Source organism: Ptychodera flava, chromosome 19 (assembly GCF_041260155.1).
Source record: "Ptychodera flava strain L36383 chromosome 19, AS_Pfla_20210202, whole genome shotgun sequence".
NCBI classification, from domain to species: Eukaryota; Metazoa; Hemichordata; class Enteropneusta; family Ptychoderidae; genus Ptychodera; species Ptychodera flava.
Genome location: NC_091946.1, coordinates 16,491,713 through 16,559,565, shown reverse-complemented (window position 1 = coordinate 16,559,565; position 67,853 = coordinate 16,491,713). Strand labels below are relative to the sequence as shown.

General features: G+C 37.9%; 3 protein-coding genes across 3 annotated transcripts; all 3 read right to left on the bottom strand.

Moving 5' to 3' along the window:
• Nucleotides 1-7,337: 7,337 nt before the first annotated feature.
• LOC139118698 (uncharacterized) lies at nt 7,338-29,735 on the bottom strand. The gene is made up of 7 exons (XM_070682117.1): nt 29,564-29,735; nt 19,203-19,386; nt 12,491-12,702; nt 11,969-12,257; nt 10,952-11,111; nt 8,810-9,266; nt 7,338-7,840 (listed from the first exon to the last, which is right to left on the bottom strand). The coding sequence occupies exons 2-7, from the start codon at nt 19,379-19,381 to the stop codon at nt 7,620-7,622; spliced, it is 1,518 nt and encodes a 505-aa protein (XP_070538218.1). The 5' UTR covers nt 19,382-19,386; nt 29,564-29,735; the 3' UTR covers nt 7,338-7,619.
• Nucleotides 29,736-44,110: 14,375 nt separating this feature from the next.
• LOC139118696 (uncharacterized) lies at nt 44,111-50,113 on the bottom strand. Its single transcript, XM_070682113.1, has 5 exons — nt 49,785-50,113; nt 49,134-49,209; nt 47,595-48,062; nt 46,749-47,099; nt 44,111-45,835 (listed from the first exon to the last, which is right to left on the bottom strand). Exons 2-5 carry the CDS (start codon nt 49,207-49,209, stop codon nt 45,456-45,458), a joined length of 1,275 nt encoding a protein of 424 aa, XP_070538214.1. The 5' UTR covers nt 49,785-50,113; the 3' UTR covers nt 44,111-45,455.
• Nucleotides 50,114-59,739: 9,626 nt separating this feature from the next.
• LOC139118695 (uncharacterized) lies at nt 59,740-67,225 on the bottom strand. Its single transcript, XM_070682112.1, has 6 exons — nt 66,920-67,225; nt 65,944-66,089; nt 65,726-65,801; nt 63,950-64,420; nt 62,253-62,603; nt 59,740-60,850 (listed from the first exon to the last, which is right to left on the bottom strand). The coding sequence occupies exons 2-6, from the start codon at nt 65,977-65,979 to the stop codon at nt 60,513-60,515; spliced, it is 1,272 nt and encodes a 423-aa protein (XP_070538213.1). The 5' UTR covers nt 65,980-66,089; nt 66,920-67,225; the 3' UTR covers nt 59,740-60,512.
• Nucleotides 67,226-67,853: the final 628 nt, after the last annotated feature.

Here is a 67,853-nt window from a genome sequence, read left to right as displayed (position 1 = left end):
CATTTTGAAGTTGCTTGTAACAATTCGTCATATATTGAGAAATATCCATTCTGAAGTAGCTTGTACAAATTCGTCATATACAGAGAAATATCCATTCTGAAGTAGCTTGTAACAATTCGTCATATATTGAGAATTATCACGCCATTCTGAAGTAGCTTGTAACAATTCGTCATATATTGAGAAATATCCATTCTGAAGTAGCTTGTAACAATTCGTCATATATTGAGAAATATCTATTCTGAAGTAGCTTGTAACAATTCGTCATATATTGAGAAATATCTATTCTGAAGTAGCTTGTAACAATTCGTCATATATTGAGAAATATCCATTCTGAAGTAGCTTGTAACAATTCGTCATATATTGAGAATTATCCACGCCATTCTGAAGTAGTTTGTAACGATTCGTCATATTGAGAAATATCCATTCTGAAGTAGCTTGTAACAGTTCGTCATATATTGAGAAATATCCATTCTGAAGTAGCTTGTAACAATTCGTCATATATTGAGAATTATCCATTCTGAAGTAGCTTGTAACAATTCGTCATATATTGAGAAATATCTATTCTGAAGTAGCTTGTAACAAGTCGTCATATATTGAGAAATATCCATTCTGAAGTAGCTTGTAACAATTCGTCATATATTGAGAAATATCCATTCTGAAGTAGCTTGTAACAATTTGTCATATATTGAGAAATATCCATTCTGAAGTAGCTTGTAACAATTCGTCATATATTGAGAAATATCCATTCTGAAGTAGCTTGTACACAATTCGTCATATACTGAGAAATATCCATTCTGAAGTAGCTTGTAACAATCGTCATATATTGAGAAATATCCATTCTGAAGTAGCTTGTAACAATTCGTCATATATTGAGATTATCACGCCATTCTGAAGTAGCTTGTAACGATTCGTCATATATTGAGATATATCCATTCTGAAGTAGCTTGTAACAGTTCGTCATATATTGAGAAATATCCATTCTGAAGTAGCTTGTAACAATTCGTCATATATTGAGAATTATCCATTCTGAAGAAGCTTGTAACAATTCGTCATATATTGAGAAATGTCCATTCTGAAGTAGCTTGTAACAATTCGTCATATATTGAGAAATATCCATTCTGAAGTAGCTTGTAACAATTCGTCATATATTGAGAAATATCCATTCTGAAGTAGCTTGTAACAATTCGTCATATATTGAGAAATATCCATTCTGAAGTAGCTTGTACAAATTCGTCATATACTGAGAAATATCCATTCTGAAGTAGCTTGTAACAATTCGTCATATATTGAGAATTATCCATTCTGAAGTAGCTTGTAACAATTCGTCATATATTGAGAAATATCCATTCTGAAGAAGCTTGTAACAATTCGTCATATATTGAGAAATATCTATTCTGAAGTAGCTTGTAACAATTCGTCATATATTGAGAAATATCCATTCTGAAGTAGCTTGTAACAATTCGTCATATATTGAGAAATATCCATTCTGAAGTAGCTTGTAACAATTCGTCATATATTGAGAAATATCCATTCTGAAGTTAGCTTGTAACAATTCGTTATATATTGAGAAATATCCATTCTGAAGTAGCTTGTAACAATTCGTCATATATTGAGAATTATACGCCATTCTGAAGTAGCTTGTAACGATTCGTCATATATTGAGAAATATCCATTCTGAAGTAGCTTGTAACAATTCGTCATATATTGAGAAATATCTATTCTGAAGTAGCTTGTAACAATTCGTCATATATTGAGAAATATCTATTCTGAAGTAGCTTGTAACAATTCGTCATATATTGAGAAATATCCATTCTGAAGTAGCTTGTAACAATTCGTCATATATTGAGAATTATCCCCATTCTGAAGTAGTTTGTAACGATTCGTCATATATTGAGAAATATCCATTCTGAAGTAGCTTGTAACAGTTCGTCATATATTGAGAAATATCCATTCTGTAGTAGCTTGTAACAATTCGTCATATATTGAGAAATATCCATTCTGAAGTAGCTTGTAACAATTCGTCATATATTGAGAAATATCCATTCTGAAGTAGCTTGTAACAATTCGTCATATATTGAGAAATATCCATTCTGAAGTAGCTTGTAACAATTCGTCATATATTGAGAAATATCCATTTTGAAGTAGCTTGTAACAATTCGTCATATATTGAGAAATATCCATTATGAAGTAGCTTGTAAAAATTCGTCATATATTGAGAAATATCCATTCTGAAGTAGCTTGTAACAATTCGTCATATATTGAGAAATATCCATTCTGAAGTAGCTTGTAACAATTCGTCATATATAGAGAAATATCCATTCTGAAGTAGCTTGTAACAATTCGTCATATATTGAGAAATATCCATTCTGAAGTAGCTTGTAACAATTCGTCATATATTGAGAAATATCCATTCTGAAGTAGCTTGTAACAATTCGTCATATATTGAGAAATATCCATTCTGAAGTAGCTTGTAACAATTCGTCATATATTGAGAAATATCCATTCTGAAGTAGCTTGAAACAATTCGTCATATATTGAGAAATATCCATTCTGAAGTAGCTTGTAACAATTCGTCATATATTGAGAAATATCCATTCTGAAGTAGCTTGTAACAATTCGTCATATATTGAGAAATATCCATTCTGAAGTAGCTTGTAACAATTCGTATATATTGAGAAATATCCATTCTGAAGTAGCTTGTAACAATTCGTCATATATTGAGAAATATCCATTCTGAAGTAGCTTGTAACAAATTCGTCATATATAGAGAAATATCCATTCTGAAGTAGCTTGTAACAATTCGTCATATATTGAGAAATATCACCATTCTGAAGTAGCTTGTAACAATTCGTCATATATTGAGAAATATCCATTCTGAAGTAGCTTGTAACAATTCGTCATATATTGAGAAATATCCATTCTGAAGTAGCTTGTAACAATTCGTCATATATTGAGAAATATCCATTCTGAAGTAGCTTGTAACAATTCGTCATATATTGAGAAATATCCATTCTGAAGTAGCTTGTAACAAGTCGTCATATATTGAGAAATATCCATTCTGAAGTAGCTTGTAACAATTCGTCATATATTGAGAAATATCCATTCTGAAGTAGCTTGTAACAATTCGTCATATATTGAGAAATATCCATTCTGAAGTAGCTTGTAACAATTCGTCATATATTGAGAAATATCCATTCTGAAGTAGCTTGTAACAATTCGTCATATATTGAGAAATATCCATTCTGAAGTAGCTTGTAACAATTCGTCATATATTGAGAAATATCCATTCTGAAGTAGCTTGTAAAATTCGTCATATATGAGAAATATCCATTCTGAAGTAGCTTGTAACAATTCGTCATATATTGAGAAATATCCATTCTGAAGTAGCTTGTAACAATTCGTCATATATTGAGAAATATCCATTCTGAAGTAGCTTGTAACAATTCGTCATATATTGAGAAATATCATTCTGAAGTAGCTTGTAACAATTCGTCATATATTGAGAAATATCCATTCTGAAGTAGCTTGTAACAATTCGTCATATATTGAGAAATATCCATTCTGAAGTAGCTTGTAACAATTCGTCATATATTGAGAATATAGCCATTCTGAAGTAGCTTGTAACAATTCGTCATATATTGAGAAATATCCATTCTGAAGTAGCTTGTAACAATTCGTCATATATTGAGAAATATCCATTCTGAAGTAGCTTGTAACAATTCGTCATATATTGAGAAATATCCATTCTGAAGTAGCTTGTAACAATTCGTCATATATTGAGAATATCTATTCTGAAGTAGCTTGTAACAATTCGTCATATATTGAGAAATATCCATCTGAAGTAGCTTGTAACAATTCGTCATATATTGAGAAATATCCATTCTGAAGTAGCTTGTAACAATTCGTCATATATTGAGAAATATCCATTCTGAAGTAGCTTGTAACAATTCGTCATATATTGAGAAATATCCATTCTGAAGTAGCTTGTAACAATTCGTATATATTGAGAAATATCCATTCTGAAGTAGCTTGTAACAATTCGTCATATATTGAGAATTATCCACGCCATTCTGAAGTAGCTTGTAACATTCGTCATATATTGAGAAATATCCATTCTGAAGTAGCTTGTAACAATTCGTCATATATTGAGAAATATCTATTCTGAAGTAGCTTGTAACAATTCGTCATATATTGAGAAATATCTATTCTGAAGTAGCTTGTAACAATTCGTCATATATTGAGAAATATCCATTCTGAAGTAGCTTGTAACAATTCTGTCATATATTGAGAAATATCCATTCTGAAGTAGCTTGTAACGATTCGTCATATATTGAGAAATATCCATTCTGAAGTAGCTTGTAACAATTCGTCATATATTGAGAAATATCCATTCTGAAGTAGCTTGTAACAATTCGTCATATATTGAGAAATATCCATTCTGAAGTAGCTTGTAACAATTCGTCATATATTGAGAAATATCCATTCTGAAGTAGCTTGTAACAATTCGTCATATATTGAGAAATATCCATTCTGAAGTAGCTTGTAACAATTCGTCATATATTGAGAAATATCCATTCTGAAGTAGCTTGTAACAATTCGTCATATATTGAGAAATATCCATTCTGAAGTAGCTTGTAACAATTCGTCATATATTGAGAAATATCCATTCTGAAGTAGCTTGTAACAATTCGTCATATATTGAGAAATATCCATTCTGAAGTAGCTTGTAACAATTCGTCATATATGAGAAATATCCATTCTGAAGTAGCTTGTAACAATTCGTCATATATTGAGAAATATCCATTCTGAAGTAGCTTGTAACAATTCGTCATATATGAGAAATATCCATTCTGAAGTAGCTTGTAACAATTCGTCATATATTGAGAAATTATCCATTCTGAAGTAGCTTGTAACAATTCGTCATATATTGAGAAATATCCATTCTGAAGTAGCTTGTAACAATTCGTCATATATTGAGAAATATCCCATTCTGAAGTAGTTTGTAACGATTCGTCATATATTGAGAAATATCCATTCTGAAGTAGCTTGTAACAATTCGTCATATATTGAGAAATATCCATTCTGAGTAGCTTGTAACAATTCGTCATATATTGAGAAATATCCATTCTGAAGTAGCTTGTAACAATTCGTCATATATTGAGAAATATCTATTCTGAAGTAGCTTGTAACAATTCGTCATATATTGAGAAATATCCATTCTGAAGTAGCTTGTAACAATTCGTCATATATTGAGAAATATCCATTCTGAAGTAGCTTGTAACAATTCGTCATATATGAGAAATATCCATTCTGAAGTAGCTTGTAACAATTCGTCATATATTGAGAAATATCCATTCTGAAGTAGCTTGTAACAATTCGTCATATATTGAGAAATACGCCATTCTGAAGTAGCTTGTAACGATTCGTCATATATTGAGAAATATCCATTCTGAAGTAGCTTGTAACAATTCGTCATATATTGAGAAATATCTATTCTGAAGTAGCTTGTAACAATTCGTCATATATTGAGAAATATCCATTCTGAAGTAGCTTGTAACAATTCGTCATATATTGAGAAATATCCATTCTGAAGTAGCTTGTAACAATTCGTCATATATTGAGAATATATCCATTCTGAAGTAGCTTGTAACATTCGTCATATATTGAGAAATATCCATTCTGAAGTAGCTTGTAACAATTCGTCATATATTGAGAAATATCCATTCTGAAGTAGCTTGTAACAATTCGTCATATATTGAGAAATATCCATTCTGAAGTAGCTTGTAACAATTCGTCATATATTGAGAAATATCCATTCTGAAGTAGCTTGTAACAATTCGTCATATATTGAGAAATATCCATTCTGAAGTAGCTTGTAACAATTCGTCATATATTGAGAAATATCCATTCTGAAGTAGCTTGTAACAATTCGTCATATATTGAGAAATATCCATTCTGAAGTAGCTTGTAACAATTCGTTATATATTGAGAAATATCCATTCTGAAGTAGCTTGTAACAATTCGTCATATATTGAGAAATATCCATTCTGAAGTAGCTTGTAACAATTCGTCATATATTGAGAAATATCCATTCTGAAGTAGCTTGTAACAATTCGTCATATATTGAGAAATATCCATTCTGAAGTAGCTTGTAACAATTCGTCATATATTGAGAAATATCCATTCTGAAGTAGCTTGTAACAATTCGTCATATATTGAGAAATATCCATTCTGAAGTTGCTTGTAACAATTCGTCATATATTGAGAAATATCCATTCTGAAGTAGCTTGTAACAATTCGTCATATATTGAGAAATATCCATTCTGAAGTAGCTTGTAACAATTCGTCATATATTGAGAAATATCCATTCTGAAGTAGCTTGTAACAATTCGTCATATATTGAGAATATCCATTCTGAAGTAGCTTGTAACAATTCGTCATATATTGAGAAATATCCATTTTGAAGTAGCTTGTAACAATTCGTCATATATTGAGAAATATCCATTATGAAGTAGCTTGTAACAATTCGTCATATATTGAGAAATATCCTTTCTGAAGTAGCTTGTAACAATTCGTCATATATTGAGAAATATCCATTTCTGAAGTAGCTTGTAACAATTCGTCATATATTGAGAAATATCCATTCTGAAGTAGCTTGTAACAATTCGTCGTACATTGAGAAATATCAATTCTGAAGTAGCTTGTAACAATTCAGTAGATTTTCGATAGGATTCGAACAATACAACGTACGGCACCGAGTCACCTGTCGAAGACAACACAGTCCAAACCGGTCGGCCAATTCTCCACCCTTATAAAGAGCGGTTCAATAACCGAGATAAGTTAATACCTAACAACCATCAACAATACTTTTTAATTTAAAAATTCAACATAAATTAAGTGTTTTTAATTAAAAGATTCAACACAATTTCTGATACTACAGTCTCGACTGTCTCGCCTGTCAGTCAGTAGGTCACTCAGTAAGTCTGTTTGACTGTCTGCAACCTTCTGTGGTTATCAAACACGTGAGGCCTCGTGCACATATCGCATCTGATGATGACGTTAGCATTATTTTTTATTTCCTTTTACGTCATCGCGCAGGCATGACAGAGGACCTATCGTGTGGAAAATATATATCCACTGAAATGTATGATACTTTAACGTCGTATGACAAGAAAAAATAGAAATGGTGTAAAGAAATTAAAGCATCGACTCACAGAGGTCATTCAGCCTAAAGGTATAGTTACATGACCAATCCCTTACGAATGGGCCCAAACTTTAAGTATCATTATACATTTACAATCCCATATACGAGTTATTCTTTCATTTTCAATTTTTTTGGAAGTACATTCGTTTGCTCTATTACACAAACATTTTTCAATTTTACCCATTTTATAACTGTTCATTAATTTAATTTCTCCTTCATGATATTCTTGTTTATTTTGTACCTTTCTTTAATTTAATTGAACGCTCGCGATGACAATCTACCCAAAGATGCATTGATTCAGCCCGATAAATTAAAATTCTAAAATATCAAGAACTATTACAGTCGATGGCACCTGGCAAGGAAAAACCATAGTGAGTTTAAAGATTCTGAAATAAAAAGACAGTGACTGCATTGTTTATCTGAGACACTCTGTCAGACTGATAAGTCTGTGAGGCGACGATTCATGGAGATAGTCCAGTAGAAAGCCAACTATCATATATGTATCTGCAAAGTCCGTGTCCAGACTGAGTATTCCACCTTCACTTTTCTTTAATGCTTCATGTATCATCCGAAGTGCTCTAGGAGTTCTGTACACTGTCTTGTGCTTGAAGTAGTTATCATCGGTAAACACGGAATCTGTTCAGACAAACATGAATATAAACAATTATTGGCAATTTCCCCGTGACCGTTTTTTCAAGCTTTAAAAAGTAAAGTAGTAAGTGGGAATCGTAAAACTTGCAAAAACATGTATCATCCATTTTAAGCATAAAATATATGAATGCTTCCTTCATCCTCTCTCTCTCTCTCTCTCTCTCTCTCTCTCTCTCTCTCTCTCTCTCTCTCTCTCTCTCTCTCTCTCTCTCTCTCTCTCAACTTCCAAAAGTGTGATTAAGCTTCAAATGTTTCTGCTGAAATGGGTCTTCACAGTGTTTGAAAGGAAGAAGAAACTAAATAGCCAAAACGTTTTGCCCTTTCTCCTTGTTCTTATCTGATGCGTGTGACATCTTCCACTGACAAGCTTAATTACCGCATCGAATATACTAATCACGATGTCGTTGCATTAAATTAATTTTAATGTCATAATAATGGTAATGCAAATTTCGGCAACATTTCATGACATCACTTGTTTACCTATTATCTGGCCAACCTATATTGTACCGTTATCAGGTTATGAAAGCATGCATTTTAGACAAAAATACAGATTTGTTTCTTCTCTTGGCTACATACTGAATTCAAAAAGGGATTAATGGAATTTTCAAAAGAATGATGAAAAACCATAATTTTAATTTCTCAGAAGTAGATCAATTGAAATCGATTCATTTTTACGTTCCATCTTTTTTGCGAATTTTGTAATCCTTCATATTAGTAATCAAGTTTTACGTGCCAGCATGCGGCGTGGAAAATTTATAATGCAAACTACGTCTACTAGAAAAAAAATGCCATGTAATGAAATAGTTTTGTATCCGACGAAGTTGAATTTATTTTTCTGACATACCAATTAGATACCAATTATGTTCAATTGGAAACATTGCTTCTTAACGCTCTCTGAAAAAGACAAAACACAGCACAGCCAGTGCATTTGCAACAGCTAACTCGCTTTCTTACCATCTCTTGGTGGAATTGAGAACACTGGTTCAATCATTCTAAACTGCGTCTTGGCGACTATTGGTTCAAGCTCCGGGTTATAGCCGGGTGGAAGCAAGAAACGTGGTTGTAATCCAACCTCCTGAAGTCTCATTTCGGCACTGACGATCTCCCTCCGCAATTCATCTTTGTTTTGCCGCTGCCAGAAATGACCAGGTTGCGGGGAATCACCACGAATTCCTATTTCATACTTCTCTGCCCAGTATTTCACAAAGTCCGGGTACTGCTGAGCGAAGTCTCCGTAAACAAACACAGTCATTTCAATCTTCTTCGGATAAGCTTCTATCGTCTGCATAACTTGTTGAAAAGTGAATGTGTTCATCCCAGCCTCTATCGCCAGGGAAATCTGTGTCTGTGTTCCATTTTTGTTACAAAAGCAAATTGGTTTTCCGGCCACTCCAGGTGTATTAGGTGGAATCTGTAAAGAAATTGGAAATAAACAAAGAATAACTTTAATGATACATTTTATTGCAAGCCTCCAAAGACAATGTAATGGCCTGGATAAAACACAAATACTAGTATATGAATTCGATCGATTTGTCCGTTAAGCAACAACTACGCCTCTAAATTGAAAGATTAAAACTGTTGCTCAAACTTCCATTATGGAAATCAGTTCCTCTCGGAATCAAGAATATAAGTCAGGAGTCAACGTGCAATGTTTGTTCTAGAGAAATAAATCACCCGATTTACTTTTAGCGGCTCTTGAAATTAAAAATGGCAGCCATCCTGGTATGAACTCTATGGGAACAATTAAACTTTAGATTCCATATCAGCAAGCCTGTGAACACTCCCTTTACTCGAAGAGCTTCAAAATGAGACATCAGAAAAAATTGACCAAAAAGTATTGTAAAATTTTGAGATCCGAGTGTATATCTCATAGGTGCATTATACCTTGAAACAAGAGAGTCAATTAATGTTTAAAAAGTTACAGCTGTATTGATTTAGCTAGTTTGGGTAATGTTAATATATTTTCACCTCGATAGACGTCACGGTTTTTTTTGACGTGAAACTTCTCTCAAACATATGCGATAATTTTGACGCACAAAGATAGTTACTTTTATAGCGTCATATTGCACCAGTACAAGAAGACCTTGTGTTGGGGTCGCCACAAAATCGCAACAATTTAAGTCGACCAATGAACAATCTTACTGGTGGTATAGATATTGCGATGATGAAATTGAATTCTGTCAGGTGATTAAGCGTAATAATATGTGGATTTGTTCATTTTGCCATATCACAAAGTTGGCGGCACCCGGGTAGCAATAACAGTCACCTAAAGATGACATACTGCTGTAGTGCCCGTTTTTTCCCTACATCGCCATGCCTTGGTTAATCCCCATACAGAACTTGCCAGGATACAATGTTCACGTATGATGGCTGCAACAATTGTTATGGATTTATTTCAGGTTGTTCGCTCCTCGTAAAATGAAAGAATTAATATTTTGCTCAAACCTTCCTCACGCAAACCTTCAACAATTCTCTTAAAAATCAATAATGAAAATCAGGGGTCATACAGTGCAAATTTTGGTTCAAGCGAAACAAATTACCGTAGAATATTTACCAATATTTGAAATTCAAAATGGATGTTATCTCTGTGTTGTCTCTATGGGCAAAATAAAATTTCCGATTTTCAAAAAATTAAGCCGGTGAAAACTTAAATTACGCCAAAAGCCTCCATTGGTAGTTGGCCAAAAGAACGTTGTAAAAGTTTTAGAGTCCGAATATCTGACCCCGAGGTGCACTTTACCTTAAGTTCAATAAGGGTGTACAGAAAGGCACTCTACGCATGCAAGATGTAGAAATCACCAATTCTATTATTGAGCAGCAAGGAAGTATACGGATAATTGATACATGATAACACGTATGTTCCTTATTTCTATGGTGAACGTCTATGTCTGTTAGAGAAACGTTCAAAACTCTTGAAAGATGAGGCTTACTGAGTACACAAACAAGAAACATGAGAACTCATTATGTACAGAAATTCTTTGGTTTAACATTCTTTGGAATGCACTGGGTCACGTACTGTGAAAAACTACCTACCTTTGTCCTGAAAAGCGACAGTGACAGGTAAGTAGGACGCGAATTATAAATATGTACACTTACGACAGGAATATGCTCTGGTAAACTGTCAAAGTCTCCGTAAGTCAGATACTCTGCTGACCAGTCCATTGGTTTTACTCCAGCCTCTTTTAGCCTTTGACGGATGCTCTGCTGCTGTTGCTTGGTGTAATACTTCGCAAATCCATGAAATTCCCCATAGTATCTAACCAAACAGAGACGGTATATGATTGCACAATTACACTTAATTCCTTCAAGTATAGAACTTCAGTAATTTATTCTAGCCTTCAATGTCATGGTCAAAAGAGGTGATATTCAGTATTAATATGACAGATCCCCATGGCGAGACAGTGAAAGCGGGATGTACTCGGAGTATTTGAACGAGGGCTTGGGGTGTAAGATATTGCTGTCCTAGTTGTTAACAAACAAAAGGAGTCCAGGGAAGGTACGGAGTACTCATTAACATAATGTTATGGCATAACGCTTTTGCTATTGCACTGAGGTGCATATACCCATTGTACCGGCGCGCTCCAACACAAGTCAACTGTGGCATATATGTAATAATAATTTTAAGCAGTAGTATATATGAGTACTATTTCTTCTTATACCTCTGATAGCTGTAAAAAAATTCAATGAGAATTGTACAATTTTTATGTACACAGACTCATTGGCAAAGACTGTCTGAATAGTGGCAAAAATGGAAAGGATACAAACCAAAAGTAAAAGCATATAAAAATCTCACTCCGTATTTCTGGGCCCCGAAGAACTATGACCTTCATGGTCAATTATCAAATTAACATGGAGGAAGAAATTTCGTAGTAGAAAAGTCAAAAGTAAATCTGATATAGCATCACGTCGTCAAATATACTTGTAATAATGCTTCTTTCTAGAATATATCTTCCAGGATATCGATATTAACCAAGCCTGGAAAGCAATTCGTACAAAAGGAATAAATCATTGCAATTAATCCTTCATCGATGGGTAACATGTACCTTTTCTGACGTACACATTATCTCACTTATTCGTTCTTACAAATTTTCACTGTGTACTCTTGTAACATACTTGTCAATCCATGCAAAAGTCCCGTCCCTCAGCATTTTCTCCAGGATCTCCCATTCAGCGCCCTCAACATCGAGTTTGAAAATGACGTAGTCTTCCTTCTGTGTGTTCTGCTGAATCCATTTTGACAGATCGACGGATGGAATGGCGACTTCTTTTGTGCGGGCAAATCGTTGTCTCATCTCAGAGTCTCCAGCTGCTCCGTCCATTGCGCCACCTCCCCAGTGCATATCTTGTCTGTTTTGAGTCTTTCCAGGGTACCATGAACTTTCAAGGAATATCTTTACATGGCCTGAGAGGGCAAAGATAAACAGGTACAATAAGAGATTACAAAATTACCAGTTGAAGCCATACCACGAATGTTCTAAACAAAGGAAGGGTCAATGATTATGATAGACAAATGCATTATTTAAGATTAATGGTTACATATTTTGTTATCTATCCAGCACGGCCAATCAAAACAAAAACACAGATTTTATCGTATGCATCAGCGGATCATTATTGATAGATAGGAAAAACCCTTACCAGTTTTATTGGACACGGCCACAGGACAATGCAAAATGTGATTTGGGTCGTCTTTGTAAGGCGCAAAGTAGGGTTTCAACCTTTCATCGATTTCAAATGAATGCATAACAAACTGATCGGCGTCTGGATACGTCTCTCTGAACATTCTAACTGTCGATGCAATATTCGCACCACAGTCTAGGAATATCTTCATAGGTGTGTGACTCGGATGCCTGTGAACAAATGTTTGATCCATATGTCAGGCTTCATGTGGTCCTGATCAAATTATAGCTTTTTGTGCAGCTCGATTCGAATTACTTTAGTTTGACGTACCAAATTTCACAGGTAGATTTCGACACAGACAAACAGAAAAGACAGACTAGCAACGCGGCATGCCTTTTGTTCCATGGTCGTCTCGGTAGACTATGGCTTTTTCATATATAAATGAGCTTCAAAGGTGTTAAACTTTTTGGAGGCTTTGTTTGTGATTGATAATTGCACGAGATTATGCGCAAAATACGACGAGATGGCATCGTGCTGCCAGTCGCGTAGCAACCATAGTCACTTTGTGAGCTCTCAGGGCAGAAACACTGCTTCACGCCAATCGAAACATAACACGCCAGCAGTTTCATGCACATGTCCTTCCTTGACGAATGTGTAAAAGACAGTATGACTGACCGTAAACCATTGAGTAAAACCAGACAGTATCGATAAAAGACTTTCAAATTTGGTTAAAACACACTCATTATATATTGATAAAAATATTTGAGGAATTTTTAAAATGGTAAAACTCACTTTCCTGAAGCTCAAACACTCCCGTTTTCGCTAGCACGCCAATTCCGCTCAGCACCACACGACAACAACAACACAAACATTGCCGAACATACTTTCGCTTAACAATTGGCGAAAATCCGAAAATTACTGAAGGATACATGGTCGGCACTCTTCGGAAAAGAGAGGCGAGAGCTACCTGAGGCGAGGCGAACATGGATGGGTTACGTAACCGCTTCACGTCTCTATTTGTCTGTGATTTAGACATCTACATTTTCATCGACTTTACTTTGGAAGCTAAATTTGACAAAGTTATTTTTTACGACTTTTATTTTTGGCAGCCATCTTAAACCAACTGCAACACTCTTTGGATTATATCTGGGCAAAATACAATTCTAGCTACCGCTAGTGGACTGGTATTTCCTCCTCGATAATTTGTGACCCTTCTCTATACCGTAATGACAATTATTACTGCAGTTTGTTTATTCTGTCGACTACAACATCTTTCATTAGATATATTTTTACTTGTACACCGTGGTAATACTCAACCCAATCAGTATTCATCGTTTTGCTGATCGAGATGTTATTTGCATAAATCAAATATGGCTGCCAGAAGTCAGACAAAATAACATAATTGACCAAATATCATATGTTAACAAGTTATTTCAGTGTTTTTTTTAAGTCTAGCATTATTTATTTGGCACAGGGAATCATTTTGGAGATACAGTATTTTACATAGGCACTTTGATAATTTGCATAATTCCAATATGGCTTCCAACATTCCTACAAAATAACATTTAACCTGTACTTCACTTAACAAACAAGCTATTTCAGTGATTTTACAGTTAAACTATATTTCTTTAGCGTGAACAAACGGTTTATGAGGTACTCTGATTTTCATGGGCATTATGTTAATTTGCATAAATTCAATATGGCTGTCAAATTAATGCCCCATTGTTTAATAGCTTACTATATAAATAAGGTTTCGGTAAAGCTTTTAGAACTGGGATTCTATCAAAAAGAAACTGTCAACCCCTAGGACATTTATTTTTATAATTGTGGAAAATATGCCATTATCATATATATAATAATGATTAATTTAAGAATAAAAGTTTATTTTGATCGGTGTGTGTGGTACCTGAATGTGTTAAGATATACTTAAAATATAGTGTATTTTGTAGAGAATGTTAAAGCGAGTTTGGCACACTTACAAATTTGACTTACAAATGGATTACATTCAAGCAAGTATATGTTGATACGCCTTTCCTAGGAAGTAAGGAAGTCATATGATTTTAATTATTTTTTTTTTATTTTTCTATATATGACAACTGTTGATAATTGTTAGTCATCTGAATAATATATTCTTTCCCGAATAAAACATTGAATTCATCTGTGTACGGCATTATTTGTAATTTGTATGAGTGTTTAATACTATAGAAATAATGGGCGACGCCCTGGCCATTAACGTTTATTTATGGGTAAGGGCGAGAGGAAAGCTAAAAATTAACGGGCGAGGCTTTCCTCTCGCCCGAGCCCATAAATAAACGTTAATGGTCAGGGTGGAGTCTGTTATTTCTATTATATTAACAACGAACCTAAGAAAAGAGTAAACATTTTCGACAATTTCCCACGCGAAAGACAACGGGACCACAGAACATGTACAATGCGCAACGCGCTGTCACGCGCGCTCTAAATGTTTTTGCAAATTTGAGATGTTTTTGAAAAACACAGTCAATAAACCAACAAAATATGACACAATCAAAACGTAGCACTGTTGCATACAATATTACATTCATCATATAAACATTGCAACACACAAACTCAGACACATTGAAAACTGCATGCATAGCAAAGGCTTAAAATTAATTCAAACATACGTTTTGCACTGAAAAAATATTCTGTGTCCACCTTTGAAGAACGAAGTGCATGACGTGCAATTGTAGTGATAGGCAGCAGTCCAGGATTTATGTTTTTTGATCGACGTCGATGCACTATGTCCGACTACATTCAGTATAGGTTGAACAACAGAAAAATTTATTGCATACTGAGCTTATCCACCATGTTGTAATACAAGTATTGTGTCGTGGCTGTATTGAGGTCTTTTGGGGAAAATATAACAAAGTTGTGTGCGACTGGTCTTTTGTCAATAGGATCATTAGGGCACGATGTCGACGCGATCCTATTCTGTCGATCGAGCTGCGGCGCGCTTTAGTACATTTGAGGCCGAGTTACATGCGTCAACTCGTTTAGCAGCGCGACGAGCAAGAAACGCGGTAGGCAACTCGCATTGGCTGTCTCGTTTGTATGATATCGTCCCGTCGCCCGAGGAGCTTAGGCAACGTCAAAACCGCCATGTCGGGTTTTTTGGCCTGTTGCCCGTCACTTGGACGAGTTGCCTCGTGTGCGTCACGTCGCCTAAGGAAACTGAAATTTTAACCTTTACTCATTACTCATTTTGTTTGCGCTCATTGATCGTAGCTTGTTAGTACATGCAATTTACAAAAATCGAACACGAACGATACATGCTATAAACTGCATAAAATCAATCAAGTTTCAAGTAAATAAATAAATAAAACAATCAATTTATAAAATGATTCCCAAACAATATTGAGCCCTCTATTAATTCTACTTCTTTCGAAAATTGGTAAATTACATGTGCCCTTAAATATTAGATCACCTGCTGAATGAGAATTTCTGCAAATGAGCGATCAAAATGATTTGTTTTCCTCATATACGGACTGATATTTCAAGGCATCAAAAGCATCTGTCTGGTCTGGACGACATAGACAGCACATCGGCCAGACGAACGACATACTGTAAAGTAAAATTTCCTGAAAAATATGCTTGAACACTGCAACGTGATAGTGATATTTCCCCCTTTTACATCGAAGAACATTTTAATACAAATGCTTTAGTTTCGATTAATTGACGAACGTCAATTAATCGAAATCATTTCCTCCGTAATTTACCGACTCTTTCTCTCTGTTTTGTCGATCGATCGAAGTATTTTCATTTTCAGTGTCCGGTCCCAATTTTTCTGATTGCATATCATATACTAGTATCTCTTGTGACGTGTTTCGGCCCAACGAACACACAAAGACATGCCAGATCCCTGTGCTGTACACCAAAACGGACAATTTGCTAGATGCTTTGCGAAACGACGAATAAATCTAATGCCATACATTGAGCTGACAGTTAATTGATCTATCTATCTATCTATCTATCTATCTATCTATCTATCTATCTATCTATCTATCTATCTATCTATCTATCTAATAATCTTGTACATTTGTTGTTACTTGCATCAGAAGCAGAATGCTGGTCATGTAAATGTGAATTTAATTTCCTTCGAGACACACAGGTCAAACATACAGAATTCTCCGACTTTTCTTCCTAGGTCAGGGAAGTGCATTGAATTACGATTACCGTTTCTATTCATGTTAGTGAAAAAGCGACATGCCCGAAAAAATACAAAAGATTCCACAAATAGTTGAGTGGTTCCACTCAAGAGCACGTCCTATGATCTTGTCTGAACATGGAGGCATAGAAGCGAGAATAAGTTGCAACTGAGCGCACATCAAAGGGACAATGGCAATCAGAGCTGTTTACGAACGAACGCTTAAAGTGTATGTCCCGCATAAATTCAAAGTTAATTTTGCTTAAAATGAGCCATGCTATATGATTTTGCCACCCCTACTTTATCAAATAAATGCATCACCCCAATGAAACGACGCGGTTAAATATTATTAAAATGCAATATGTTGTGCGACTTTGAAGTTAGCTGCCATTCGGGTCGTTTCGGAATTTGCGGGCATTGCCACCGGAAATGACGTAACTAATAGAATGTACGAGTGAGTGTGTTCACCTCGGCCATAGCGAATGCTTACCGCTGTGGCTTCAACATGGTGAGAAGTTACGCCTTTGGTGGCTGCAGCCATTGTCAGTTTATTGCATTTTAGGATGATGTATTAGCCGCATTTGACAAAATTACAAGAAAGGGTCGGAAAAGAGGCATTCAGACAAGCGTTTTCTGCGGTGCACATTTTCGAGTGCCGTGACTTAGAATAAACACGGTTCGGAAGCCAGATGTACGGTAAGATAGACTTTAATTCCTGGAGTTACTACATCGATTATGTAATCGCAATGCCGTACCAGTACGACCATTGTCACCAGAAAGCTTCGCGTGTATCATCATCAAGTGTGGACAAGAGCGAGAACAGCAGCAAGACTGCGACAGGTTGCCCAAAACATGTCAAGGATGCGGGGGCCGCGGAGAAGTATGGCCGTGTTTACATCCCCCAAGACTGATCGCCGATTCAGATGCTTTACGAAAGTGATTGTAAATAAATAAATGAATACAAGTACTAGATCTCATGCATGTGTGACTCTATAATTAGTAACGTTAGGAGATATCTAATTTTATATTCCTAAAAAGTTTACGTAGTGATTGACTGACTCTTTGCGAGACTGAACGATAGGTTGTGTATAATACAGCACGGCGCTGCCAGTAACAGTGACAGTGACACAACGTTTAGCAAAGAAGTTTATACTGTTGACGAAGCAGTCGCGTTGTCGTCATCTGTTCCCTTCTGCTCGACTAACTAAGTCTCCCCTAAAATATTTTAGCTTCTTTGAGAATTTCGCAGTCATGAAACAATGAACACTGTGCTTTATATCGCTGACACTTAATCAAGAAAAAAAACTGCGGAAGCGTAGCTGATCACTCCGTCACAGAAATGGCCGGCTGAGCCGCCCGGCCTCGGGTGCCAGTGTGCCCGATATTTACATCATGTCAATTTTAATTTATCTCTTCCCGAGAATTTGGCTAGACATGTCTTTACGGTCACATATTTTTAAAAGTGCCAATGTTCATGTGAGGTTTTATAACGCCGAACTGAAGATTTTGCGGCGAGAATACTACCTTTGGTGTTTATGCTAACATCACCCTCAGCCTGTTCCACTTCCAGCTGTTGATAGGAAAGATGTGTGTTATGAACGGTGGACAATTTTCAACTTGATCTCTACTACATTTATCTACAAGCGTCATGGCGTAATTCAAATTTTTATATACAGATTTTGAACGAGGCAATTTGTGTTGACAAGTAATAATAAGGTGGGATGGCAACTCCAGACTTATATTTATATTTTGTTAGCTTGCGGTTGTGTGGACGGTAGTGCACTGGTGTGTTTGACTGTGGTCACGGTGGGCTTGTCACTGACTTGACGGTCAACAAGAGTTTCGCCCTTGTTCTCGTTTAAGTGAAGGTTCCGACTGTTAAAATTTGCAGGCCTGTAAATTCTGAACAGCTTTGTCGTATCTTCTGTGACGATGACATTCTCAGTTGCACTGCTTTCACTCATGAAATTATCACTATCTCCATAGTCAATGCACGAAGTCACCACCACCCGTTCCATTAGTGACGTCACATCTACTTACGCCAAAACGGGGCGAGCTCGGCAATTTCCGGAAAATGTCGCCATGATGGAAATCGAAAAGTGCAACTTTTCCCGTGTTTTCGTCGAAATAACATATTACAACCGTCTAAAAACCGCTCAAATAAGCTTCAGTGTGTGTGTAAATGTTTGTTTTATTAATACCAAATTCATTGACAACCAGAACTAGAGTATACGCCCCAAGTCAAACGAAAAAGTCTCAAAATGTGGCAGGACTCACACTTTAAAGCCCATCGCTTTTTTCATGATCGTGCGAACGAGCTCTTGATGTTATTATCAATCGAATAGGCAGGGTCTATTTCAGGGATGAATTTCGGTGTCCTCCAATGTTTGCAAGAATCTAGATTCTCATATATAGCAAACTTAACTGCCAATAATTGAAATTTTACATCTTATCTTCGTTTGCATTTCATCTCGACTGGTGAAAGGTTTCGCCACAATTGCTTTAACATGTTGTTTGGTAGAATCGTAGACAGTAGCTACACCGTTTCTGGTTACTTATACATACCTTGCGTTCTCCTTTTCGTCTTCTCTTCTTCTATTGTTATCCACTAAAGATATGACGTTACTAGCTGGTACCTTAGACCAAGGAGTTGGTCGCGATGCTATGAAAAATCCCAGCATAAATGCTACTATTAGTGATCCCAATAGGAACAATAAACGAATCTTTCCGAATTGCAGTGCCATTACGTCTGAAATCAAATCAAATCGGTTTGAATTCGACATGTTATTAGCTAGAAATAATACTAATGAATGGCAAACTGGATGTTCCTCGTACTTGAACGTATACATATTAAGAGGTGGAAGGTCCACAATGGACGTCCTAAATGAACTATTTACTGTTGACAAGAAGTCAAAACAGTGGTTGCGAGAAGGGACAAACACATAATAAAGTATTAACAATAACATTATGGTATCGTGTATCATAACTGAGACACTTTTCGTTACATTTTTTTCATGGATTGTAAACTTAAAGCTGCCAAAGGTAGTGTAAACTTGTGCTTGCTCTCATAGATTTGCCTCCTATAGCTGAACATTTGTACACCTTCGCGCATTCGCTTACCAAGCATTAGGGTATCCCTAGGTATGAAGATCAATATTAACGACACCGACTGCAGCGATAATATACAACATTATGCATTGGAACAGCTTGAGAAAAGGGAGGCTGTACCGGATCTTGTTTGTCTCTAATATGAATTAAAATAATCAGGCCGTTTTTGCTTTAATTCAGATTTTCACAATAACGACGCTGCTATTCTAAGCCTGGGCATCATAAGAAACTGACTTGAATCTAAAGTTGAGAAAATTAAATGCTAGGTTAGTGTATAAATACTCAAAATTGTAATGTTGTAGTGATCGCGAAATTGATCGTTAAAGTACAAGGGCTCGCCTTGTCTCAGGTATCGTCACACTTAGATCTCATAATCGTCCGTTATAAGTTCTAATTACAATATCTACAATAACCAAATTGGTAGTGGTGTACCCTCGTCACCAAGTTTATGTTACTATTGGTACCGATCACCTTGAAGTATCGTAATGAAAGTCATCTATATCGATGTCTATCAACGATACATCGTAGTAGAACGACGCTAACCCTACATTGCAAACAACTTTGTTAATTGGAGTCTCTTTTGGTACTTATTCGGGTTCATCAGGCGGGGTTATTTCAAACATTATCGGTGAACGAGAAACGTATGATACACAACAAGTATAGTACAGCATTATTAACCGAACCCAAACAAAGCGTCTACTGTAAATGGTAACAAATAAGGACGCTTTCATTGATATCCGCTTCAAAAAATGTTTATTTAACATTTGTAAAATCATGTGTCATTTTAACTGAATGTATACTCTACTAAAACAACACTGTAATGACTGTGGCAGCTATGACTTTAACGTAGTCAGACGGTTTTCTTCTAGAAGTCAATAGCAACCATGGTTCATCACATATGGCGAGTTGAGTGCGTGTTTGCCTCTGATACGAGGCCAACAGTAGGCAAGTGCGCGGATAGTGCATATAAATGTTGGTTTGTAACAAGCCGGCGAGCACTGAAAAGTATGGGTATATAATCATGTGATGTAGAAGATAAAAATGATCAAACAATCACGCAAGTGAGTTAAGGCAGGGGTCCAGACCGAATTTTGAGCTGAAATTCATTTCTCAAAAAGTACTGGTCATATTTTGATGAAATTTGGTACACATACGTAGTTTTGATAGCTCTTTCAGTTTATGTAATTTAAATTTGCATAAAAGGTGTCACGTGATACTTATACCGACATTTACCCGCCAAAATCGATAGTATTATCTATCGGCATATTTCATCTTGTAGACAACGTTTAAACCTCATTTTTTCAGCAAATTATAACAGAGTAGGTTCAGGTCAATCGATTAACAACCTTCACTTAGAAAATTTCGGAGTTAATCGCCTGATATTTCTGCCAAATACGTACGATTTGTACGAAAAATCAATTCTTGTTTGAATTTCTGTAATTTTTTGAAGGAAACGTTACCAAATCATACATGTGAAAGGTATGGTTGCAAAGATAATTTAAGCCTGAGTTTGAGGATAGCAAAATTTCTGAAAAATAGGGCGATCTACAAGTTGAAATTTTCGAAAGAAATCTGGTCGTTGTGTACGCGATCGGACCATCTCGCAAGCGAGCCAAAAGGTCATGACCCCATCGCCTGTTACGACAACGATTATCTGCGCCTGCTCTATCGTAATGCTTTATGGGACATTTGACGCATCAGATCAGCTGTTTGTGGTGTGTTTACCAATCGCAATGTCTTCAAAAACTTCGATTTTTCTCGGGTTTTCGTTAAAATTTGTGGATTTTTCCTAATCATGACGTCGGATCGGACATGCGCAAGTAAGTTTCCGTCAGTGTTGGTATTTTTTCTGCGAAATAAATGTGAACAATGAATCTGAAACCCAATTGTGTGTGTCGACTCGTCTCTCCTCCTGGGACAAACAGTACAGCTTTATATACAAAGATGTTCATATTTTTGCAAATTTTGTCTTTTATATCAAATTACGGCCGCTATGCGCAAGGCATTATGGGCTAGAATAGGCGCCAAATTTAAGAAGCTAGCAAGGAGTGATTTTGCCGGCAGAAATTTGGTAGAAGTCTTGGAGATTTTCCGTCGATCAACGTCAATGCTCCTATGGCAGTAAGCCAGTATGAGTTTCTGTAGCTATTTTATGACGATTGCTGCCAGGGGCACGAAAGTCATCGACGAAGAGGCTGGAAAATTGCCTTTGGGAGAGTCTGAATATAGTGTGAGCAGTAACAAGCGCGCCAAATTGATGCCTTCAGCGCAGCTGTCAACAAAGTGCAGGTATGACAGATACTGTAATATGATGAAGACAAACCACAATATGTTGGTCGATTTTAAGCTATTCCAAGGCAAGGTACGTCTCTTTGAGAAAAAACTGAGTGCTCATTACAACTGGGAGAATTACAATCGGGCTGGCGAAAAAGAAATGTTCCTGAATCATTTCTCATACACCAGCTGGAAGAAGTTGGCATTGTATAGGCAAAAGCAACACTCGCCTGTTGATTGTTCTGCATGTCAAACAACAGATGTTGACAAGCATATACTTAATAAGTACAACAACAAGCATGCAGATCATCACCCTTTCTTGAGGCAGTAAATGAAATCAACAATATCAAGGAAGGCATGAATAAGGCAACTATTGGAAAAAGCTCAAATACTGATGGGATCAAAGTAAAATACACACAGAGAGATAAGTCTAAGCAAGCTGATGATCTTTATTCAAGATGCAATGCTTTCTTTCTGAAGACACACAACACAGAATTTGCAGATGAGCTTACAAATCTCCGAAAATTACACCTACATAAAATAACACCAACTCAGGCAAAACAACAAAGGAGATCAAATTTAAGGAATGCAAAAAGAAAGATTCAAGAAATATATGCCGAGGGCTTTCGTGATTTGTATGCGGTATTGGGTACTGGTACATCGTTTGCCTGCTATGAAAGGGCACGATTAGTTCAGGAATTCGAATCTCGTAATTCAGCAGAAGAGCGGGTAAACCGTAGACTTGAACTTGAACAGATGGGTAAAAGATCCTGTCACAATCACGTGGGACATCATACATCAAGAACCTGGAATAAAGAAGAATTCATAAATGAAATATCCCAGTACAAGGAAGGTCAAAGTGTAAATTGGAGTGAGCTAGGAAGAAAATATCAAATCCCCTCAGTTTCTGATCATGGTGTTATCGCAGCAAATGCTGGTCAGATAATTAAAGACTATGCAAGAAATCAAGGTATAGATGTTGACAAATTTAATGTGAACAAGAAAGTGCAGGGAAGAGATTATGATAGAAAGGTGAGACGTAAATGTAAACGAGGTCCAGGAGGCGAAATTACTTTACCCCAGCACCAGTCCGCCAAGAAACTGCAAAGCATTCTCAAACAAAAAATATTGAGTGGTGAAATCGACATTGGAGATCTTATTGCACCAAGGGTATTCTCTGTACAGAAGCTTGAAAACAATGAATTGAAGAAAGAAAGCTATTCTGTGTATGGAAGAAAAATATCTCTGTTGAAGATCAGACAGGAGGAACTGAGGCGACATGAAGAAGCAGGTGTGTTGAGAAGTAATAAAGCCAATTGCTTTGAAAACCTACAAGAAGAGGACCTTGCTGCTGTCCTGAAGAAAATCAATGAATATGATGGTGATATGTCGGTGGAAGCTATGAGAGAAAAGGTGAAAACATTTGCAACAACCAGACACTTCAAAGTGTGGCATGACCACAGCAGTGTAGCAAATCACTCACATGTAGTTTTCATGGTGAGTTGGATGTATGATCCCGCAGTGTTTCTCACCAGACAAGAATATGCAGAATTGTATGGCACCCAGTTGGACATTCAGAGTCTGGTTGAAAAGCCTCGTTTGTACATAATGGGCAGATCTAATTGTTCTGAAGCAGACCAGTTGTCCTATATTGATACAAGGGTTGCTGATTTGATAGCGGCAAAAAAACCTGTCACATCACTGGAAAATGTTCAGTATGAAGACACCCACAGGTTCTTCCATGGTGATGGACCATCTCAAGAATTTGAAGAGGGTCAACAGGTCGGTGGGCATTTCCAATGCTTGTGTGGTGCAGATGCAAGACGACATGACGACTTGAGCTACTGCTACAAGATAAAGCCACTGTCGTATGATGACAAACGCGCTTTAGTAACTAAAAATAGTGTGATGTGGAGACGAAACAGATCAAAACTACATCCATTGCAAATCTGTCTGTGAAGGAGCTCAGAGAAGAACTGGAAGAGAGAGACGAAGATACTGATGGGTTATTGAAACAGCTCTACAAGAAAAGTTAAATGAAATTCTACATGGAGTCAGAAGAGTGCCTTCATTATTACAAGAAGATCCTGAGGCCAAACTAAATGAAATCAATTGTGAGAAGTATGAAGTACTGCGTTGTGAGCCACTCCATGACCTCAAGGGCCACATTACAAATCTATTTGAGGAGCTACCTTCACATGTTGAAAATAAACAGGACATGAAAGAGTTTATCAAACATGCCTGCAACAACAAAGATGAAATCCGTGGATCTGACGCAAGGAAAGCTATCATACTTCTGTCCAAATATATTGAAGGGCAGATTGCCGGGGGTAAAATGAGCAAAGATCAAGGCCAACTCATTGATACACTGGTGGAAATATGTGAAATTGCTTACCAACGTGACGAATACAGAAATCCACGCCAGGTATTGAGATGCTACAATCTTGCATTTACTCATGGCTACCTGTGTAAAAAGGTGATTGGCAGTCCCAAAACTATGACAACCAGGCGGTTCTATGGCAGATATTTTCATAATCTTACTGTGCATCTACCCGAACAACTGAGAATTGTCTGCCTTCGATCAACAAATACTGAAAATCAGGAACGTGTTTTCAATCGCATCAAAAGAATCACAAAAAACACTTCATCCAAACGTCCGGGTGGTATTATTGGTAATGCAATAGTACGACTTCATGCAGAAGATGAAGTAAATGCCGAGGGTGATTCACTTGAAAAACAAGAAGGTGAAATCAAGAAGCTTGCCATACAACTTCCCCAAAATGCTAACACAGTTCTGGGAAAGGAACTGCTACAAAGAAGGCCAAGACTTGTTCAAAGTCACATAGAGAGGATAGCAGACTATGTGTTACCTGGCCAAGGTGTATGGTGGAAGGTGACTGAAAATGGAATGGAGTTCCATGATAGTTATGCTGAACCAGAATTCCATGAGGTAGGTAAAAATGATTGTATTTTGTAGGAAAATTGTGGTCCTGTATGATACAATATTGCAAATAATTGACTGATATTTCTTGTTTCATGTGTGGGAATAAAACACTCTGTGTTCAACATACTTACACAACCAGTATGTATTTAATGAGTAATTTGTTATTATTTACAGATCAGAATTTACCAGTCAATAATAATATTGCATGTTGCTTTTGTTTTGGAGGCTAATATTCAGTGTAGAGTGATAAATGAAAGTATTGTGTTAAGAAGAGACAAAATAATTAAATATTACAACATATTACATTATAGCTCTTATCCCTCTTAAGTTTCACACTTACTGTTTAAATATTTTCAGGAAGGACCAGCACTGCATCACTTCCGTTCCACAACACAGTACAAGGTGAGCCAGTATGTTGCTGATTGCTGGACCAAGTGTATTGAGAAGATGCAAGATACTTCTTCACAGTTCACATTACCATTGAAGCAAGTCCGGCTGTACAATGAGAATGGAGACAGCAGTGGTGTAATTAATATGATGGACAATTCTGCCAACAGCAATGGTAAGACAAATCAATTTACTGCAATATCAGCTTGAATGCAGTCCCTCTTAGGGATTGTGAAGTTATTAAACATGAAGACATGTCATAAGAATTGTATGTGTGTGTTCTGCTGTAATTATACTATTATCTCTTGCAGCTGAAAAATTATATCGTGGTTTATATTAACATGCAGATATTACACAGTAATTTGTTGGTTTTGTCATTTACAGGCAATTATGATGACAGTACCGAAGACGTACCAGACCCTGTACAACCTGAAATTAACACTGGTTTTCACAATGAGGAAAGTTGCAGTGGTCCAGATGAAGATGTATTTCTCGAAGTTGAACAAGAGGATTACATAGCACAAGATACACCTACCTGTAGTGGCAATGGTGATGGCATGCAATGCCAAGATGAGTTTGCTTCGTCAAGTGATATTTCAGGAGCTGTGAATGAAGTTGAAGATTCTGAAAATATCAACAACGTAAACATCAGAACAAGGACACAAACAGAAATGACTGCCAGAAACAATAATGACACTTGTGATGACAGAAGTGCAAATAACACTGTAACAGCAGTTGCAAATTCCACAAATAAATCAAAGGAATCAGACACAATGAAAAATGTTGAGTTCATTCTTGGTAAAACACTTGAAGTCAGAGAATTCGGTAAATACAGGCGACAGCTCAAAAATAATCCACAAAGCAGGGAAATAAAAAATTCATATGAGGATTCAAAAGCCAGAGTAGCATCAAAAATATTGAAAGCACACAATACAGCAAAGCATACAATCAAAGAGTGGGAGAAACAGTTCTGTGTGTCTCATTGTGGTGATCTTCCTTCCCTAGATGACTATAAAAATAATTCAAAGATACACAGAGTCTACAAACAGAAACTAATAGCAGCAAAATTTCTGCAACACTGGGGTGTCGACTTTGAATAACATAATGTAATTAGATCAAGGCATTGGAAGAGACTTACCATCAGTTCATCTGAATTAATCATGTGACAGTGCTCTTCACATTCTCACGCCTTTCCTTCCAGTCATTGACTTCCATAAGTATATTCTGTGGAAAGTTATTAACTTTATGCTCTTTTATTGTATTCAGGAAACTTGTGTCTCTATCATTAAATATTTGAATGTTATGTACATACTTGATATTACTGATAGAATTTAACAATGAAATATGATACCAATCAAATAGTAAAGTTTGCCTTATGCAAGGGTGATAAAATATGGTCAAACATCATAACGTTATCTTGTTTGAACTTACACAGCATTGTATATATACTTTCTGTGAAATTTTGGAATATGTTGACGATGTTGATCTACATGCAGATCACTTTAAATTTTGTGGATGAAAAAGTCCTTGATAAAGCTTATAGTGAACTGATCACTTTACGCTGAGACAATCACGTGATTTTGTAAGGTCACACAATCAATGAACTAAGTGACCCGTACCTTGATGTACCTTGTCATGTAAATAAAACGTTTATTCAGTCACAGCCAATGGAGTTTTTGTTCACCTCCCTCCTTCCTGCCGCCATTATTTCACAAGCCATTTTAGAAAATATGCTTCGAATTTCTCTCTGTTCAACATCGTAGTTCATAGTTATGAACACGGCAGAGTTTGGCCTCAAAGTTGAAAGGTAGCTAGCCCAAACCACTGGCCACGTACTGTTTACGCAGACTGACCTCACAATCAGTCTGTCTGGGCCGCGTCGTTCAGCTACACACGGCTCATCGAAGCATTTCGCGTTTGTTACTCACCTTGTCGGCCCATATGATATAACTTTTCAGACAAACAATCGTCGTTGCATTAATTCCGCTTTCTTTGCAAGCGATGTCCATGTGTTCCTGAAATTTTTGGTCCATGTTCTGCGAGGCGTTCGCCCTGTATACTATACCCTGTATAGCTCGACGCGTACGCGTTCACACGAAGGCCCACGCATGCGCAGTGTTATTTTGTTGATATTCATAAGCCCTAATGCATATTCATGAGAACGTTTCTCGCCCATGCCTTAACCTACTTGCGCAGATTACCGGCGAAATATATTACCAGCTCTTTTATTTCGGATCGACATGCAGCATTTTATCGACTGCGGTAGCAAAGGGTGGACAGATCCCCTATGGTTGCAAAGCATTGCCGTGGCACAAACATCTGTATTCAAAGGGTGAGGCCTCCGTATCTGTCTCGCTGATAGCGAGCGAAACGATCAATACGAAAGCGTACGTAGCTTACACTTACAGATGAAAAATTTGAACATTAACAAACGACACCATACACTATTAAATACCTTTGAGTGTTTATTGCTCCGGATGCATCCGGCGTGTGCAGTTTCAATACGCCCCATGCGCAATATTGCGTGTTAATATCACTCTCCATGCAGATGTTTAACATATTATATGTAACTCATCAAAGGCCTGATATTTTGATTAGGTAAGGACCAATTCATCTTTAAAGAGGAGGGGTTTGAAGATGATATGAGATGGGAATTTACAGTAACCCTCGTTTTATTGTCATTTCAATTCAAGGAGAGCACAAGCGTATTTTGAAGCTTTAATAATTCTACTTAACAAACTACTGAGATGGCGTTGCACGATATGCAACACAATGTGTTTGCTGAAAATAAATTTTCTGCAAAAGTTTATTCGATTTTGATTAATAAATTAACCGAAGGTTTAAATATTGGTTGGGTACACTTTAAAGCATGACAAACAGTTAATAAGTGTAAATATTTGCACGAAAACAAATGATTTCCTGGTTCGTTTTTCTCCCAGTTTCAACATAAAAAAAAATCAAATCTGGCCGAGTCAAATTTTGCAAAGGTCTCGCATGATGTTTCTCACACACGCAATGTTCCCTTACTTCTTTCAAGTACTGTTTGAATGGTTATTTGGAAAATTCGACCGTCTTTTGGGAGTCTGTCACCGACGACGTACAACATTATCCAAAATTGTGACAACGCTGTTGTCTGCCAATGCACTGCGACCTGCTTACTTTGTACTTCCGGTCCGTGTGCTGCTCATCGTGTCACTAGATAATATTTTGCACGTGGAGCGAAAGGCCGTTTGTTATCCAATTAGAACTCGTGTAATATATACCGATTTCGTGCATGCGCATTTACACACAATGTGGGACGATTTCTGACAGTGTGGGATCGATTATTCTCACACCGTCGATCCCACACTCCATTGATATTCCAAAAATGTGACCCATTGTTAAGGATTTGTTTGACAAATTTGGAAAATTTTCACCCTTATTTGTTGCATATGTGAAGGCTTTCCTGAAGCATTGGCCATTTGCTTTGTTATCGAACCATGCTTAGGGGTTTTTTTAAAATTAAGTTCAACCCCATGTTTCAACCCCGTGAAAAAGTGACCTATTCAGCGGCGCATATTGTCATTAATTTAAATCCCCAAATGCGAACCAAATCGTGCCCGAGGGAATAACTACATCAAGTTCTGAATAGGGGAAACCTGTGGGTGACAAATCGACTGAAGACGGGGGGGGGGGGGGGGGCAGCCGAGATCCTCACAAGCTGATAAACATAATGATATCGATGTTATACGTACGTGTGCTGCATGCGACATAGATGACGCAACTGAACTGGGTGATGATAGTAATGACATCCGGGGAGAGGCGCTTCTAGGAAGGCAAAACCAACATCAACAGTGACTGCCCCCTAAAAAGTCTGCCCCCTAATTTTGATTAATGGGGTTAAAAAGTACCCCTTTCAATGAACATGCAGGAAAAACACTGCGTATATTGCGTTCTTGCAGGCAGTACTCATGAAATTTCTCTTATAAATGCAAAGTCAAAGACAGATACTTGTTCATGCCCATGATTGCTCCGAGTTACTGTTTCACCTTTAGCCTCCGCCCCAACATAAAAAACTGCACGTCGAGCGCCTTTGCAAAATGCAGTAAGAATGATTCCTTATGGAAACTATGTGTTCCATGACAAACCCATATTTAGTCAGTAAAATGAACAACTTAGATCATTTACATTTAATTTCTGTATGTACGAAAACTGAGCAAATAATATGACTCACCTCTTCAATTCCTAATGTCTTATTGTTGAAATACTCCACAAGTGTTTGTACAAAACAACTCGCAAATAAACGCCAAATTAACGCTCGGTCGAGAGCGAACAAGGAGCACGAGCCCGTTTTTATCTGCAACGCTTCTAGTTACTGATTTCATGCGTGCGTAGTTACCTTTAAAAACTATCTACTGTTGATTGACCAATCAGAGTGCTCAATTCAGGGTGTTTTATTTACTCGTAAAGCCTTGGTCACCGAATTCCAGAAACGAATGACAGCGCCGTAGTAAAGTACTGTCCAATCAAAAGTGAACATGTCATATTCTGTAGACATCAAGTACGTTTTAATATTCAAATTTGGTAACACAGCGGAAAACACCTGCAACACAAAATCTGCTGTGCCCTAGGGCATTTATATAATGTGCCCTGGGGCATTTATAGGATGTTCCATTACATTGGAAGGCTATTTCACAAATAAAAGTTTTAATTCATATCCTAACCATGTTATATTGACAAAGGGGACGGTTGACGTAAACACATTGAAAACGAAAATATATCAGTGAGGGGCGATAGTTTTTAAGTCGAATAAAACCCTCGTACTCGGGCTCTTCTGGTATATAAAGTCCAACCCTACGATAAAATGTCTCGGCCTGCGGCCTCGACATTTTATCGTTGGGTTGGACTCTTATATAGCAGAAGAGCCCTCGTACTCGGGCTTTATCCTATACTTAAAATCGTGCATAATGACATGGCAGCAACATGTTACATGAATTGATCTATTCACCCAGATTTTTAATAATCCTAATACAGAACCGCAGCGGTTCTGTAATTATTACATGTTCCTCAATGTTGTCGATGCGTGTGGCTGTGGGGAGCTGTTGTCATGGTAACGGCAGCAACATTTGAGGGGTGCGCATAAGATTAAAAAATGTGATATTTCAGGAACTGAAAATGGTAGAGATAAAATTCAAAGACTTATTCTTACTTATTTGGATACGTGCTATTCAATGGTGACACGACCGACAAGGTCAAAGGTCAAGGTCACCTTGAAAATTGAAAGGAAAGTAGAAATTTCACTGTTTTTGACAAATATGACCAGTTATAGTTTCCGTTTATTTCAAAATTAATTGCCCTAGGAAGCTGGAAATCGGTCATTACACAGGGTATTATATTACCTTAAAGAAATTTAAGTTCGTTTACTTTTGTGGTATTGCATGATATTAAATTAAGTTACCATAGCATCTGATATGAAATTTGACACGAAACCCTTAAGATCAAAATATGTGATATCTCAGGAACTGAAAATTATAGAGAAAAAATTCAAACACTCTTTCATACATATTTTGACACGTGCTATTTAAATGGTCACATGACCGACAAGGTCTAAGGTCAAGGTCACCTTCAAAACGTAAGTTGAACGTAGAATTTTCGCATTTTGTACAAAACGACGCAGACATTGAACGCGGACACATATCTCGGAGAGAAACAATTGAATGCGACGCAGACATTAAACGCGGACACATATCTTGGAGAGAAGCAATTGAATGCGACGCTAACGTTGAATGCTGACACACATATTTCGAAGAGAAACAATTAAATGTGAACACATATGTCGGAGAGAAAAAATTGACTGTGACGCAGACATTGAATGCAAACACATATGTCGGAGAGAAACAATTGAATGCTGGTATATAAGTCGGAGAGAAATTACTACATAGGAAGAACACGTTGTTTTGGGCCACCGTAGTGAATCGTTCCTCTCGTTCACAGGCTACGCACTCCCATACCTCTACTTGCTGCCAAAACTGTTAGTATTTTACTGTACATATCGACCTGTAAACAGCTGATAAAGGTGGTTTCAGAAGTGTTTATCATTCTTAGGATTGCATTGTTTGTGTCAAAGCACAGTAGTGATTATTGGTTCTCGTCGTTAGTGGGGTTATAGCTTGCAACGAATTGTTTTGTTACACGTGCTTTAACAAAGGCAGCTATTGAATATCTCTCTCTCTCTCTCTCTCTCTCTCTTCTCTCTCTCTCTCTCTCTCTCTCTCTCTCTCTCTCTCTCTCTCTCTCTCTCATTCGAGAATGGCAGAAGAGAAACGCCTGGATGAAAACCTGTAAACATGAGTCGGGTCAATAAAACCAAACCAATTTGGTGTGCATTATTCACTACCCAAAAAATAATTGGGACAAGAAAGTAAGCCAGCTGTCTCAATTCAGTTTCAAAAAAATTCAGGATACTTGTAGACTTAGACAGCAACAGGACAAATCAACGGATAGATTAGACCAAATTTGTTCTTCAGTGCCTGAATTCCTTTCTAATGTACATGGGTGTCAGAGATGGTGCTACAATAACTTTACGAACATATCTTAAGACTTCTTAAGCGTAAAAGTTCAGCAAGTAATGCGGACGACGTATGTGTTAAAAAAGATGCAGAATATCAGAGCAGTCGTCAACAAGTGTTTTATTCCCATCCGATAAGTGTTTGTTTTGCGACAGGAATCGCATCACAAAACGAGGAACAAACACAAAACTCGTCAAATGTCAAACTAAAACAGCTGAAAATTCTATAAGGATGGCAGTAGAGAAAAAGCAAGACGAGAAAATGATACGTAAAGTTGAAGGTATAGATTTTGTAGCCAGGGAAGTACATTACCATGAGTCTTGTAGGAAAGCATACAGTCACACGTGATGATGATCGTAATGAATATACCAGTAATACTTGATCAACTGAGAAACAAATCGCACACAAGGAAGCATTTGAATATATCTGTTGTTTCGTTTTGAAAACGTCATAAAAGGTTTGAATGTTGAACGAATGTCAATGCTTAAAGAAAGATATATGTCGCATATTCTTGAAAATAATCCTCAATTTTACAATCCAAACTATAAAACGTATAAATTGAAAAACAAACTGATTAAACATTTTGGAAATCAGCTCAATTTTTGGCAGCCAAACTACAGAAGTGAGCTTGTGTTTTCCTCGGGATTGCAAAAAGGCCGAGCAGTTGAATCAGCTTTGGAAACAGCTGTGTCGGATACCAGGCGTTTGGAAGAATCAGCATTTTTTTGCATAGAGTAATTCAAAATGCTTACAGAGAGTCAGAACAAATGGCATGGCCACCATCATCAACATTTTTACTTGGTGACACCATTCACATCTTCAACATTTTCTGGCATATTTGATTACTGGCAAGAAACCTGAAGTTTCAACTATAGAACCTTGTTTTATGAAATCTAAGGCTGAATCTACACTAAAAATAAAAACCACCGAAATAAAAAATAATGATGTGATAAGAAAGGCTCAAAACTGTGATATGTCATGGATATTTGCAAAGGCTTTGCTGTAGAATTCAAGACAAAGATTGAGAGGCTCCTTCGTGGGCAGGCTGGGTGTCTGTCACAGGAAATAATGCTTGTAGCGAACACAAACTACTATTGATTGCATACCTCCCATTTTCGCTCCAATAACAGAGAATGCAAAGTTTACCGTTCAAGAAGTTCTAAAAACATCACAAGGTGCTTCTAGGGAAGTTGATCAACAGTACACCATAATGACATTTGATTTGGCAGTTGCGAAAAAGCATATGAACTAGTGTGGCAAAACCAAGATGCTTTCGGAGACCGTATTGTCAGGTTTAATAGGTACGGTAGTTTTCATCTCCTATGCTCCTATATGGTGCCCTTGGAAAGAGCTTGAGGGGTAGTGGCTTTGAAGAGATTCTTATTGAATCAGAAATATGTGCCAGTGGGTCAATTGAGAAGGTAATGACCGGAAAACATTACAGCAGAGCTTTACGTGTCCATAAGCTTGTCCTTGAAGCATTGGAACGTCTATTGCTTCGACAGGTGTTTGAGTTGCAAAATGAGAATGCATTTGCTGATGAAACAAGTGAGACCCTCCATCTCCTGGCCACAGATCCTTGCAACGAAAATCTATCAAAAGCTCTCCATGATGACGGCTGCAATAAACTACTGTCTCTATATTATGGATTCACAGAAAGGGTTCGTCAAGGGTTTTTAGGCAAAACAGCTCGGTTTTGGCTAAATAATATGGACAATGTGAGCCTTATTTTATTATTTCAGAGAGCGACTGAAGAAAATGACTTTAATCTGCATTTGGCATCGCTTCAAAGGATGTGCACGCTGTTTTTCAGCTATGACCACCAGAACTATGCTATATGCGCAGTGTACTTCCTGACACTTCAACTTCCAAAGGCACAGCGTGTTGACTTTGTGACAGACTCCTACTTTCCTATATTAATAAAATGGATAGAAAGAGAAAGAAGGGGCAACTCACGACCATGTTTAATCAAAGGGGTTCTAACTAAAGTTCCTAGAGACTGGAAGTCATTTATGTCAAATGATCAAAACAAGAAATTTCTTATTGACTTTTTACTTGATCAATGGAAAAGCGACAAATATGCACCAAAGCTTGTCGGTAGGAAAGTGATACTGGTATGTGAGAAGAGGTGTTTCACTTTGACAAGTATTGATGGTAAAGAAACACTATTAGCAGAAATGGGTGAGTTGAACTCCACACAGAAAGAGGCAGACACAAGGATAATTCTCCACTGTCTGTCCATTGGAGAAAACTCACCAGAGACCTCTACAATAATTGTAAGGTTCCCAGACACAGATGTGTTCATACTTCTCCTGAACTTCACACATCACTTGAAGCAAAGAGTTCTGTTTGACACTGGAGTTGGCAACAAGCAGCGTCTTATAGACGTGCAAAGTGTGATCAGAGATACTGGCCCGAATATGTGTCAGATTCTCCCTGCGTTGCATGCTTTCAGTGGTTGTGATACCACAAGTGCTTTTGTCAGGAAAGGAAAATTGACTGTTTTGAAAACCCTAAAACAACATCCGGGATTTATGGAAGTTTTTCAGAAAATAGGAAGGTCAGCAGAAATTGATGATCATGCTTTCAAAAGGCTTGAGCATTTTGAGTCTCTTACCACCATGCAGAGATTCATTGAGAATGCATATCAGAAGAGCAAATTACCAAGTGCTGATATGGTATCAGGCAGACAAGGCAGTCCAAAATATTCCCCCACCGTAGGCACATGGCTGGGAAATCATTGATGGAAAACTTCAGTTTAAGTGGATAGAGGGTGATCTCATGCCCCGAGAGCTTATTGAAGTAATAATGGACGAACCACAAGAAACTGTAGAAGAACAGGAAATTTATGAATTTCAAAGCTTAACTGATTATTTATACTAGCCAATGCATGATTAACAAAAGTGTTTAATTGATATGGATTTGGTATGGAGATGTTCCCTGAATTATTCCATGCAAACAGAAAAGTAAACCAACTTAAATTTTTTAAAACTAACATTATACCCCCTATGTGATGACCATTTACAGCTTCCTAGAATCCTAGGGCAATTAATTTTGAAATTAACAAAAACTAAAACTGGTCACATTTGCGAAAAACATTTACATTCCTATTTTCCTTTCCATTTTCAAGGTGACCTTGACCTTTGACCTTGTCGGTCATATGACTGTTGAATAGCACATGTCAAAATATGTAAGAAAGAATGTTTGAAGTTTTTCTCTATCATTTTCAGTTCCTGAGATATCACATATTTTGTTCTTAAGGGTTTTGTGTAAAATTTCATATCAGATGCTATGGTAACTGAATTTGATATCATGCAATACCACAAAAGTAAACCAACTTAAATTTCTTTAAGGTAATATAATACCCTATGTGATGACCAATTTCTTTCCAGCTTCCTAGGGCAATTAGTTTTGAAATAAACGGAAACTATAACTGGTCATATTCGTCAAAACAGTAAAATTTCTAAGTTCCTTTCAATTTTCAAGGTGACCTTGACCTTTGACCTTGTCGGTCATGTCGCCATTGAATAGCACGTGTCCGAATAAGTAAGAATAAGTGTTTGAATTTTATCTCTATCATTTTCAGTTCCTGAAATATCACATTTTTTAATCTTATGCACACCCCTCAAATGTTGCTGCCGTTACAATGACAACAGCTCCCAACAGCCACACGCATAATCGATATGACTGCAGACAACCTGATTCCGACAGCTGGATAGGTAAGCTTTCAGAAAATATCGGTCCGCAAAAATCCCTAGAGGCGGAGAGGGTTTCGGTTCCTGGCCCATGGAGACACAAAGAAAGACGTTTCAAGACAGAAATATTAAATATTTTAAATAAATCTAAACAAAAATTGTTATTATGAGAAACAAGGTCAACTGTAGTAAAAATTCGAATGATAGAAACTTCAAAATTGTGCGCGAAATTAGACTAATCAGAGTCCGAGTACAGCTGTCAGATCAACGCTGAATGAAACACGGTGGTGCAAGGACATCTGGCGAAGAAAGACGCTATTAAGAATTGTTTCCTGTGGCTGCGATGCTGAATGTGAAGTTGAAGACTCCTCCGGTGATTTGAATATAGGAGAAAAGCCCGGTTAACTGGTTTTGAACTTGGTGGCTAAGCCATTGCAAGGATTGCGAAGTACTGATCGCCGCGTTGTCTGGAAAGCCGATCTATCATCATTCGCGTTGCTGGCCGGGGTTGCTGGCCATGGCCGAAGACATTTGTCTTTGCCATGGCCGACACTGGTATTGCACTATCGCTTGTCGATGTGCTCGGTCACGGGTTGAATTTGTTATCAAACCTCACCAAATATTACTTACTTGCCGTTGTTGATCTTCGTTGGCGACTATTTATGGTAACTGGATACCTAATCTTGCTCATACTCTTCGTTGCCATGTTTCAGTACACTGACGTAAAATCTGGCAAGATTTACGTCGCGGTCACGAGTTTCCGTTGTTATTGTCCAAAGCTAGTCACTGAAACCAACTTCGCGTTCGCGACGCGTTTTCATATCAGTAGTTTAGTCTTGTTAGCAACCTGACGAGAGCTTTGACGTGTTCGGTCGAGACCGCAGCAAATCTTACAGATACCAATGGTTAATAGGCTATATCGTAGCTTTCGCCGGTATCGCTTTCATCGTAGTCACAGTTTTGTTCCGTCCAAGCCGAGATATTAGTTTCACTTCCATAATAAAATTCTGATTCCAAATTTTCGAAATAAATAGTTCTGCCAATTCTTAATTGCGTTGCATTCCTGCATTTTCTAACTTTTAGTCAGACATAATTTGCAAATGGTATATCCTACCGCTACTCGCCCAATCTTCGCTCCACTGTTGCAAAATGCACATAGGAAATTAAACACCCATGACAAACCCTCGATCCCATCCTCGATCACGAGAAAACTATTGCACCAAACAAATAGCACAATCTAAAAGAACCTACAAAAGATATTTTTTGAATTTTTTTAAAGAAGAAAACAAATTATCTGGTGCGCACGAGATAATATCTCCTCGCCATTTTTGTGAACGCAGCCTAAGAATAAGTTTGATTTTGTGAAGAGGGTCGTAACCGGCAACAGAGCTGAATCGACAACTATAGCTGCCGATCTAATCCCAGCGAAGCATAAGCGAGGATAAGATCGACAGGGAATACAAACTGCACTGCACCGGTCATGACTCCATTTGAGGCATTGCCGGTGAATCAACACGCCTCCGTGCGCCATGCAGAGCTAATATGTTACGCTCAGCTAGCGTCTAGACTCCCTCGACCCCTCGCCTGCTACACATTGTTAGCTGACCAAATAGTCGGAACTTCGCTAGGCCTAATCTTGCTTCGTTCCGAAAATTTGGTCGGCTAACCCCAGTTCCAGGCCCCCTTTTTGCTGCACCCACACAAAAACTCAGCAGTGAAAGTAATTGGAAGAAAGTACGTTGTTAGTTAGTCTTTGCCGTAATTACAGGGTTCTGTGTTTTGTGTACGGTTATTGTGACGTCATCAGTTTGTGGCTATACCACTTGTAAGACGGTGCCCATGCTTACTCAAACAATAGGGAGGTGGGTTCATGAAATGTTTGATCTCTTAAAGGGGGGTTGATTCAACTGATGGGGGTTCACTTATTTTGACTAGATCACAAAAAGGTCATAGCCGGCCCACCCCCGGCCATAATAACTGAAAGTTCCCTTCTTGGTGCAAGATTAATGTATTGCACTAAATACACAACCATTCGAATATCTCTTACAGGTAAACAATCGAAGCACTTGTTGTAAAGGTTATTCTTGTAGATAACAGCCAACACTTCTATTTTTCGTGATATACAAAGTGAAATTCATATATCGTGCGTTTCCATGCTCTTGTGCCTCAGTTCCCGCCATACAATTTTATTTTATTGGGACCGGTACATTTCGAGAGCCAGAAACACTTAGTAACATCTGTCGCCTCTTTCCGTGACCTTAAGGTCACCCGCCCTTATAATATACAGAACGATAAACGGGTCTGTTCACTCGTAAAATAATGTCTGCTATACGGATTTCGGCACAAAAGGTGGCGGTATTTACAGTCGCCATATTACTTGTTCTGATATTTAGCTACATGCAGCACTTAATCGATCGCTGGTCGCTCGGGTCTGACGGAGAGTCAATAAAGAACGATAAGCACCACTCGGCAACTTCCGCTTTGGAAGAGGAAAGGGTTATTGTACCGCTCAGTCGAGGGTACGAAGGTTTACTTGGAAGTGATCACCGTTCACAACTGACATATACGGACGATGAAGCCACGACACAATTTGCAAGATTGAAGAAGAACACCCCTCAACATGAATACGAGCAAGACTTCATCTTTGCTGAAATTCTGAAGATCAGTAGGACGATTCAAAAGCGGCACGGGTTTGTAACTGTTCAGTTTCTCAATGCCGGGTACATAAACATCACAAAGAGCTGGATTTGTAATGTTCGCTGTATGGATGTGCTGTCTCAGATAATTTTTGTGACGACAGACACTTTTGCGTTTGAAGAACTGACGAGGTGGGATCCAAATATCCATGTTCTCCTGATGCAGTACGACACTCAAACAGACTTGTCCTTTGGCCAAGTTGGTTACTTCAGGTTCATGCTCTTCAGAACCCGCGTCATCCTCGAACTCCTGCAGAGCGGCATGTCAGTGTTCTTGTGCGAGGCTGACGCCGTGTGGCTGCGGAACCCAGTGCCTTTCATGTTGGCACACACAGGTTTCGATGTGTTGGTCGCACCGAATGACTACGATAAACCCAACGGTGAACTTGCTGCCGGCTTTGTGTACCTGAACGCCACAGCTCATACAATCGACTCTTGGAGGGAAGTACTGACCAAATTTCGTGCAAATTTGATCAAATATTCCGACGACTCGCAAATCATAGGTTGGGATAACACCGACATAACGCTTCTCAACATCGCCATCAACGACGGAAAACTTCTCGTAAAGATTTTGCCAGACGATAAATTCGTTTGCGGTAAATGGTACAAAGAAGAGAGCATACGTAACGCGACTACACCTGTTGTGATTCAAAACAATTATATAATAGGAAACAAAAGGAAAATTAAACGGGCTGTGGCTTGGGGGCATTGGTATCTCTCGGACAGTGGCAACTGTTCAAGAATGCGATGCACACGTTAAAGGGGAGCCATTTTGTAGCATGTGATTTCATGCTGGAATTTTCGATTTGCTGCAGCCTCACCTTCGAATATATTGAAGCATATGCAGTAGAGGATGGGGGTGCTCCCCTCCCCCTCTACTATCTATGATTAAAGTCATACACATGAAGATTGTAAGCGCTTGCAAATTGCGTGTTTTGCTGTTTGTTTTCGAAAAGTTTCTCGTGAGAGTACCTCGCAGATCTGCTCGGCGATTGTCTATTTGTTGTTGTTGTTGTTGTTGTTGTTGTTTGTGTCGACGATGGCGTTACTTCCTTTGTGCAATGTTCCTCGCAATTGCCTCGTCAACTTTGGTCGATTTAGATTTTTTTTAAAATTAAGGCAAATATATACTTCCGCATTGCAATTGATTTAATGCTACATGATGATTGCCATATATTTTCAGTCGGATCACGGAACAGTGTTGTGAGTCAATTTTGTTAAACATGGGAAAGATTCTAAACATGGCGTCATAGTAAAAATGCAAATGTTGGATCCCACCTTGAGGACTTAAAAATATAACATTGTAATTATTTTGATTTAAGTCCATTTTTTATTGTGCGCATTTGTACGGGTTTTTTTTGTTTTTTTTTTTTTTATTCAGGGAGCATGTAGAATTGGTCAGAATTAGGTCTATTTTAATCTTCTGAATTCAATTTTACAACTCTACATTCTATTTATAATTGCCAAATTAAATTCAGAATAGAATGTTCAGTTCAAAAATTGAATACAGAATAGTAAAATAGGACGTTATAATATTAGCATTATTGATTGGACACCACAGATCATATTGAAAGTCAACAGTAACATTGTAACTAGTGGGAGATTTTGCTAATTCCTCTAACTTAATCGAAAAAACAAATTCTGCTCTGTAGCTTTACCAAAAACTCGAGGGATAAAATGAGTTGTTTTTTCTGTAGCTTAAAATAATGCGCCCTGATTCGTATCACAGGTGACGCATATACAAATACGCTTCGTTTGCTTACGGGCATATCTGACGAGACATCATCACTCCCACTGTAAACACAGTTCGTCAACGACATTACCTGCACAGATGACCTTTGACCTGGCGTTAATCGGATTCCTGCATGCGCGTCACGTTGTCAGCCTTTTCACAATTTTAGTCGACGGAACAGCGTATACTATGAATTATCCACGCTGTGTGTACATGCACTTACGCTCTTGCGACCGTATGTTCGACTAAAACCAATCATACAAGCAAGGCATGACTTTATAAGGTAGATGAATTCCCTAAGGTACCGATGTTGCCTGCTATGCTAAAAATAAAACATACCGATGCTAGTCACGAAGGTATAATGTGAGGGTCATGAATAGTTAAAACATTGTTATCTATATGCGTGTCGAGAATGTATAAACAGATTACTTTTTTCCAATAACATTTTCCTGAACAGTTATATTTCCAATAACATTTTCCTGTACAGTAATATACTTATTCATTAATTCAATCATTTATTCATCCATTCATTCATCTTACAGCACATATCAATTATTTCTGTCCATTATTATATATATATATATATATATATATATATATATATATATATATATATATATATATATATATATATATATATATATATATATATTATATAATATATATATATATATATTATGAGGGGCATGGCTGTTGCATTATTGTAGATTCCACATGTGCTTGGAAAGTTACTTACTGGTTTTACACTTTTCGTTGGTGACGCAAATAGAAATACGCTTATTTGTTTACGGGCATATCTGAATAGTCATATATATACATACATACATACATACACACAAACACACACACACACACACACATATATATATAATATATATATATATATATATATATATATATACACACACACACATATATATAATATATATATATATTATATATATATATATATATATATATATATATATATATATATACACGAAAAGCGGTTTGCTTTTCTGTGCCTGCAAAGAATAGTGCACAATGCATTTAGGAGTGAGGATTTGGCGGGAATAGGGCTGTTTTTATTGTAGCAGGCGGGTATGCACATGCAAGTGAGCGAATGCAGCCAATGTCAGGTCATTTATTAATGAGGAGAAATTTACTGCTGTGTCTGCAATTTGAGAGGAATGCTGTTCGCTTGTTAAGGGTTGATTTGCTGTCTTAATAGATTATATGGAGTTTTTCTGTTATGCACAGGTTACATTTTTTGGTTTTATTTGAATAGAGGGTGCCCTGTTAATGATTGACAATTTGATATAGTAGCTTCTTTTGTTATCTTTGAGTTTCCATATGAATTTTGAAAGTTCTGTGTTGTTTCTGTGCTTGGCTGTTCTGGATGTGTACTTGTGCTATGTGCATCTTTGTTTCAAAGTTGAGTCTGTGAGTCCTATATAGTGTTTCTGATCATCGTTTGTGAAGACCATGGCTTTGTATATTATTTAAGAGGTGAGGCACCGTTCATTTGCATATGCATACCCACCTGCTACACCCACCTGTAACAATAGAAACACCTCTATTCCAACCAAATCCTCACTCCTGATTGCTTAGCGCATGAAACAGCCTGTAGAGTGACAACTACAAGTTCCTAGATTCTTAGTGTGTATATATATATATATATATATATATATATATATATATATATATATATATATATATATATATATATATATATATATATCTGTGTGTGTCTGAGCCTCTGTGTGCGTTATCGACAAGCTTTCGCATCTTATATATTAAAATAATTAATGATTTATTTAATCAGTCCATTGATAGATGGATTGATAAATATTTTGGTCTGTTGATTGATTGATTGTTTATATATATAAGTATACAGGTGTCGTCGTTGGGAATTACAGTGATCGATGCGGAAAGCAGAGCGTTATAAAAAGTAACACAAATTACTTATAGTACAAAGTAATAATATTTGTTAAGTTTCATGCATCCTGCAATCTTCACACAGAGGTGTAAGGATTCCCAGCGCTACTTTCCAATTTATATGTTTGTGACATACCATTCTATTAGTAGGTGGTGTTGAAATTTGATAAATAATATTTGTTTTGATGGTGACATTTTGAAACCAACCCAGAGCGTTTGTTTAACAAAGTAGATTTGTCAGTATTAATAATGTGTAGCTTTTCTGATATACAAAGATTACATAATATGAAATTAATTAATTGATAATTAATTAGTCCATTGTTTTATTACTTCATAATATATTGGTTAATTGATTGGTGATTGATTGTTAACAATTAATTTAGTCACCTCATCAATCGATATTATCCCTTTCTAAATCAACAAAAAAGAGCTACAAAAACAAGTGATTTTCACCTTTATTTGACACATCTCAACATAAACAAAAGATGTGGCAATGTGCCGAAATCCATCACATGCTTTAAATCGACGAAAATGTTTATTCGAATAGTGGTTTTCAACAAAATCTACCAAGCTCACATGAAATATCTAACTAACATAGCCATTTCTTATCAGCCTTTGACTGTAAAAAATTCATATGTTTAAAGGTGTAACATATTAAACCTTGCAAATTATGGTCGCTAGCTAGTTAATGCAAGAACAGTGTCGCAAATATATAAATACGTAATATATAGATATATATATATATAAATATATATATATATATATATATATATATATATATATATATATATATATATATATATATATATATATATATATATATATATGAAGAAATAATATTTGTTATTTAAGTTTCATGCATCCACTGTAATCGTAAGACTACTTTTACCCTTAGAACATTTGCCTTTTATTATAAGGTAGAGACGTGTGCCGTTGCACCATTGTACTATGGTACACTTACATACAAATAGGGTAAAGGGTTGAATGGTACGCCACCTATAAAAGGCAAGTGTCCCAAGGGTATAAGTAGTCTAATGATTGCTGGATGCATAAAAACTTAAATAACATATATTACTTTGTACGTGACCTAATTTGTATAATTAATTATAACGTTCTGCTTTTAGCATCGAGCGATGTAATTTCCCACGAAGACATCTGTATATTATATATATATATATATATATATATATATATATATATATATATATAAATTAATTTGTGTTATATTTACATATATGTATATATAAATTAATTTGTGTTATATTTACATATATGTATATATACACACACACACACACACACATATATATATATATATATATATATATATATATATATATATATATATATATATATATATAAACAAATTACTTCAAGAACAAAGTAATGAAATCTATTACTTAAGTAAGCATGAAACTTAAGTAATAGATTTCATTACTTTGTACTTGAAGTAATCTGTTTATTTATAACGCTCTGCTTTGCATCGAGCACTGTAATTGCCCACGAGGACATCTGTATACTTCGATATATATATATATATATATATATATATATATATATATATATATATATATATATATATATATATATATATATATATGAGTTTTTATTTCCGTCAGCATAACTACTGTTGTTCAAACCAAACCAGTAATGCAAAGTGAAGGAACATTATAGTAGCTGTCAATTGTTATTGTATTTTCAGAAACTTCATTTTATAAAACTAGTACAATTTACAATTTCTCCATTTCTCTAAAAGAATGTCAAAACATCATGTGCAAATCTTGCGACCACATTGCATTGTGTAAAAATGGATTCGCAATATTTGATAAATGAATAGTAATAGGGACTAGAAGTCGGCTGTCGACGATACCCTAGTACATTACACAAATACAAGCTGAACACTTGGCATTTCGACATAATTTTTTGTGAGACTATTTTAAAAACAGGAAAACAAACTGTTGCACGGTACATCAAGTTTGCAGCCAGTGGAATTTTCCATCCCCTCCAAGAGACGTAAGATTTCCGCATGCCTCGGCTGCGTTGCGGGCGCACTAGCGATGACGACACCAGTCTTTGATAGACGTTTGATAGACATAAGGCAATGTTTCACGCAAGTTTAATTGCACCCTGTGAAAAGCATGTAGTACATAATCACACCTAAACACTCCGTAATTTCGCGTGACACTGCAAAATATAATGTAAACTGCATTTATTATGTAAACGCAAAAGAACTGTGTGTGAACAAATCGGTTTCGCAACTAATATTGCACGTATGCAATTTTCAGTTCTACATCAGTCATAAACTGTCATGATAAAAAGTGAAATTGACACTGCAATGATAAATTTTACATAAATTATCTCTTACATTTTCGCTTCAACCTGTAAGTTAGAAAGAGTTCATTTTACAAGTACAAAGAAGTGGCTTTCATAAAAAGCAAATGCCCGTTCGTTTCTAGAAAATGAGATTCTTTCGAAGAGGATTCCGTCTGACATGACAATAGGCATGAGTACACAACTTACGTCATTTTTTCAAATGTACATGGGAGCCTAATTCTACGCTGTGCAAACAAGAGCTTTAATTTTTTTATCTACCTACCCCCAGTTCCCTATTAACAGGTCGACATTCACCATGAATGGCATGGAACAAACCACTGTGATGAAGGGGTTAACACTCATGTAACCTATTTTGGGAGGTAGCACTATGTTTCCAAACCATGGTGAGAATGAACAATGTATGACTTGGACGTTATAAAGTGTTTGTGTAAATCCACGTACAAAAATGAACTGAAATAAACTCTGTGCCGTCTCATACTTATTCACAAACATATATACAAATTTCATATTTTCCAAAACATGGAATTTAAAAAACGTTGTAGTTATTTTTATTAATGTTAATTTCTATTTTTGTTGCTATATTTTTAAGTGGCTGATTTTCTTCTTTTGTGTATAAACTGAGCACCTCCAAGTCGCTGTGGTGTTTAAAGGAATTCGGTCACCTATATATGCGGCAGCCATTTACTGATTTCAGTCGGATTGCCACGCAAAAACAACTGCGCCGCCAATACCGCTGACAAAAAACCCCACATGGCTGATACGTATCTCTTACCAGATAGATTATGAAAGTTTGCGGTGACCGAACAGCTTTAAGTGTCATCAGGATGAGCGAGTTCTTTACATACGGGGTTCTTTGTCCCTCAGCAAAAAATTGGTGAACCCAACCCTTCCCTGGTTTGACGATTTGAATTCGGGGATGCAGAGGTGTGTATATTTTCTAAATTTTATGTTGGCTGAATATTGCTCCAACCAAAGTATCATTTCCTACAATTTTCAATATCACATTGCGCTTGCTTTGCTTATATAGAAGATGAAGAGTTCGCCCTCACATGTCCGATGCCGGGAAGTCTTCGTAGTTGAATGCCCACATGTTTTCTGGTGTTGTCGAGCAGCTTTCATTGGAGCTGTTTTGCCTAATTTCAACCCGGCTCTTGCTCAGTTCCCAGTTACGGACAAACAACAATCACTCTAATTCTTTGGCATCCTTTGTTGCGTTGGTGCCCTTTGTTTCGTCACCCTGGACGTTGATGATACTGACAGCGTTCTTCTTCTCCTCCCTCTTTTTCAAGTACTTCTTCACTCCGAATTCTATAAGCAGAGCAGCGACCGCACCGACAATTATGAAAATGAGAATGATGAGAAAGATCACCCCGCCGTGGATTCTAACGTATCCACCGCCGGACCCCTGCGAAGCTTCGCCTGTGTCGGCTGTGACGTTTGGCGCCAGTGTTGTCACTTCAGGGCAAACTGTGTCGCCTATCCCACCATCGGCCGGACTCCCGAGCTCACCACATACTAGGTTGTTTGAAGTTGTGTCATCGAAGTTGCTTGATCCGTTGGCGCCTATGTAACAGATAAATGTAAACTTCTCCATTAGATGAGAATGTAGTCGACACAACTACCGTGTTTGTGTGTTGTTGTCCACTCTAGTGCGATTGCGTACAGTCAACTATGAAGATGGGCGAGAATTTAGGGTCGGAATGACCCTGGAGCAGATATTCGGACTCTGTGACTTGTACAGTACACTTTGGTCCAAAGCGGGATTCGTTTTGAGCTCACGGAGCAAAAATGTTTTCACTGGCTTGCTTTAGTGAAACTTATAACATCCAGTTGTTTCCCATGGAGATAAAACAGGCAGGACGGATATGTTGAATTTCACAGTTCAGGAAATGTGTTACCCTATATCAATTTGCACGGTAATACCTGATTTTGATTTTTTTTATTATTTGAAGGAGAATGGTTGAAATTTTCGTGAAAAATCATGGAGGGTCGACATTTTTTCTCAAATGTTGTCAATAATTTCTGAGAGGCAACTTATATTTGTTATGCAACTTTGTGTGTTGGGTCGTGTATTAATATCGTTAATCCTGCGATATTTTATGACACGAAGAATGGGGCATTGTCATTTTATGCAACTGACGCCTTAAAGCTTTGCGCCAATTGCAATTAAAAGGCGCCCTCAAACATGTACAATTTGTCAGAAGAAAAGCAGTAGTTTGTTCAGTCATAAATTTGAGAAATTCATGAAATGCGTGTAAGAGTCTCGTACCAGTCATTAATGAAATGTATATTACGATATCAGACAAACATAAATCAAGTTTGAGCCCTTCACATTCGCCACAGCATTTACACTGTACCCAGAATTTGGTAACAGTCACGGAAAACAGTAATGTAAAAAGGGCTTCGCTCTAATCTGAACAGGGCCCTTCCAAGACCCCTTCGGACCCGTTTCACGTCAGTCACAGAGAGTGCTTACCTAAGGAGAAGAGGAGACAGAGGTATTGGTAGGAACTACATTTTGCATCTGGAAGTGTTACAGACGCTTTGATCCCAGTATACGTGGTAACACCCCATGGGCCGATATCGGAACTGACATCGGAATACGTGTACCCAATAGTATTACTGAAGTCGGCCAGTCTTGAAGCGCCCTCGCTCTGTGCGTTCGCTAAGAAGATCCTGGTGAAGGCGATGTTGTCTTCGCTGGAGGTCGACCCCTCGACCGGGGTACCACCCTGGTTTTCGATGGCTACCGTAACAGTTACGTTGAGTTCTACGCCGGAGGTGAAAGTGTTGGAACCTTCTAGAGTCAAATTGTACGGCACAGGGTCTGAAATGAAAGTGGACAATAATGAATTGTGCTGTGAATATTAGAGCGTTGACGGGCGTTAAGTAATGTCGTGATACTGCTCAATGTCTTCTCACAGTATTACAGTACTGAAAGATCAATATCTATCACCTTCGAAATTGATATGCATTTGCAAGTGTCGTACCATTTCAAGTTGCCTTCCAGTAAACATACTCTCTCTCTCTCTCTCTCTCTCTCTCTCTCTCTCTCTCTCTCTCTCTCTCTCTCTCTCTCTCTCTCTCTCTCTCTCTCTCTCTCTCTCTCTCTCTCTCTCTCTCTCTCTCTCTCTCACACACACACACCACACACATACATACATACATACATACATACATACATACATACATACATACATACATACATACATACATACATACATACATCCTTTTCACGCATATGTACTGAAATTAAATAGGAGACCGTGCGTACCATTCGTCAGCGAATGTTTATAGGATTTATAAAATGGCTTGTACATACCTGATGGACAGGTTGTGTAACCAGCAGCATCGGTAACACCCATGTCGAAGGGCACACAATAATAGTTGTTAGAAGTGTCTGGGTCTGTGTAAACGGCGCCCGCTTCCTTTTCGACCTGAAGACACACATGACTGTGAGTGCGACACAGATTGCTTGGGTATGTTATGTCAAAGTTCGGAGCCAGATAGAAGTGACTGGCGCCGCTGTTCAGCGAATTGGCGAGGTTGCTGGAGGAATCGGTGAAGGAGAAGGTCGTTATCTCCTGCGGATCGGTCATGTCGTCACCGACACTGAGGTACATCTTGACGTCATAGTTATTTCCCGACGCGGCCGCCGCCAAGTTGTCGGGGCCATCGTTATCCACGTAGAATGTCGCCAGGACGACTGTGACCGCGGTGTCGACCGTGTATATTGGCGTTGCTTGGGATGGGTCTGGATTGCTAAATATAAGCCTCGTAACTTTCAGATCTATAAAATGAAACAGTAAAACACTTGAAATTTAAGAAAAAACAAAAAATGTAAACAAATGTCTTACGTTACAGTATGTGAATAGAGAAGAAAATAAGACAGTCGACAGTCAATTAACCAACTATTGATTAGTTATCCTCTTCCAATTAAAAGTGTATGCATATACATAATACATACGCTCGTAACTACGTACGTACGTGTGTAGTATACGTAGGTACTTAAATACATACGTAAAAGCCTAATATTATTTAGAATCTAAGTGTTGTTTTTTTGCTTTAGTACCAATTCTTGTCAGAGGTTTGTTTGATAGAGCAGCGTTGACTTGAATCGCGACCGTAACGCTACAGCTATTGAGACTGCAATGATCCCATGAATTTAATGTCACCAAACTCTCTCAATATCGGTGATGCCTTGTTTCAGTGCAATCAATAGTGTCGACTTCCAAAGGGTAGTTAAGTTACCCCCCCCCCCCCGTTTTGTGAATCCGGTTGTTTTGTCTTTCATTTTGAAATACCTCTACGCGGCAAAGGCACACCTGTATATCGGCTGCAGGTAATTATTGATGGCAATCTTACAGCCGAATTTTGATGCATATCATGACATTGTCTGTTACCGTGGGTACGAAGGATTTCTTTGCCGAGTATTTTACGAGTCACATAGCTGTATCTGCGCATGCTCTTGTTTTACGGCCCCCGTCTCTTTGTGCGTTTTCTCGCCAATAAAAAAAGCTTTGTTGAGCGGGCTTGGTAAGTTCTGATATTTCAAGTTGTATGATGTTGCATGTATACGAAATATTTGATCTCTATTCGGATTAGCCTGTTTATCTGCAGCTGCGTCACCGTCACGAAACATCGAATATATTTAAGTGGTTGTGATTATACTATAGTAACAATCGACAAAAAACTTAGATATTCAACCCCCTTTTTATCAGGCAGTGTTTGAGTCCATGAATATCAGAAGAGCGTAGTATCAGCCACAAGCATTATCGAACTGAGAACCGAGACAAACAGATGGTCAGAAGTTGTTGTAGCAATTTGTCACCATTGGAAACAATCGAAGGGTTCCACCTACCTGCGCTTTCGGCCAACGATTCGCCGATAAATAGCGCGGCTATGACCAAGAAAACGATGCTAAGTCTGTCAGTCATCTGTGGGAGAGAGAGAATAACAAAAAAATTAGACACTTAAGAAATCGCGCCTACTATTCGGTGACGTCAAAGGAAAGGTGGATATGAAAAGTCTTCATCCTTGCGAAAGATATGGACGTGTAATGCCGTTACTTATTTGGCTCAGACTAGCACTAGCTTGTTATATTTGGGGGATAACTATCTTAACTATAGCTTGTTTCACATCATACATAAGGTTAACTGAGACAAAATTTAACCTCTTTCTCTGTCACGGAATCTTTCTTTTGCAGAGTGCCCAAGTGTTCTAACTGGGGTCTTTGTCCATTCTGAAATCAGTGTGCGCATGTGCCGATGGCCACCCGTTACTATGGCGACAACAATCGGTCCTATGCATTAGGGCGATAAAACAATCGAAATCTGCGTCGCTTTTAGTTTTACTAAGACATAGTGAGAAATAGATCTATAAATATGCAGATACTTATTCCACAAAAAACTGACTTCTCTTCAATGCTATAATGTAAAACACAAAGATTGGTATTTTCGTCACAGAGGCATACTGCTTCCAAGATTTGATAAAGTAATCAAAAAGAACTTACTTCTCCTAAACTTCACTCTTCTTTCTCCTTTAAAGTCCGAAATAAATAACTCTTTCCTGGCCACAAATCGCACAGATGGCGTCTTTGACGATATTGGTGTACGCCACGAGTCACAATTCGATTGAACTTCAAAAGGTTTCGGCTGCACGCGACTCCACCGGTGTCCTCACCGACGCACTACCCAAGACTGACTGTCGTCACCTCCTCGAGACTCCGCCGAGCAAAATGGTTTATTGATCTTCGATCGAAGCGGCGATACAATCCCTGTCTCTCGCTGATCAAAAGAAGTTAATCAGACTGACAATTACTGCGCATTCTACTGCTTTTTATCCCTCCCAACGCTGGCCAATGGGTTGTTTTATAGTTGTGTGTTTAATGGCGATTTCACCTTTGTTTACATTGATTTAATATCGATAACTCTTTCAAACAGCCACAGGGTTGCTATGTCCCGCACCGGTGTTTTAGTGGTCGCCTGGGGAACAACTAGGGTCAGAGGTCGTGTGCCATCTTCGGTGAATGTTATCTGCCATCCGGGAAAAAAATTCTCAAAGGGCGCAACGTCACAGACTTTTACTTGTTGTCTTTCTACTAGGCAACCCGGTCACGTGTTTTCAAGTTCAAAAATGTAAGGACAACCATAGGGGATGAAGGTCAAATGTACGTGCTATTTTTGCAAATTAATGCGACCATAAAGTGAAGACGGCCCCCTTTTGCCATGTTTTGGTCTATCATAAGCCCGTGCCATGAGAAGTTTCCGTTCAAACACTTGCCCTTTTCTCCGGCTGTCGTTATCTGTTACTGTTTTGGTAAGAACACTTGAATATATGAAATATTCAAATATCCGTAGAAATTATTGAGTCTTATTTTTTCTACATTAGGAGGCACCGTGGGACAGTGGTTAGGGTACTGGACTCACTAGTGAGTTCGAGACCCGGTAGATCCAGAGTAACGGACTCACTGTCAAAGGACGGTGAGTTGGAGACTCCAGCAAGGTGTTAATGTGTCCCTGAGCAAGGCACTTTAATCCTCATTGCTCCATTGGGTATACTTGGTTCTGGGTACCTCATCCTGTAATTGGGTTCGCCTGTTGGGTGAGCTAAAAGAGCAGAGCAGCTGTTGAGTCAAGACCACCTAACTAAAATGAGGGCACATCAACTTTTTTCATCGACATTATGAAACTTTGAAATATTTGGTCTCGAAAAGATGTATGGATACGTACATCGTGCCCGTTTTGCCTTTTCAGTGCAATAATTAGTGCTGTGAACTCCACAATCTGAAGGCATGACCTTGCTCAGTGCTTTTTACGACAGTTTACGACTTTTGCCGTCAAAGGGGCATTGTTCTGTCATTAACACTATCTGCATTGAAGAAATCGATATGGTTGCAATGTAAACTACACAATACAACAAGCAGAGTGGATCTAAGGGTGAAGATTGGTATGCCTCAGTGGTGTTCATCATAGACGAATTTGTTTTCGATGTTCAAACTTGAGGTGCTGTACTTCACAGTCACTTCATTAAACTTCATTTCCGATTACTGCAGTAGCCATGTCAGTCCAGTTTAAGGTATTGAAAATGTTAAGTGTAAGGTCCATACACAATTTATCCCATTCCTCACCATAAACAGTATCACATCAACGCAATTCAGTCAAATTCAATCAAAATGTAGAAAACATGCTATCTTGAAACAACAAATTTTAAATTAAAGCAATTGAAAATGTAATAATTAATATTTTGCAAATAATTTCATCTCACACATGGTATCCAATATATTTGTTTAATTGTTTTGCTATATGATTCATATGTGTGTGTGTGTGTTTCCATGAGTGTTATGTCTACGTACAATACACATTCTTAAACGAACGATGTGGGTGTGCATGTAATGGTTTGCAGTTTCACCTATTTACTATAGTCATATTTAATATGAGATCAGCTAGCATACCCATTTCATAACCTCTTGTCAAAATGAGGAATATTGTAATACGTGATTTATAATAAGCCATTTAGTGAAGTTCTTGCTTGGATGAATAGATAAACAGCATTACGTGAACAAACCAGACTGTACATATACAGAATAAAAAAGTGCGTTAATAGATTGATTGATTGATATATTGATTGATTGATTGATTGATTGATTGATTGATTGATTGATTGATATATTGATTGATTGATTGATTGATTGATTGATTCATTCATTCATTGCTTTCATATTATTACACATTTTACTTATTGGGTTACATATTAAGTCTGTGCGTGGCAAGGCTACTTGAAAGGTTATTGCATTTTAACAACTCACACATGCCGAGTGAGTGAAGAAGGAAGGATCCATCAAGGCACTTTGTTGTCGTAAAACAGGCCTTACATTTGAAATATGCAGCGAGTCTAAGATCCAGTAGACGGCAACCAAGGATTTTATGGTCAGACGTCCTCGTTTCGGACCATGAATTCCGTATATAATTGGCTGGCGGCTGAACGCAGAACAAACGGATTGACAACATAAATTAATGTGATTGCGATTGGCCATGATCATGTCTATGATAATTTGGATGGAACAAAGTCGATACCAAGTTGGCCTGGGGTAGAATGTGACACAGAAAGAGAGTTTACGAATGTATTCTGATTTCCTGGACTATTTTGAACCCCGTGAAGTAAATGACTTATTCGCAATCTCTTTTTTGTGTGAAAATTTCAATTATCGATACAGTGAAAAAATATCAGTAGTTTTAGGCAATTTGTTTCTCTAATCCATAAATTGTAAAATGACTGATTGTTGTTCTTTATTATGAAGCCTCATATAGGATGGCTGTAAACAGTTTCCCAGAGGAAAGTTTGAGCAAAATTATGTTTGACATGTTTCTGTTTCTGAGGCGTGTACTCAGCATTTCATCACGACAGTGTTCTAAAGTGGGTCATTCCAACGACATTCTAACATCGGCGGCGTTTAACCTCGCTGTGGCCATTCTATGCTGAGGTACTGTGAAATAATGTGACACAACGTGACAGTAAAAATGAACGATAATAGAACACTTATCGATCTTTCAATACCCTGCTTCACTCAAGTATTTGATTGCTTTGACGTGCTGCTTTCGTAGCTCTTACGTCACGAACCGAACAATAACTCTGTTTGGTTGAATTTCTCATTTGTTTGAGTTACCGTCCGAACAATCAATCAGTCTTACTCAAGTCAAGTGCCAAGATATGTGAATGGCGAGTAATGGAGAGGCCGATTTCTCCAATGTCACGGATGTGACTTAAAAATATACTGTCACCTGTTCCAATTTTGCCACTGTTACCATGGAAAGCTGTTCCAGTTTTGCCACTGTTACCATGGAAAGAGACAATCTAAACAATCACGGATTTTAAGCGGGTGGCAGCTTTTAAAAAACAGCGCCCTCACACGGGCATTTTAAATACCAAGGAACGCCCCTTTGACCATATATGGGCATATTTAGATTACAGGTGACTGTATACCATTTACAGACGTATCGCATCCGTTAAGTCTCCAGTTTGGTGTCATCGTTGAGGATACCGGTTCTCTTTTGAAGTGCTTGAATATATTTTCCCGTGCGATGGTTGCGAACTCTATCACGGTAGCCCATTCCTTGAAATACCTGGAAAATTTGTTCCTCGTTTTTTTTTTCTGACGAAGACCAAAACCCCATCCCAGACGGAAAATGAACCAGGACGTCGACCTCGATAAATTGGAAGATTCTGCAGAGCTGTTATTGAGCAAGAAGCTGTCACATGACATATTGCCTTTGAAACATTGTTTACGGATCGCCTACGATATCATTGCTGTTAGACGACCCGGACGAATCATGTGAATCGTCTAAATGCGTTGTCCTAATATTTTTAATCAAGTCATTTACTGCTAGAAGTAATTATTTCATTAGGTGGAGGAATACGGATACTGGAGTTGACATAAGTGTGACTTTATTTTCATAATTCTCGCTACCTGAAATAGCTTTATTTTGTTCTGAGGGAGCAAAGTACATGATATTGAAGTGCATTGCGGGTAGAAAGTCGATCAAATAAATACTTTTAACATTAATATTATCGCTGTCATTGCAAAAACATTTTTTTTTCGTTAAACAATCTAACCTTATGCATCTTTTCAACTTTGGGCATTTCTTGAATGAAATTCCTGTATAACCTGAACGTTTATTTCGGCTTCTATAATTTCATGTGTTTTACCTGAAGAATCCCGTTGAGGGTGTCCAGAATTGCCATGGACACTAACGAAATTTCTTAAGCGCAGTTTCTGCGTACAAAGACGGACAAAGTCTCTGTAATAGTGCTTTCCAGATTTTGCCTGACTAGATACGTAGGGTCTGCAAAGTGGAAAGTCATTAGTAGGCTATCATGGGTTGTATTTCACACCAATTGACTCCTAAACAAGAGCAGCTGTACTGACTGTATTGCAATATTGATTAAGTTTTAGCAACAGTCTCTCTCTCTCTCTCTCTCTCTCTCTCTCTCTCTCTCTCTCTCTCTCTCTCTCCTCTCTCTCTCTCTCTCTCTCTCTCTCTCTCTCTCTCTCTCTCGGCATGCTTTTTCTCATTTCAAACATTCATCAATGCAAGTATGTTTCTTTATATTGTTAAGGTAGTACGCGCCTCAAAAGTTAAAGTCTTAAACTTTTGTTCAAACTTGCTCAAGGATCTCTTTCAAATCGGAGAATAAAATTTGGGGTCACCGACGGTGCAAAGATTTACCGATATTTGAAATTCCAAATGGCCACCATCCCTGTGTTAACTCTATGGAGGAAAATAAAGTTTTCCATTTTCGAAAAAGTAAGCCGATGAAAGGTTTTCTTACACCAAGATCTTTAAAATGAGCCCCCAAAAGTAGTAGATCAGAAAAGAATTGTAAAGTTTTGAGAGTCCGAATATCTGTGCCGAGCCGCATAGTGCCTTATGTGTTTTATCAATCTGGTGCGTCGCCTCCGTTATTGATTGTATTAAAGTGCGTGTAAAGTACGCAAAATTATTGTAATTTGGATTATCAAGTACTTGGTATCATGCACGCAGATATGCGTAACACAACTCTTGGATGGACTATTTGACGAACCAATACAACTGAAAACAGGCCCTGTTTGGATACCAAGAAGGCAGATGTTAATTTAGGCCATTGTTACATTCGAACATTAGTTTCATGTCTCTCGCTGATGTTAGTGTTCAAAACGCCGTGAATTGATTCAGATATTTCCTGCGAGGGACTCTTTTTGAAGAGGTCCTGTTTGAAAGTATCGAGAGACGCCACGGCATGCTGTCTGAGTTCAAAATCTAATCCAATGATGCCACGGGGAGATGAGATAATATTATGGATGAAGACATATCCCTCTAGGCCTATATGATTACACAATCTTGGAAGATTTTAACAGCCGAAAAAGAGATAAACAAATGTGTCTAAAAGGGATAAATAACTCGGAACAGAGATAACACCCTACGATACAATTATTGGTGCAATTTTAGATAATTTATTTAAGAATAAACTCCGCTTTGATTACAATGTTCTGGAAAGTATTTCAAAGAGGTACATTACCATAACATTTCATGCAGTGCGCGACACTGAACGCAGATTGACACTGTCACCTTGGCAATGAGATTAAGTTACGATATACAAATAGTTGCATAAATCCAAAAGAAACGGGGTTGTTTTCCGTTAGTTATATAGGGAAACATGTTAACGACTATGAGAAACCTCTTAGACCATTAAAGTTTAAATTTCACGAACAATTATGGTTTACCATTGGATCAGTCCTGTTATATCCGTTCATTAATACCAACAACAGATTTATATAATTCGAAAAATTAAGATATTTCAACAGATAGGATTACTTAATCAGTGGTGTACACATGCTTTAATTTCATGAAAAAATCTTTTCTGTATCACTCGTCAATGGAGATAGCATATTTGATGTACACAGAACGGTACATGCGTCCTGTCTTCTATGTTTGTAACATTGAATATCACGGTTATTATCAATATGATCAAAGCCTTTTTCCAAAATCGGTTTATCTACAATTTTCGCTTTTCTGAAAACTTTTTGGATGTGTAATGATGATACTTTCTGTGGTGGTGCTCGTCATCGCGAGTTCTTCCTGGCCGCCGACTGTGGAAAGGATCAATGCTGTGGCCATAAGAGCACTCGAACAAATTATAGTTCCAATACCAGCAATTTTACATGGTAAAAAGGAAGATATATTAGATTCAATTTGCTTGAGTAATCACTCACAAATGTAGGTTAACACACCTAGAAGATCGGCTCGAGACCGAAAGTTTATAATATAATGTTATGAAGGAAGACATTGTATAACACGATTAGAATTTATTTGGGATACCATGGATGCCGCCAACTGAATGTTTGTCGGCAATCCAGATACCAACAATTAATACAGTGGGAATTAGACTAATGGTGATATATTGATAGTATATCAAAACAAAATGTGAAAAATATCCACAGAATATTGGAAAACTGTTCCTAAATTTGCCCGACCAAAACAGTCTCCCTGTTTCACACATTGGACCACGAAAACAAAAGGAATATTGAGTTTAGTGGAATCCGAGAGGAAAATACTTTCTGAATGTCTGCATTTTCCTACTCCATCAAATACCTCTATGGTATCCTGCTGGAATGTTAATTTATCGTTTGCCCTGGGAAAGTTTTGGCCACACAATGACAGCGAAACATTTGTACTATACTTCCATATGTAAAATTAAACTCTGCTTTACTGTACTAAACATATACTTTCCACTATTCCATTGCACGGTCTTGTCTTCTCCCGAAATCATGTTGACATGGCATTGTGAAATCGCATAATACCGAATGTTAGGTCCGTGTATTTTGCTGGGATAATACTTTGTCTTCCCGCATAACGTTGGCAAAGTAGTAAAACAAAGTGTTCGTTTTATACAAAGGGGAAATAAAAAAATGTCATCGAATTATGATATTGTAAGAGTACGTAAAATGATCTGTATGTATCGAAAAACATTGGCGGTTGCACACGGTAATACCTATTGAAGAGGCGTTAAGCATCGTATGATAACCTGTGTCTCAAATATAGTCTGGAATTATGTTATATATTGAGAAGTTCCCCTAGCTCGATAAAGTGTAATCGCCGGAGTCACCTGTCATACCAAATACATGCCCCATTGTATGTTCCGATCCCACCTGTCTGAACCCGCGCTCGTTTAACATCACTGTGATCCCATGGGCTCGAGTCACCTGTCTTCCGAGTCGTCAGTTCAAGTTCTTCACCTGGGCTCGTACAATCTACTGTCCCCTGGGTCCGACTCCCTTAGGCCATATCACGCATACATACATACATACATACATACATACATACATACATACATACATACATACATACATACATACATACATACATACATACATACATACATACATACATACATACATACATACATACATACATACATACATACGCACGCACGCACGCACGCACGCACGCACGCACGCACGCACGCACGCGCGCGATGCATACACACACACATACATACATACATACATACATACATACATACACACACACCACACACATACATACATACATACATACGCACGCACGCACGCACGCACGCACGCACGCACGCACGCACGCGCGCGCACACACACACACCACACGCGCGCGCGATGCATGCATGCATGCATGCATGCATGCATACATACATACATACATACATACATACATACATACATACATACATACATACATACATACATACATACAATAAATTGATATAAATATGTGGGGTATGTAAAACGATAAGATTTGATTACAAAATATCCCGTGTTTCGTGGTAAGGTCACTTACAAAGTCAACTTAACAATACCGCATTAATCGAAAGAGCAAGGGCATATAATTTATTTGTCCGTTAGAACGATAATGTCTAACCAATTATTATCAAACTCGACTTGTTCACATGGCGAAGACGAGTCAGAGCTGCCCCGGCGCTCCCCTGTCAATGTACCCCACCGTCATAAACACTCCATGGCTACAATATTACAGACCAAAATCCTTCACTTGGTGTACATCCAGGGCTACAAAAGGTGGACCTAGCCTTGTGGCAATATGTACATGTTCACTGCCAATTTTAAGGGCAGGTACTTAATCCTTTATGAATTTTTTGTCACAAGAATCACTCAATTGTATTCTCGCTGTCTTTAATTGCATATATGTTGAAATATGGGCCGTGTCAGTATATCCTTCTGATCCGCCCTTACACAGACCTATGAGTCACATGAAGATATTAGACAAATACAAATTCTCTCTGCTACTCTGATAAGATTATGCCGCCTTCAGGAGTGTGATACTATTAAGTAATACTTGTCGAAAACTGTTAATTGTTCGCAGTTTTAAATGGTTAATACATGTGTATCAGTTTATCACGTTTGTCCAGTAGAAGGTATACATGATATTCAAATCTTATGTGAAGCCGTACATTCTTGGCCTCGGTAGTATTCTGTAATACATTCTCATGACCGTGTTTTTTTTCCATGCTGAAACTTAATCTAACAGGACGGTGACATTTCATACGAGTATGATGTTTACAAGGCGCCCATTTCATCATACAGTACAACAATATGAGATTATGTGCATAAATTTGGAAAATAAAATCCTTAAAACGATATGAAAAATCGCAGATATTGAGGCTTTAAACCGCGGACAGCTTGGCATTGCTTCAAATTGAAGGCGCTGATATGTTAACGTGTGCAAGGTGGCCGAAGAACCCGACCCCTTTTAAGTAATAGTATGCAATGCTAATTTGCATCATTGAACAAATTAGGAAAGAACAATTGTGCATGACCTCTATGTGTGCACTTTTAGACTTTTAGATGGTTCTCAGAGAATTGTCTTTCTTTTCTTGTGAGGAAGCCCTCATGAATCTGCCAACGTGATTATTTTTCCTACATAGCAATTCATTCGCATCATAAAAATGATCACCCTGTCGTAATTATTCTATAACCAATAAGATCAGTTGATTCAAATGTCAGAGTACGGTCAAAGGTCAGCTCATTAAAGGGACAAAGTCGGCCATTTTTCATGAATTTTGTTCGATGCAAGATACTTCTTACATTGTTTGACATGTTGAAAGACGCTAAATAATGGGTGACCATGCGTATACTCGACCCCGGTTTTAGACAAATTAAATGAAACCATCGCGAAAATGAATTAATGGTCATGACCATTAATTCATTTTCGCGATGGTTTCATGTATCGTGTCTAAAATCGGGGTTGAATATATACATGGTCACCCATTCATTCAGTATCTTTCAACATGTCAAACAATATAAGAAGTATCTTGCATCAAACAAAATTCGTGAAAAATGACCGACTTTGTCTCATTAACTCTACGTATACCCAACTTGAAGATGTCTTACATGAGCAATCCGAACAGATTCTATAGTACCACATTTAAAATTCTTGTTCTTTTCCGCATTGATTCATATTCGTGGTAACCTCATCCTGATTTCTGCCGGTGGTTATAAGCTGGTTATGCAAAGGGCGGTCATTCACAGAGACTTTTACGCCCGACGTTTGTCAGAGCTTTTTGCTCGGAAACCCCCTTGTAAATGTTGACGTATATGGATGAGTTGTTCATTGTTTTCATTAATTTGCCGCCAACCGACATGCATCATAATATGATTATTTATTCCCACCACTGCAGAGAACCTGGGTTCAGCATGCAGGTAAACTTAGTGGCAAAGTTTAAATCACACATCCTCGTCACGTGTTCGTAATAAATGAAGAAAAACAATAGTTTATTCAAAATATACTACATTGTCAACGACTTCAACGACTTCTACTAACAGAATGTAGCCTTTTCGGCCAGCTTTACGTGGCGCAACAAGATGCCAGCGAAACAGCATTCGTAGGGTAACACTTGTCATAACTATAATTCTAAATCGGAAAAGTCAGAATGTTTTATGGAGTGTTTTAGCACACAGTGCAATCAAGCTTTGTATTGATGTAGATCAAGTATAAAATTAAGTTTTCGACATTCAATAAATTGCATTCCTAATTATTCGGACTCAATGCCAACTACTGGGAGTTCCATCATGTGGAATTGAAAGAAAATCACCTGGGTTAATACTACATATAAAACAAAGATGTCTCCTACAGAACTGTTACAGTGAATATCATTGTTCTGTTGAAATGTCAGTTTTCCAACCGAGACGCTCATCCAGGCAGCAAGATATGTGAATCGCAGTCGTTCCTTGTTCGGTTAACTTCTTATTTATCGGTACATTTTAAGGTACCATTCACATCAGGGACATTTATTTGGACTCTCAAACATGAATAATCTTTTTTTTATTTTCCCAATAAAGTTAGCACGAAGAAGGCGGCCAATTTGAATTCCATGTGACCGTCGGTAAATATTGGGAACCATATTTCTCTAGCACACATTTTGCGCGGTTACTCCCAATTTTTATACTTTATTTCGAAAGGGTAAAGTTTAAAGTTTCCTTTTAGAAAGTTTTTTGTGAAATGTTAAGTCTTTCAATTTCAAGGCGCGTAGGCCTACTAACTTTAAATTTGTACTGAGATTTGTACCCTCAAGGTGGACATATAAACCATCAACACTGAGTTGTCTCCATAAAATTACAACGTAAACTCATCGTGCTTTGGAGAAAATATATGCATAACCAAAAGTCAAATAATCAGTCTTTGCTACAGAGAACGCGACTGTTGCTACTCTAGCGTTATACGTGCGGCGCGTAGGCCTCCTTGGGCTGGACGTCTATCTTTTTAGCGGAGACCTTCCGTTTCTGTCTGTTGTTGATGAGCTTGACGATGCCGAACACAAGGAACAGAGCTATGACAGCGCCCCCAAGTAGACAAAGCGTGATGACAGCGGCGAAGCTCGCAACGTCCAAGGTGACGCCGCTGCCCCCCGATTGCAATAAGCCTGAGGAGGGTGTGGGCTGCACGCGCGTTATCAGGGGACACACCGTCACAGCTATGCCACCGTGGGAAGGGTCTCCGAACCCACCACAGACCAAGTTATTCGACGATGTGTCATCGTAGGTTGCGTTGACACCTGACAAAGAAAACAAAAGAACGCAAGTAAACATTATTGGATGATCAGGAACTTGAAATTTAGCATTAATAGCTTGGAAAGAAATATCTTCTCTAACAAGCTACCTGTGTTACTGTAGGCGAAGAAAATTAAGATCTGACAGCCAGAACTTTCATTTAGCGGAATTCTCATTAGCTGCACTTTGTGCTCTGTTACCTTGAACCTCATTTAGCGTTAAAGGGAGACAGTCTTCGGAACTCTGCTCAAAGGTTGCCAGGAACCCACACGACTGATGTACACACTGTATCTAGGTACGTTGGCGATCGATGAAAGTTAAAACATGTTTATTAACAATGAATATCGTAAAATTTAAATGTTGCAGCTATGTTGACTTGATGCATCTAGATATCATGCACGAAATACATTGTTTAGGAACACGAAAGTCGCACATGCGCAGTTCCGACGACTGCCTCCCTTTAAACTTACAGCTCATAGATGCATTATCAATGTCTTCAAGAAAGACCAACTCACTATTTGTGTCGAATCAAGCTAATTGTAAATAGACACTTAGTTTTGGCAATCGATAAAATTAAAACTTCCCTATTTTTAGATAGATCGTGCCTCGAAATCGAACCACTTCAACTTGAGCTCAAACTTTCCATTTAGTAACTTTTATCATACGCTCTCGAAATGAAAAATCCTGAGTCACTATGCAAACTTTCCTACTATAAAATATTTACACACCATTAAAATTAAAAATGACCGCCCATGTTCACGACAATTTACCTATGAAAATTTGACTAACTCTACCTGCTTCAAAATGACCCCCAACACTGAAGTGGTAAATCTACTATATAAATGTGAGAGTTCCATTACCTCTCCTGTAAGTGCATTGTTCCTCGACAAAGTAATTGCATGGTGACAACAGTTCAATGTTCATGTACATTTTTAAAAATGAAACAACCTGGTAAATTTGTGTGTGTTGTACTAGTAAAAGGTATTTAATGTGTATTGCTGTGCATAAATGTATCATGACATCTCCAATGAGGCTGTAGCGAAACTCGTGAACGAGGCCGAAGACGCCTCATTTCAACCAAGGGACATAAGTAAAGTGCATTTGGTAAAGTCGTGCAATGATTGGAAAGCTGTAAAACTTGTGAAATATGAAGTACTGAGTGTGCTTCGGATCACATTTGCTCGACGTGCTTCGCCAATTTCTTGGAGTAGGGGAATGATTATCAACGAGAAAGTCTGAACTCTTGACAATGTAGACTTTACATCAATGAGAAGAAGTGTCCCCATTAATATGGCGTACACAATCCTGACATTACACTCACAAAGACACACACATTGCAGACACACATACATGTATATATACACAAGCAAACAGCAACACAAATGAAGATTCTGGAAGTTTTCTAACCTGGAGAGAAAACTAGACATATAAAACAATACTGATGACAGTTTTCTTCTGGAAGCGTTATCGACGCTTCAAATCCATAGTATGTGGCCTCTCCCCATGGCTCAAGACCCTCACTGACGTCACTGTATGTGTAGCTCAACGAATCGGTGAAATCGGTCAGTATTTCGGCGCTCTCGCTCGGCGTGCTCGCAATGAAGAACCTGGTGAAGGCAATGTTGTCCTCGTTCGCGGTGGATCCGGGCACCGCGGCACCACCCTGGTTCTCGAGACTGACTGACATCGTCAGGCTGGCCTCCTCGTTGTAGATGAACGTGTCCGTGTCTAACAAGGTCAAGTTGTACGGTACAGGATCTAGGAAAAGTACAGAACGCGTAGGTTTCATTAATTGCTACATGCTTGTGTACACTCCAAAATAGTAAGCAAATAGTAATAGTCTGATCATGTCACGCGCACACAGAAAGTAGCCAGCAACCGTAGGGTGGCGCTGCACTTTACAAACACGTTTTTTTTATTAGAACAAAATTTCTTTTCAAGGATGACACGAACATTTTCAAAAGCAGAAAATCTAACCTTTAGCATGATAGCTATATTTACGAGAAGGATGAAGGGCATACATATTTGTAGTACAAAATTTTAATATAAGTGATAAAATTAAGTTCAGTCGAAAACACGATACAATTTTAAAACTAGAGTATAAGCTTATATACTAAAATATGGAAAATTTGTTTTGTATTATCTATTTCATTTTTACATGGCAGTGGTTGAAAGTCTGACATTCACAAAGTGATTAAAATCATAATTATGCAAAATTGAGATGACTCTTATTCAAAATGTAAGAACTTCATTGCCGAACAATGTCATTTTATTAGAAAGTATGAAAAGAAAATAATTTTAAATTTTCACCAAATTTTACCTGCAAGAGTGGACTTATTTTTTATAATCGTTGAAAACGGGGGGGGGGGGGGATTAAGCCAGGAAAGTGATTTGCATATATGCGCACTTCTTTCGTACTCAACATACGACTGCTTGTCATGATGAAAAGGTAAACCCAACCAACATGTCCCTAATCTGGTGTTAGCAATTTCATGAAAATTTTATGTATCTTTACAAAAAATCATTTTGAGCAAATTAGGCAGTTATGTGTTATGCGGAACACCCTCAGTTACTCTTCGAAGCCGGGGTCGAAGAAAAAAGAGAAACACGCCGGAGGAGACTGTGGCGAAAGCTGTCTCATTGTGATTGAATAATCAGTGTTGACAGATAATTCGCCGCTAATAAAGATAGCAATGCGGGTCATTTCTTTCTTGAAAGAAGTTGCCAAGAGATAGTAAAACTTGTCCAATGTCCGTCGTAAGATTTTAAGGAGGGTTCGTGAAGAGCGCCACCCGGTGATCATAGATCTTGCCGCGGCCTGACTGAATGTAGAGAAAGATATTTCTACCAATATCCCATGATACCTTATATCACTATACTTGCGTAAGGAGTCGTAAAATTAGACGATCGATTTAACTGACGTTTCATAATTTTGCCTTGGTCTGGTACGAATGACCAGGGTTAGAAAAAACTCGTAAAACGTTACACAAGCTTACGATTCAGTATGCAATGCCGTCGTTCCAGAAAATTTGTCAGATCAGATTCATTTTCTTCTTGACAAACTGAACCAAGAACATAATGACACTGTATATATCTTTACTCACCGGATGGACAATCAGTGAAGCCAGCGGTTACACCAGCAGAGCCCCTGATGAACGGTTGACACTGGAAGTTGTTGGAGTTGTCCGGATCTGTGTAGACGGCTCCGGGTTCTTTCTCAACCTGTACACACACGTGGCTGTGAGTGGGGCACAGGCTGCTAGGGTACGTCAGGTCAAAGTTCTGGGCGAGGTAGAAGTCGTCGGCGTTGGCATTCAACGATTTGGCACGGTTGCCAGAAAAATCGGAGAAGCCGAAGGTCGTCACTTCCCGCGGATCAGTCATGTTGTCGCCGTCGCTGAGGTACATCCTGACGTCATAGTTGTTTCCCGTCACGGCTGCCGCCAAGTTATCGGGCCCATTGTTATCCACGAAGAAGGTCACCAGGACGACACTAACCGCATTGTCCACAGCGTAGATTGGTGCATCTTGGTCCGGACTCGGGGAAGTAAATAAGAGCTGTGAAATTGTCAGATCTGTTGAGCAAAGAGTAAACAAACAAGCAAACTAAGAATTACAAACGTACACACAAATACAAAAACATACATAGTCAAAGAAAGGAAGGCATACTTTTTTTAATTGTTTTCTCTTTTGGTCATTAGACATGGATAAATGATGGTATTACCAGGAAAACTGACCTGGTCAAACCTTAAATTCAAACCAAAATTAAACAATTTTCACAAAATTTGTGTTTTTCCCCATACTGGTGAGAGCAACTACGATCCGCACATTTTTTGGTCTTTTTACTAAAACCATTCGTCCCAAAATATGACATTTTCAAACTCTCTCTGCTGGGATGTATGTTTTTGTTATCTGTCAAACGTATACCTTGATAGGTTATATTTGCTAATCTATGATGTAAACTACAAAGCATCTATTAGTGAAATCCGTTAGAATATCAGTGGACAAAGATAAGTAATAATAATAAAAAAGACCCTCTAGATTAACACAGAATGATAATATATGTAGCCTTACAAAAATAATTTGAAAGTATTCTCTATTTACATAAACGAGTGCGTAAGTTATAAGGCAATATTACGTTTCTTCCGGTGGTCTTGACCCTATTACTTGCCATGGAAAAGTTGCTGGAAAGCAAGGTATGTCGGGATAGCTAGCACAGGAAGTACAGTCAGAGATCTAGCGCAGGTGACGACTTACGCCTCGCGCATAAATAATGCAACCACAAATTTCAGCAAAGCGTTAACTGGCCCACTATTTAGCATGCACGTCAGGCAGATTCGCCATCATCTTAGTAGGGAAAAAACAGAATGATTGAGTCAGAAAATCTTCATTTCCCCTTTATCCAACCGTAGGAGGTTCATAAGAGGTCAGCCTATATTCATTGCAAGACAGCAGTATCAAAATTACAGTACGTTTGTGTATACTCTTTATTGAAAAACTATCATAACTAATAGCTTCTACTATCAACTTTTATTATATTATTTATCCTCATGTTAAGTTATGAGATTGATGTAATTTTATAACCCTTAGACTGCTAAAATTCACTTTGCCCTTGCTTAAGCATTTGCACTTCTGTACACCACTTTTTAATCGCTACAATTTCGATAGTTAGCTACTGATACTCGAGCCTTTGTCGAATCCTTTGAACATCATATAGAAAGCGCGTAAAAAATAGAACTTTTCCCAAGTGTCAGTTGTCTTGGTAATATTTCATAGGATAATAGGCTAAAGCATCTGGAATGACAGGTATGCATTCAAATGGAAGGAACGCTATTTACTTGTGATTGGTTCATTAGCTGTGGAATGGAGGCACGACTTACCAGCGTTTTCGGCCAAACATCCACAGGCACAGACTGCGACGACCAAGAAGAAGGCAGTAGAGAGTGAGGTGTCCATCTGCGGATGTGATACGAGTCCATATAACGACGGTCAGTTTGCAACATCATCAAAATCGTTGGATCAAAATTCCAGAAAATACAAGTCGAGTAAGTGGTATTACAAGATTTCCATTCAAGGCGCAAATTTTTTAAAAACTCACCTTAACATTGAGGTGAGATCTCCGATCAACAAACATGGAGGCTTTTCAATCCTCTGCTGAGTGTTATAATGTAGACTTTTCTCCTTTATTGACTGGAGCTGTGGCTTAATTATTTCCTTATGACCTTGATTTATGTAACGAGCACTCTAAAAACAAAAGCATGAAATAGATGAAATAGAGTTAACATTATTCATCTTAAAGAGATTTTAAACCGGACATTCCGATTAAAGCGGAGCCTCTGATTCGTAGCAGTGTTAAATGTTTGAACAACGCCGAGCCGTCAGCAAAGATCAAAAGGTGGAACTAGTAAAGGAAGGTCAAACAAATATGAACACCTTGGGTTCAATGATTCGAATCAATGTGTATTTTTTACTGAAGGAAAGTGGTATAAACAAGATTAATCTCACTCACAATTAAGCAGCTTAGCTGTTGAAAATACGCATCGAGCTAACAGCGTGATACATCAGATATGTTTCAACAGTGACTGTGTATAATTCAGCGGTCTATTCTACTTGTGGGTGAGTGTGTGTGTGTGTGTGTTTGCATTTATTCTAACTTTTGAGAGTGGTTGGAGTTGCACGTACACACCGGCCTATAAACTAATATCTGTTTACGAGCAGTTCCAACTATAAAATCGGTTTCGAAAGATTGCCAATGATACAACGCATAGGTTCTTAATGAAGGAGCATTTTTCGTTTTACGGTTTTAAAAAGTTAGACAAGGTAAATATGTTCAATCTTTCAGTAATGTAAAAACTTTAGGCAACAAGTGAATACGCCATACAGATGGCATTAGTACACACTCAGGATTGACCTGACATTGAATAACAAACAAACTAAAACTTCATAAAGCAATCAGAACTCTTTGTTCATTCTTTTCTTCGCGGAGTGGAAGATGACGGGTTAGGCTACCTGTCTGTCTTTCTTAAAAATTGAAGCGACAAAGCTACACTAAGACATTTTACTAGTGTACATACATGAATTTTTCCAAACGGCGTCTCTGTCTTTCAGATCTTCGCTTAGTAGGCGTGCATGCTGAGTTATCTAGGATTGGTTGGAGAGGGTAGCGCTTGAAGATGGATCTAGCAATAGTTGAATCCGATGGTAAGGGAAGGCACCTCGCAACGCCACTTGCCACCGCGCCCTTTTAGCCGAGGACTCGAGGTTTGGATCTCCTGGTGGTGTCAGTATCCAGAGAACCGCTCTTTGTTTTGCGATCGATACAGCGTTATTGCAATCATCTCCCGTCCATCAATGGAGACACTAACGAGAATAACAATCACTTGTCACTGCGGATTTGTTCTCCTCTCAAAGGATTATTTTATAGGCGTGTGTTTTATGCTGCTTTTCAATTTGACGGCTCCATGTCCATGATATAAACGATTCGCCGCATAGCTGAAAGCCTCGTTGTTGCCATAGAAACAACTCAACAATAGGAATTATCACCATCTGAGGACTTAACGAGATTATCAAGTGAAAATGCGAAGGGGCCAACCTCGAGACTTTACATATTTTCACTTCGCTTGGCACTGATTGAATCGTTGATATGACGTCGATGACTTCATGTACGTGTTTGTATTGATTACAGCTATGGAATCAGGCAAATATTTTTTGCTTGGGGAACTATTAAGGCAAGGCAACCTGACTTAAAATTGAACCCAAGGCTGTGAAGACAAATTTCTTCTAAGAAGTGAGTACATGTTATCAAGGTTTTTAAAAATATCATTGGCCTGCGTGGAATCTCCTCAGGTCGTAATTTCCCGCCGATTAATCGAAAGTTTTTAGTTTCATCGCCAAAATAAGAAAAGTTCACAGTCTGAGGAAAGATGTCTGTTCCGTGTTAACCAAGCCGAGATCCCCTAATAAATCCCAAAAATAATCCTCTTGACTTCACTTCAAATTGCATCTTGC

Coding starts and splice junctions, on each gene's coding strand:
- LOC139118696 (XM_070682113.1), bottom strand. CDS start 49,209: ATGACTGACAGACTTAGCATCGTTTTCTTGGTCATAGCCGCGCTATTT. Junction 48,063..49,133: donor ATCGTTGGCCGAAAGCGCAG/GTAGGTGGAACC, acceptor TTCATTTTATAG/ATCTGAAAGTTACGAGGCTT. Junction 45,836..46,748: donor CTGTCTCCTCTTCTCCTTAG/GTAAGCACTCTC, acceptor TCTGTTACATAG/GCGCCAACGGATCAAGCAAC.
- LOC139118698 (XM_070682117.1), bottom strand. CDS start 19,381: ATGGCACTGCAATTCGGAAAGATTCGTTTATTGTTCCTATTGGGATCA. Junction 12,703..19,202: donor GACGAAAAGGAGAACGCAAG/GTATGTATAAGT, acceptor ATTTGTTCACAG/GCATCCGAGTCACACACCTA. Junction 7,841..8,809: donor CTCAATTCCACCAAGAGATG/GTAAGAAAGCGA, acceptor TTGTCTGAACAG/ATTCCGTGTTTACCGATGAT.
- LOC139118695 (XM_070682112.1), bottom strand. CDS start 65,979: ATGTTTGTTGATCGGAGATCTCACCTCAATGTTAAG. Junction 64,421..65,725: donor ATGTTTGGCCGAAAACGCTG/GTAAGTCGTGCC, acceptor TTTGCTCAACAG/ATCTGACAATTTCACAGCTC. Junction 60,851..62,252: donor ATGTCTAGTTTTCTCTCCAG/GTTAGAAAACTT, acceptor TTTCTTTGTCAG/GTGTCAACGCAACCTACGAT.